The sequence below is a fragment of the Carassius gibelio genome, chromosome B25, assembly GCF_023724105.1.
Source record: "Carassius gibelio isolate Cgi1373 ecotype wild population from Czech Republic chromosome B25, carGib1.2-hapl.c, whole genome shotgun sequence".
Lineage (NCBI taxonomy): Eukaryota > Metazoa > Chordata > Actinopteri > Cypriniformes > Cyprinidae > Carassius > Carassius gibelio.
In genome coordinates, this window is record NC_068420.1 from 21,828,325 (window position 1) to 21,884,102 (window position 55,778).

General features: G+C 39.4%; 2 protein-coding genes across 2 annotated transcripts; one reads left to right on the forward strand and one right to left on the reverse strand.

Moving 5' to 3' along the window:
* The first annotated feature begins 8,958 nt into the window (after nt 1-8,958).
* Nucleotides 8,959-11,541, forward strand: LOC128014427 (small VCP/p97-interacting protein). Its single transcript, XM_052598014.1, has 4 exons — nt 8,959-9,400; nt 10,057-10,107; nt 10,395-10,508; nt 10,662-11,541. The coding sequence occupies exons 1-4, from the start codon at nt 9,338-9,340 to the stop codon at nt 10,674-10,676; spliced, it is 243 nt and encodes an 80-aa protein (XP_052453974.1). The 5' UTR covers nt 8,959-9,337; the 3' UTR covers nt 10,677-11,541.
* Nucleotides 11,542-12,652: 1,111 nt separating this feature from the next.
* On the reverse strand, nt 12,653-47,702 carry LOC128014374 (growth arrest-specific protein 2-like). The gene is made up of 8 exons (XM_052597954.1): nt 47,520-47,702; nt 44,165-44,313; nt 38,352-38,476; nt 24,587-24,728; nt 19,306-19,369; nt 18,841-19,069; nt 18,603-18,710; nt 12,653-12,883 (listed from the first exon to the last, which is right to left on the reverse strand). The coding sequence occupies exons 2-8, from the start codon at nt 44,310-44,312 to the stop codon at nt 12,674-12,676; spliced, it is 1,026 nt and encodes a 341-aa protein (XP_052453914.1). The 5' UTR covers nt 44,313; nt 47,520-47,702; the 3' UTR covers nt 12,653-12,673.
* Between the last annotated feature and the right edge of the window lie 8,076 nt (nt 47,703-55,778).

Genomic DNA, 55,778 nt, shown 5'->3' on the forward strand with positions numbered 1-55,778 from the left:
GTGTTTTGTTTCCGTTGTGTTGCATCTTGTTTTCATTGTGTTGCATCTTGTTTTCATTGTGTTGCATCTTGTTTACGTTGTGTTGCATCTTGTTTTCGTTGTGTTGCCTCTTGTTTCTGTTGTGTTGCATCTTGTTTTCGCTGTGTTGCCTCTTGTTTTCTTTGTGTTGCGTCTTGTTTTCCTTGTGTTGTATCTGGTTTTCGCTGTGTTGTGTTTTGTTTTCGTTGTGTTGTGTCTTGTTTCCGTTGTGTTGCCTCTTGTTTTCATTGTGTTGCGTCTTGTTTTCGATGTGTTGCATCTTATCTCCGTTGTGTTGCGTGATGTTTCCATTGTGTTGTGTCTTGTTTTCATTGTGTTGCATCATGTTTCCATTGTGTTGCATCTTGTTTTCATTGTGTTGCATCATGTTTTCGCTGTGTTGTGTCTTGTTTTCATTTTGTTGCCTCTTGTTTTCGTTGTGTTGCATCTTGTTTTCATTGTGTTGCATCTTGTTTTCATTGTGTTGCGTCTTGTTTACTTTGTGTTGCATCTTGTTTTCATTGTGTTGCGTCTTGTTTTCATTGTGTTGCGTCTTGTTTCCGTTGTGTTGCGTCTTGTTTCCATTGTGTTGTGTCTTGTTTCCGTTGTGTTGCATCATGTTTCCATTGTGTTGTGTCTTGTTTCCGTTGTGTTGTATCTTGTTTTCATTGTGTTGCCTCTTGTTTACATTATTTTGCATCATGTTTTCATTGTGTTGCGTCTTGTTTTCGTTGTGTTGCATCTTGTTTTCATTGTGTTGCCTCTTGTTTACATTATGTTGCATCATGTTTTCATTGTGTTGCGTCTTGTTTTCGATGTGTTGCATCTTATCTCCGTTGTGTTGTGTCTTGTTTTCATTGTGTTGCGTCATGTTTTCGTTGTGTTGCATCTTGTTTACATTGTGTTGCATCATGTTTTCGTTATGTTGCGTCTTGTTTTTATTGTGTTGCGGCTTCTTTCCGTTGTGTTGCATCTTGTTTTCATTGTGTTGCATCTTGTTTACATTGTGTTGCCTCTTGTTTTCGTTGTGTTGCATCTTGTTTTCGCTGTGTTGCCTCTTGTTTTCGTTGTGTTGCGTCTTGTTTTCCTTGTGTTGTATCTTGTTTTCGCTGTGTTGTGTTTTCGTTGTGTTGTGTCTTGTTTTCGTTGTGTTGCATCTTGTTTACGTTGTGTTGCCTCTTGTTTTCGTTGTGTTGTGTCTTGTTTCCGTTGTGTTGCCTCTTGTTTTCGTTGTGTTGCGTCTTGTTTTCCTTGTGTTGTATCTTGTTTTCGCTGTGTTGTGTTTTGTTTTCGTTGTGTTGCATCTTGTTTACGTTGTGTTGCGTTTTGTTTTCGTTGTGTTGCATCTTGTTTACGTTGTGTTGCGTTTTGTTTTCGTTGTGTTGCATCTTGTTTACGTTGTGTTGCCTCTTGTTTTCGTTGTGTTGCGTCTTGTTTTCCTTGTGTTGTATCTTGTTTTCGCTGTGTTGCGTTTTGTTTTCGTTGTGTTGCATCTTGTTTACGTTGTGTTGCGTTTTGTTTTCGTTGTGTTGCATCTTGTTTACGTTGTGTTGCATCTTGTTTACGTTGTGTTGCATCTTGTTTACGTTGTGTTGCCTCTTGTTTTCCTTGTGTTGCATCTTGTTTACGTTGTGTTGCGTTTTGTTTTCGTTGTGTTGCATCTTGTTTACGTTGTGTTGCGTTTTGTTTTCGTTGTGTTGCATCTGTTTACGTTGTGTTGCATCTTGTTTACGTTGTGTTGCATCTTGTTTTCCTTGTGTTGTATCTTGTTTTCGCTGTGTTGTGTTTTGTTTGCATTGTGTTGTGTCTTGTTTTCGTTGTGTTGCATCTTGTTTACATTGTGTTGTGTTTTGTTTCCGTTGTGTTGCATCTTGTTTTCATTGTGTTGCATCTTGTTTTCATTGTGTTGCATCTTGTTTACGTTGTGTTGCATCTTGTTTTCGTTGTGTTGCCTCTTGTTTCTGTTGTGTTGCATCTTGTTTTCGCTGTGTTGCCTCTTGTTTTCTTTGTGTTGCGTCTTGTTTTCCTTGTGTTGTATCTGGTTTTCGCTGTGTTGTGTTTTTTTTTCGTTGTGTTGTGTCTTGTTTCCGTTGTGTTGCCTCTTGTTTTCATTGTGTTGCGTCTTGTTTTCGTTGTGTTGTGTTTTGTTTTCGTTGTGTTGTGTTTTGTTTTCTTTGTGTTGCGTCTTGTTTTCCTTGTGTTGTATCTGGTTTTCGCTGTGTTGTGTTTTGTTTTCGTTGTGTTGTGTCTTGTTTCCGTTGTGTTGTATCTGGTTTTCGCTGTGTTGCCTCTTGTTTTCTTTGTGTTGCGTTTTGTTTTCCTTGTGTTGTATCTGGTTTTCGCTGTGTTGTGTTTTGTTTTCGTTGTGTTGTGTCTTGTTTCTGTTGTGTTGTATATTGTTTTCGCTGTGTTGTGTTTTGTTTTCGTTATGCTGCAGCTTATTTTCATTGTGTTGCAGCTTGTTTTTGTTGTGTTGCGTCATGTTTTCGTTGTGTTGTGTCTTGTTTCCGTTGTGTTGCATCTTGTTCTCGCTGTGTTGCATCTTGTGTTCGTTATGCTGCAGCTTATTTTCATTGTGTTGCAGCTTGTTTTTGTTGTGTTGCGTCATGTTTTCGTTGTGTTGTCTTGTTTTTTTGTGTTGCAGCTTGTTTCCATTGTGTTGCATCTTGTTTTCATTGTGGTGCGTCTTGTTTTTTTGTGTTGCAGCTTGTTTCCATTGTGTTGCATCTTGTTTTCATTGTGGTGCGTCTTGTTTTTATTGTGTTGTGGCTTGTTTCCATTGTGTTGCATCTTGTTTTCGTTGTGTTGCTGCTTATTTTCATTGTGTTGCAGCTTGTTTCCTTTGTATTGTGTTAATTTTGTTGTGTTGCAGCTTGTTTTCATTGTGTTGCATCTTCTTTTCATTGTGTTGTATCTTGTTTTCTTTGTGTTGCAGTTTGTTTTCATTGTGTTGCATCTTGTTTTCGTTGTGTTGCGGCTTCATTACATTGTGTTGTGTTATTTTTGTTATGTCGCAGCCTGTTTCTGTTGCGGCTTGTTTCCATTGTGTTGCTGCTCTTTTCTGTTGTGTTACGGATTGTTTCCTTTGTGTTGTGCTAATTTTAGCTATATAAAGTTTGCACAAAACTAAATGATCTGATTTGTCATTTCTTGGCTGCATAATTTCAAAACCATCAACATCAATTCCATGTGACAGTATTGAATCTAGAGTATGATTTAGACAATGAGTAGGTCCTGAAACGTGTTGTCTAACACCAATAGAGTTCAGAATGTCTATAAATGCTGATCCCAAGAATCTTTTTCATTATCAACATGGATATTAAAATCATTAACCATTAAAACTTTATCTGCAGCCAGCACTAGCTTAGCTGACATGTTATTTTAGATCTAAGTTTGGGTTTAGGAGTGACTGCATATGATCCACAGACAGTGATAGCCAAACCTTTGAGACGCTGTCTTTATATGTCATGGCTGGACAGATGAAATTCAATGCACCCTATCCCATTCTGACTGAAATGACACATATCCTATGCAGGTTTCCAAACTGATAAAGAGTCTGACGGCGCTGGTAAAAAAGTGTAAGTAATCAATATCTATTCAGGTTAGTGCTGACACCTCAACCTTGAGTGACAAATGACAGAGACATCTGCTGAGACCAGCAAAAAAACAATCAATCATACACTATATCGCACCCACATACATGAAAACATTCAGACTGCGGCAGCATGAATATGAATGATATCTACACTGCACTGATGTATACTGACAAATGTTAATTAGCTAAGTCAAGCACCTTGACAGGTGATTGCATGATTAAGTTGACAAGTGAAATTGGCTACAGGGAAAGGTTTGGAACTGGTTTGGAAAGAGCACAGCCATGTAGCTAGCAAATGCATAGTAATACACTAAAAGTGCAGTCACATTAGTGAAAAATTGTCACAAAAGTCTGGGTCCATTGTCTGCATGAAGCACAACTCAAACAGAAGTCATTTAGAACTGAGTAACGTTCTGTTGGACAGCATGATGAATTCGAGTTACCAACTTGAATCTGTTGCAAAATCTGCATGAAAAAAATTATTCTTCCTCACATGGTATACCCAAATCTGTGGCTTCCAGAAAAAATGTGACGCAACTTAACAAACATCTTAGCATAGCATCGCATTGCAAACACCAACAACTTAGCAGTTACTTTGAATGGGGAAGCATTAGTAACAATCTCTTCAGAAAATATAAAAACCTAGTTTATGTGCTTAACAGACTCTTTCTTGTCAAGTGACTGTTAATTACCAGAGCAGGATGCCATGAATTAGTGATAGGAATACCCGGATCCTTTTAGAGAGCTCAGCTCAGTAATAAGAACAGGCTCTTCTGCACCCCAAACAGTTCTCTATTTAGCACCACTTCCAGCTTTCATTTAAATTATTCAAAGTAATTACACTAAACCTTTCCAAAATACCACATTTGTGCATTACTTGTGCTATAAAATCCTTGAATTGTGTAAAAAAAATTACAGATCTATTACAGAATATTACAGTGAACTATCAAAAAATAAACCAGTCCAAATGAATCATACTCAGAATGGAACATGGTGTGCCAGATTAACACAATTTGTAGTAAACTTGTGAAAGAAGTAACCAAAGGGCATGGACCTTGTGAAGGGTCAGTTACACTTCAACAACTATATCATACAATTATACAGAGCTACTGCAAGATGGCTGTAAACGTGTTTCCCTGACGCATACGGTCTATAAACTTAAATGAATCTGTAGTCCTTAGGTTTCACCTTAAGTTTCAACCAAATCTAAACGTTCTATTGTTTTCCATGATATCTAAAACGCATTGCACAATGTTCATTAAGAGCAGGAACTTATAAAGCATAAAACAGAGCTGAACACTCAATAAAGAGAATAACACAAGCAACAACACAATTTTTGGCACAAATGGCACCCCATATTTTATGTGTTGAAGGCACCTAAGCCTCTTTAAACGATTAATCATGACACTCTAAATCTGAAAGCGCTTTTGTGAAATACAGAATGAGCCCTTTTGCACTTGGCAGATTCAAAAGATGAGTTTTTCTTTGTATTGCTTCCTAGAAAACTGCAATCAATTACAATAAATTATACAAAGAGCGTCTCTTCTCATCCAGGATTACTCATCTCTCTCTTCCGTCCTCTTTGATGTGTATTTTCTTCAGTACCCGATGTTTAGGTGGTCAGATGAGAGGCGGTTATAATCGAGATGGGCATGTGCATAGGGTTGCGTCACACTCATCCAAACACTTTAATGTCAGAGGCGTGATAAACAACACATAAACACAGATGCATCCCAGAACATGACTGCTGGAAAGCCAGAATATGTGAGACGGTTTCCATGTATTATTGAGCTTCTCTGTCCTCATTTTCATCCCCCAACCTGTCTGTGTTTTTCACTTCTGCAATCGCATGTACCATCTGCCTCCACTATGATCTCTGTAGTGTCCTGCTGGAGCACATGTTTGTCCTCTCAACAACACCCCTGCTGCACATTCATAGTGTGATTCGTCACCATAATGGATGTGTTTTCTTGCTGATTAGCCCTGGTCTTGTTCTGAAATCCTGGTCAAATGACTTTGCTGCAGTGCGCCGCATGTCATTTCCTGAGGGCTGATGCTGCCCCCTACTGGAGACATTAAAATGTGTTCATGTGCCCCAGGGAACTGAACACTTCTGTCACTCCATACTAGCAGTCTTGGCTTGCCAGTCAAAGGGTCTTATTATATTAGTCTGCTATATCACAGCATGGCATGGGATGTCACGCACAGCTGGACAGCAATCAATTATTTAAATGAAGATTTCAAGAAATGATTTCCAAAGCAACAAGATCCTACCAAACTTTGTTTATCTTAAAGCTTCTGGGTGATTTGTGCCTCTGTGAAGAATTAAAGCAGAGCATCACAGTCTCTTTGACTGATTAAATATTCATCAGAGGTTAAATCAATAAAGCAAGAGGAAACAACAGACCGAGAGCATGTTCTTCTTAGAGTTCAGTGTGAGCTTATCACTTCATCACTTCAGACTGAATGAATCTATGTGTGCAGGGTATTTCAGACAGTTCGTGCTATTGATTTCATTTGTTTCTCTCATTTGGCAGTGAATCATTTCAACAACACAAACCTGTGGAAATAACAGTCAAGTCAAGTCAACCATGTAATGAAGGCAGGTTGCAGCTCAAAGTCGAACTGTGTTTTTAAGACAAGGGTATTTTCTTCCTTTGTTTTTGAATTGTCATTGGTTTCCTAATCGCTTCACTGTGTAAACCTAGCTGAAAAGCTATCGAATACAGTTTAACATGCTTCCCAAAACTCCCTGGGGTGTATTTATAATATTTTTTCTTCCAGAAGACTGAATGACAATCAATCCCACCACAGCAAACAAACAGCTGTTCACCATCACACAACATCTGGATCCAGGATCTGGACAAATTTACTACGTACACCTATATTTTCCACTGCATGTCAAACATAGTTCTGTGTTTTGACTTCTATTTCGTCCACATATGTATTCATTCATTCATTCATTCATTTATTTATCCATTTATTTATTCATTTATTTATTATTTGAACACTTTTTGCATGTTACAATGTTATTTTCATGTTATTAGCACATTAATATTGCCACAGAATGTAAACTACATTATCGCACAACCTCAGCTGCTTGATTGCTTATATCATCACATATTATCATCCAAATTTAATTTGCTAAATGCAACTATAATGTACAGCCATGTGCATTAAATATATTATAAGCAATAACATCATGATTGTTTGTAAAGCTGCAATGTATATTGCACTACAAATAAAAGTCTTGACATTTCCCGCCATTTCAATTATTAAAAATTGGAAAGGGACTTTACAATTCTACATTTCTACATGAACAATTGCAAACTGAGTGTGTTGAATGAGACAAATAATATAAAGTGGATAACCACGTTTAAATGATAATGAGTGGTGTCAACTGGTTTTGATTTAAAGGACTAGTTTCATACTGCTTTAACAGCAGTGAACTCAAAGTAGTGAGACTCATTTGCCTGATCGATAGACTCAGACTTCCTCTCATATTGATTATTTAGTAACAAATAACTCTCCTAAATGCTCTGGAGTCAGAACCTCTTTAGATGAACACACTTCCACTTCATCCTTTAAAAAGCCAGTGTGACACTTCTGTCTGGTATGATGGAGCAGAAATGTATGAATTATGCAACGATAAAAAGTCTTGTGTCACATTTCACCTTAAACTAATCAGAAAAAAAGACAAAAAGAAAAAAAAAAATCATATTTTGTGTTAATTATGAACTGACTGCAAAAAGAAAGGTATTTTTTTAGCTCTAATGTGTAAACTTTTCAAGACAGAACTAGGAGTTTGATAATAAGAGAATATCAAAAGCTAATTAATGAAATGCTGAGAACTGATAGAAACTGATTAACTGATACAAAAACCAAATCAACCCTAAAACAGCAATACAACATTAAGCAAATAATACAAAAAGTTATGAAAAGGTGTGTTCAAATATAACACAATCACAATAGTTCAGCTTCAGTGTGCAGATGAACACAGCTGATTACCAGATGTCTGTGATGATGAAGGTCCTGGCCATGTCTCCAGCTCCAAGCTTTCGGTCTCCCTGCGCTCCGACTGCACTGGCTCAAACTGCATCTCTGTCCCAAACTGTGTTCAAGCCCCTTACCGCTGATGCTCATCCATTGTGGCGTTTTGAACTAGTTGGAAATAAAGTTATATTCAGCAGAAACGCTGGCAGCAGTTATGAGCCAACACTGATGTTTATTTGTGCTCAGCCACAGATGGGGTGGAGTTTTACACACTCCACATTTGCAAAAAAAATTACAGGCACAGATAATGTAACGGTAGGCCACTAACAACAATCTCCCATCAATAATGGATTAGCCCTGTGTTATAGTTTACTGTGCCGTAAGTGCTGTATTTTGAGTGCACACTTGACTTACTTTTATTGTGCAGTGATTATGACCCTAACACAAACTCCTACTGTATCTCCACGTGTGATCATGGAGCTCAGACAGAGTGAACATCAGGTTCTTGGCCACCACACTAACCCAAGCCCTTCTCCATCAGCTGCTCAGCTCTATAGGAAGAGTCCTGGTTGTTTCAAACTTCTTCCATAATGGAGTTAATTATCAAATAAATAAAATAATAATAATAATAATAATATCCGTTATATGGACTATGGTAAATGCTGTGATATTATGATACTCCAATACTGTGACTTTTTACTTATCGGATAAAAAAAATCATCCTACTAAATTTTTTTATGCGGAGGCTATTTGTAGAATTTATGCACATTTTGGTGTCTCCATGCAGAGTTTTTTTAAATACGTTATTCCAAAATGAACATTAAAAATAGGTGGATGAAAACATATATTGACAGATCAGTCCGAGTCAGTCAACTGTCCTGAGCGTCTTTCACACTGACCTCCAGACATCTGACCTGGTCATAATCAAATATGTTAGCTTTGCTTGGCAGCATAAAGGAAATGAATGCAATTGTTTGTAAATTTGACTGAAAATGAAAGTAAATGAGGGGAGTTGAATGATTCCTTGTCCTGTGGCTCCCTCTAGTGGACTGCAGTTGTCCTAGAGAGGGCAGTTTTGCTCAGCCGATGCAATGGGAAACCTTTGATTTCTGATAATTATTTATGTGAAAACTGTTAGAAAATATATAGAAACAAACTACAGATCAGGTCCAAGGTCTCTGACGGGTTTGGTTGCCTGTAGCCATTATTACAAGTCTTTTTCACAAACTATGTCCACAATTATCCATGACATTAGACATGGTATTACTATGGTATTGAGGCAAAGTGCTTTTAATCATAATAAACAGTAGTACAGTGATGTGTCTTCCGTGCGGCAGCAGGGCGCTGCTGAGCTGCACTTCCCTCGACTGACAGAGCAGCTGTAATCGTGTCCTTCTGACAGCTACACTGTCAGCTGAAGTAATACATCTTATTTATACAGCAAACCAAAAACAAATGTCGGGAGGCCTGAGAAAGAGGTTCACATTCGTCTGTTAGTGTGGTAAAGGTTATTTAGCGGCAGCGCTAGCTGGCTAAAGTAGCTCAGAACTGCTTTGTTTACATTCCTAGTTCAGTTCAAGCAGCTTTCATAGAGGGTTTATAGCAGCATATAAAAGCTGTTAGACTGTTAGAGACACAATCTCAGCGGCCTGGCGCATCATAGGTGCTCAATTTGACCCTGATTTGGCTAAAACAAGTAATATTTGTGCCTGTGCTTCATTAAACGCCAGTATGGGGATGTGTTTGCCCTGTCTGAGTGGAGCTGAGGATGATGCAGCAGTCACACCAGACCCCGTGAGTCCTGGACATTCATCTGCTTCAGATGTTTAACGGAGTAAAGTCTGCGTCAAATAATGACGTCGGAGTGGCTGTCCGTGACATTATGAATGAAACTTAAGACGTTAATAGATTTATTTGATTATTGTGGGGAAAATTCTGAAATGTAATGGTGTAATTAATACTCTCTTTGATTTAAAGCCACTATAGTTGTCGCCAAATCTTTATTTAAAACATAGCCTATTATTTGCTATAATAACAAGACAGAAATAAAGACATATTTTTAGGTAACATGAGTTCACTTTCCCTTGCTGATCAATATTTTAAATTTTATTTTATTCAGTTAATTATTACTTTTTTAGTTTATATATATATATATATATATATAGTTTATTCATTCATTTGTTTATTTTCCTCGTGTATTGGTGTTTTTCCTTGTGTTTGTGTGGCCTTGTTTGTGATTTTTTTTTTTTTTTAACTTTGAGGTTCTCCTGAAGGTGCTTGTACAGTGTGAATACACGCGCACACACACACACACACAGATATATATATATATATATATATATATATATATATATATTTATATATATATATATATATATATTTGTCAAGACTTAGGTCTATACTTCTGTCTGTTTTTGAGCAAAACATTTATTATATTTTCTTTTCCATAGGAGACGAGGAGAAGACAGCTAGCGGAGGCTGCAGAGAAGAGACAGAAAGAGGTCTGACAGCGTTACACACAGACATGAGTAATATCCATGCTGTTTAGTTAAGTGTAGCTCTATCTAGTGAAATAGACGTTTACAAGTACAAATAAGTTTTGCTTGCATCTTAGAAAAGAGCTGTTGTTAGATAAACACTTTATTTAAGCTGAAAAGTACCACAACGTGAACCCGTTTATAACATATTTCTGGAGATTTGAGCCTTTATTATTACTGCTGGACTGGTTAATGTTGGATCTGTCTCTGAAATGTATGGTGTAGTAGCAGTATTTTGTCTGTGTGTGTAGACCACCTGCAGAGGTATCAAAAACCCAGAAGCCTTGGAGAGGAAAAAGAAGAAACTAGAAGAGACAGAGAAACAGAGCATGACCTCTGCAGCTTCTGGAGGCGGTGGGCTGAAGGTACACACATTATTTACATTCTTATTATTTACACAACAGAGGACACTTTTCTGTCCCAGTATTATTACTATTATTTAATATGGACAGCATCTCCTAAAGTCTAGCTAGCCTCTCTCTCTCTCTCTCTCTCTCTCTCTCTCTCTCTCTCTCCAGTGGCAGGTTGGCTAACACAGGCTGAAGGGAAGATCGCTGATGTGTCCACTGCGGGGGTCACCCTTCATCCACACTGACTTGAGAGATTCTTCGGTTCTGATTTTGAAGTGTACACTAGCTAGGAGAGTTTGCATAGACTCTAGATTTTTTGCCAAGCTCTTGCACTGAACTCCTCATCCTCCAGGCCTTCTGATTGGCCAGAGTGCATTCAGGCCACACCCCTTTAAATGCCAAGATGGGCTAGCTAGTGGGTTTATGGGTCTTTAGCAATTCATGTTTTGTTTTGTTTTGTTTTATCCCCTTCAACCTGTTCAGTTTGTGTTCATGCATCATTTCAGACACGCAGCTTTTGTTCCGATGTGCTTTCTATTTTTAACATTAGTAGAATCCTCAGATCTGAATGTCATTTTAATACCAATTTATACAACTGAACAGCATCTTTTATATTGAATTTTGGATAATACATATATAGCCACTTGTAGTTATGCATCAGTTACCAGTGCATTTTGCGATTGGGCATGACTTGAAGTATAATAATAATAATAATGCATATTATGTCAGTAAGCACTTTCACTGCCTGTTGATTGTACGACTTGCTGTTCTTATGAACCAAATTGAATGTGCATCACTTTATCTCATGAGATGCATTGATTTCTCACCGTTTTCCGAAGGCTACTGACTGTCTTCCGTTAAGAAAATCTTAACTTAAAGCATTTAAACTCAACATCCATACAGTATGTCCATATATTTTATCTTTAGAAACTCATCTTATTGCCTTTAATGCATTTATTTGATGTATTGCTCATGAGTTGTAATGTCTGCCTACAGCAACTCATTCACTGCTTGAGGCAGGGAAACAAATAAACAAGTGAAACATCTTCCCAGGTTTCATTCAGAGTGGGTTATCAACATCAGACACTGTATAACAGTAATCTAAAAGTATTGCAGTGTTCATGTTTACCAGTAGAGGGCAGCGGCACACTTTCTGTTCAGGAACTGTATTGAAGCGCATCAGCAAAGAAATCTTGTGTTTGAATGAACAACCAACGGAAATATCTCCTTTGCCTTGTAACCGATGACCTCTGGCCTCTTCAGTTCTGTTCTGATGAGTGGCATGAACAGTGTTGGGGAAAGTTACTTTTAAAACTAATGCAATACAATATTGCATTACTTAAGTTACTTTTAATGCAACGGAATGCACTACTTTTTATCATCTGGGCTGGGTTTGCTTTAAAACCCAAACGCTTTGCCAACTCTAAAGGCCCTTTCACACCAGAAGTCAAAATAACGGAAGTGCCTCTGCATCTCACTCACAGTTTCTCTCAACACGAGACAGGAGAGATGTCAGTGAATAAATAGGAAATCAAAGTAACTTGCGTTACTTATTTGAAAAAGTAACTTTTAAAGTAATGCATTACTTTACTAGTTACATGAAAAAGTAATTGATGTGTATCTCGCTTTACTTGTTGTAATGCGTTACGATCAACACTTGGCTTGAACAGATTACGTTCTCCAACAGAGCATGTTCAGCACAGTATTATACAATACATGTCAGAAAATATATATATCATGACATCAAAAGAGCAAAAGAATACACCCCCCAAAAAGTCATTAGTATTAGTATAGGAAGCACTAAATAATATAGCCACCAGGGTAGAAGTAAATACTTGAATTCATCCAGCGATTTCATTACATAAAGACACTATTAAATGTAAAAGGTTATTATGCCATTTATATTTAATCAATTAAACAATAAGAGGCTAAAAAGAAATGTAAGAAATTGGTATACAAAAAACAGCCTTGTTTCTGGATTCCAGTTCAGTAATTTGTTATGCACAGACTAATTGATTTAAACTGTTATTTGTGTATTATGATTAGCTTTTTTCTTTAACATTTTTAGTTCTAGAGGCCAGTAGAAGTCTATGTGTCCTCCTGGCATCTACAACGCCTAGCCAGTGAGCTGTGCTTCAAAGTTACGATAAAAGTCATCATTTCTTTAGTACATTTCTTCTTTATTTCTTGCTTTTGTAGTGAGCCGCCACTACCAGATAGCTGTCAGGTGCGAGGTCTTTGATGTTAGGAGATTTGCCAGAGATGGGTGATATCTTTCCTTCCACACGAGAGATCTGGAGCATGCGACATGGGTCATGCTTCAGCAGGTAGCTCTCGAACGTCTCCCAGCCTCCACCAACTCGCACCATCACATGTTTATTATGCAGCATCTAGAGAGACCGAGACAAATACTTTACTGATAGATAAACATATGCAAGTATGTGAAAGTAGACTCTTTTAGCTTCCCTAGCTTGATTTTAAGCATCTCTGGCCAGATTGCAATCCTCGGGAGGTGAGATGCGTGGCATTTGAACACTCTGACCCACTTGAAAACTGATGTTTGTTAGCACCGAAGGAATGCAATGTTACTGAGTGCGACTACCTGTTTTGCATCTGGGTTAATGCATACATAACTGGATGTTACAAACAGGTTGGCAAAGTCTGACAGAATGGAGGCCTGTGGCCTGTAGAAGTGTGTAAGCAACACTTCCAAGTACGTCCAACTTCGAACCCAGTAACTGGGCTTAAACCAGAATGTGTAGAACTGATTAAATAAAGTGGTGCCGTGACCCGGATGGATATGAGTGTATAAAGACCAGCTGGTTTGAGATAGCTGTGCAGGTAAACGTCAATCCCTTAGTAAACCTCATGCTATTAGCATCTCATAAGTGTGCACAACTCCCATCCTGGTTATTGCCAATTTGAGCTCTGCTCGAAGTGGAACATGTGAAACCAGTTACAGTGGTGTTGTACGGAGTGACCCAGATGGGGGAGCCCAGCAAGAAGCAGTTGTGCAGGTAAATCTCACTCTCCTGGCTACAAGAGGCATGCTATTGGCCAGACTCCGTGACTGCAGCCAGTTCAAACCCCCACAGAGTGAGCCAAGAAGAAACGATCACATATGCAAGTAGTTCTTTTTTTTTTTTTTTTTTTTTTTAAACTAAGGCTCAATTTTCAGCATGTCAGAACATGTTAAGTGAGACTGTTTGCTTGCAATGCATTGGCAAAGCATTTGTGTCTACAAAGAGTGTTTCAGACCTAATCCTGATATTCATGAAAGCTCATTTGGGGGAAAAAGTCTCGGCTATCAAACTCTTTTAACAGCTCTAGTGCTATAATCACACCCTTTATTGACTTTCTGTCACCTGCGGTTCCTACTGTGAAGCTCCCTCCAGGCAGAGAGCAGTTCGAGTCGCTGAGATGAGGGGCTGTATTTCCTGTGAATTATTTTTTCAGGTGTCTACATTCCCCAGAGGTCTAAATTCAGGAGCAATGTGATATAAGTTTTATACAACAGTTCAAAAAAAGTAAATATTGAGTGTGTTACATTTATACATCTGAAAATTTGTGCAGTTCAAAACAGCACTATGGTGTTTCGTTCTAATGATATCAATGTCAAGTCAATGATTCAATAATCTATTCATAAAAAGCATGCATAAATTATTATTATTATTATTATTATTATTTGTGCTTCTATCACTCATTTCTGATGCGATACTTGAAAATGCGCATAAAAACGTTGATGGAAACAAAGCTAATGTTATTATTTTTTGTTTTATTCTCATGTAATTCTATTGAAAATGAGTGAAATTTAAGTCTATTCTTAATCACCCTAAAATAGGGTTCATTTTATTTATACAAAATGTTCTGAGGTGAAATATAAGGCTGAAATTTCTTTGTGAGTTTAAGGTTGAATCTTTGGTTTGGATTTACATTTACAACTCAATTTTAATGCACAAATACATCATTAATGAATTTTAATTTCTTCTGTAACCAATAATAATCAATCTTAGCTTAATTCTCTCAAAGCGCACACACGTAGAGCTCTGAAGTATACACCATCACATAATAATAGTCAATCACAGTCCCAATAAAAAGTGGCAGTGGAGTAATTCAGCTGTGATTCATCCCTCTATTACAGCCTCTGTCCCAGCGGCCTTGAGCAGGCTGCTGAAGAATCTTTCATAAAGGGTGAGAAATGACGAAATATCACTCTGATAACACACTGTAACCCTCTCCTGGGTGAACAAGCCGTAGCCTACAGACACATGCGCTCAAAAACAGATCCGTGAGGACAGGGAAAATGAAAGAACATTAAACGATAAACAACAACAGAGAAATCTCTTACTGTGAGCTGCAGCTCATATTAACCCTGCGGGGGAATGATATTAAAGATTCATAAGGCTCTTAGCAGGCTGACGGAGGGACATTCACAGGTCAGCCTCTCCAGATGGGCGTCTGTGTGCCCCTCAGGCCCCGGAGTCACAAATATATCAGCAATCAGACTCTACAAGTCACCGCAGGACCCCTTTATGAACACACCAGACACACGTATGTTATATCAAGCAGCTCAGGTCTGTGATGTTGAAGGTTACCTCTCTAAATAGGGAACACACACACAATTCATTTCTTTCAGGAGCACCAAAGTTCAACGGACCAAACGACACACACTGAAGCACAGTCTATTTGAGTGAGAACCAAATGAAAACACGGCTTTCTGATGACTGTCTACTGAAACCATCTGGGGAATCTGAAGGTCCTTCACAGACAAACACAAAAGCAATGTGTCCTTGAGACAAATTCATTCGCTCGTTTCACTGGAAAACGAACAAGAGGAAGCAGATTTGCTCGACTTGGCCTCGGTTGCTGAGCAACACGTTTTAAGGATTCATTCTTTCAAAAAATACACTAAGAAAAGGATTTCAGTCATTTAAGTCATACATGTATAGAGCAGAAAAACTGAATCTCTGTTTATTCAAATAAACGTTTGGTAACCAATTACATTTCTCTACAGTAGACGCATTGTCACATGGTTTAAAATAAATAAATGGTATTGTTGATACACGACGGCTGTGATTCTGAACTGGTCCAGATTTGACACAAGACATAAAGATCAACCAAACAATGCAGAATAACAAAAACAGCAGAAGAGTGTTTGGTCTGTTCAATATCAATGTCTCTTGAATTTTTCATGCGCTCAGCAGCCAATTATTCAAAAACACACTGCGGTTGGCACACCCTTTTTTACTTTGGTTTTGTTCATTGTTTTTGAGAAAAGGGGTGTCATGTAACTTGCACATGTAGATGTCTGCCTAATTTGATTAAAAAAAGTTAGTTTAATTGTCTTTCTCCAAGGAGCTTTTTTGAATTTGTGAAGTCTTTGGTATGTGTGCAGAAATCATCTGTGTTAGCTTCCCTCTATAGAGGGCAGCAGTGATGCAGCATGCTTCATTTCTCAGCCAGAGAGCAATTAAAACCAGCACTGACTAATGTGATTCTCCTCAGGCGAATGAATTAACATCAGCTGCAGTGGTTTAACATGATGAATCGCTGCAGTCAGAGTTTTAAATGAAAGCCGAGCTCTGACATCTAAACTTGAAAAAGACGGGGAATATTAATTGTGTAATTATGAGGTCTAGACAGCTAAAGTTGATCGAATCAAATGACTGAGTTCATGGAGAGAGAGAGTGAAAGCGAGAGCATATTTAATTTGGCTACTATGAATGTCAAACAGTGGACAGGACAATTCTGTGCCATGTCATCAATGTCATCTCAAATAAAGACTGAAACATCCTAAACATTTACTCAGGCCATCCAAGATGCAGATGCGTTTGTTTCTACATTAGACTTGGGGAAATGTAGCATTTTTTGGGGGGGGTTCTTATTGCGTGAGAACACTCATTAAACACTGTTTCTAATGAGCTACGAATGCTGTGATCACTCAAGAGAGCTGTTATCAGTTATTACTCCACAGCTCAGGGTAATAAAACACAACTGATGCAGATACACGGTGAGGACTACTCCGATCTAAAGCATCTTTTAGTCATGGGTTGCCTGGTAACAGGTTTCCATGGTGAGCAGGCCCATCTCACTAATCAGTCTCTGTCAGTTAGTGTCAGTCCGTGCTGTTATGGGATGCCCCACAGCAGTGTTTGTGAGCATGTTTAACACAGTAATGAACGTGATCACACAGCATAGATAATAAAGTTTCTCCTGCATATCTAGAAATCATGTACAGGGATCATAGGTGCTGCCTTGACACACAGTTAGCAGCACTGTGTGCAAAATTAAGGCATGCATTTAGCAACATGTTAACTTATCTCAAATCAATTGTGAGGGGCACTATTTTTGTGGTGTGCATATTTGTTGCCTATGAAGAGTGTTTCAGATGAGTCCCGTAAGGTGCTGTTTAATTTATAAATCACTGTAGGCTGGTGTTAGCATTATACAATCATTCTTGCATATACTGTATCCTGTGAAACAAATTTTTTTATTTATTTAATTTCATTATATTACTACCAAATATACTACTACTACTAACAATAGAATATTGAACATTAAAATTGTTTTTAAAAGTGTTGGCTAAGTCTTTTAACTTAGCAACATGCTAACATGCTACATAAATATCCAACCCAGGCTCACTGGAAATTAAGAATGCATCAATACCGATACCGATACCGATACTGGTATAAGTATCTGCTGGATGAAATGAAACGAGAAAACAGAACAAAGAGAGTAGAATTTCATTATTCGAGATTATGGATGTCTAAAAATTACATGTATGTAATTAATATAATGTTGAACATTCAATATTCACAAATGTATACCTGATTGATGCAAAGTACGCAGAGTGAATTGAGTGCGCGGCGACATGGATGAGCAAACTTGTCGAGATGAATATCTCTTTCTCACAGACATGACTGGAAAGATTGGCATTTGTTTGGATATGTCAAATGCAGGTAAGTTAGACAAGTAACATAAATTACTTGACAGTAAGTAGAGAGAAAGAGAGAGAGAGCACTTCGGTTGCATAACCATGATTGCTGTTTGCTGACTTAGCACACAAATCATTTGGATTAAAAGTAAATTGTAAATATAAAACAATTTATAGGGGCATTCACTACAAACAACTTTTATGTTACACATCAAGCTTACACAACTTTATTTAAAGCTAAAGTGAAACAGCAGCCTGTACATGTATCTCTCATTCTGCACCAATAATAATATATGCGCACACTTCGCATGTTTTGCTTGTTGATGTTAACTGCATTATACTGTATGGGTCGCTTTATGAGTTGAATTTAAGTTGCAGCACATTTCAGATGATAAAAAAACGCAATGTTTCAGAAAATATGTTCATAGTTGTTACAAGATTTATGTATAATATTCCCTTCACTGTTACAGGAAACAGTACCGAGCCACTTCTTTAATGCACTATTAAATTTAAGACGGAATACAGCAATAATACTAACACTGAAAGTAAACTTGTAAACTTGTACAATACATTTGAATACAATTAAAAATAAAAAAACTGAAGTAAATATCTATTTGCTATGAACTAAGCCAACTAACATTATTCACACTCTTTTGGTTTCTGTGCCCACTGCCCAGTATTTTTTTTTTATTACAAAAGCAATGTAAATACAGGTATCGGTACACTGTATCGGCAAGTAACAAAAGAAAAGTATCGGTATCGGCCACATTCTGCAAAAGAGGTATCTGTGGGTATAAATGGTTACACAATGATATTTCATTGCTTGTAGTTTCATGGCAGTTTAAAAGTGAAAAAACAAAATGTCCAGTGACTGCGGTTAAAAACAGTGAATTGCACAGTTAAATACAGTATTACTACATTGTTTGTTGTACATGTTGTACAATCACTGCATTTTAGCTTCCTTTTATGAGCTCTGTGGTGGAAAACTCGTAATTCACCAGATTCACACCTGAGCTGCTCCAAATGGCAAGGGCAGTTCTCGATCAGGTGCGCTACTGAGCAAGTTTACTATGTCAGAAAAGATATTAAATGCATGTAGAGGAACCTTTTTTGAGATATGTAGGCAGAGTTGTTAATATGGCATCTACCTTGAATATGGTTTGTTTTATACTCACTCTAATGAAAAGCATTTTTTCTCCAACACGGTAACGGCCTTGTGATTGTCGCTCTATGCAGAACTTATTTGGGCACTTACAGGGTGGATCTTCAGAAATGTGCTTTACCTGGAACACACGTTACATGCTCAGTTAAAACATTACATTCTCATTGTAAAGGAAATAAACATCTGTCAATCTAAAATTTACAGAGTTACCGATAACAAGAGTGATGTGTGAGAAAGGAAATGTTACGTACAGCTGCATCCAGCAGCTTGCCGGTGCTTTTTTTGCTGGAGTTGGTCTTGTTGAATGGAGAGATGGATGGAGAGATGGTTGGAGAGATGGATGGAGAGATGGTTGGAGAAACAGATGGAGATTGAGAACTGGAAGTGGGAGGTACAGGTGAGAGCGGAGGTTCAGGTGTCTTCTCTTCCTGTTCGATCTCTTTCTCCAGCTTTATAAGTCCAGGTGGCTCGACCTTATACCTGGCACAACAGTGACCGTTCACAACAAGATGCTGATTTAAAATGAACACTTATAATTTATAAGTTATAACTTATAATTTATAAGAACACTTATAATATAATTAGATTATAATTAGATCATAGAAAACACTGTGATCACAACATTGAAACAAGGCATTCTCTGTGAAGTTGCTTTACAATATGCATTGCAAAAAGCGCTATACAAATAAACTTGAATTGAATTGAATAGAATGTACCTGGATGCTATTCTTCCCAGCTCCAGCAGACATAGACAAACCTCTCTTGGCTGTTTGTGTAAAACTAGAAGAACATAAATATAAACCCATCAGACACAGCACAGCTACTGCATCCTGTGCTGACATACTGTACCAATAATACAACTACTGAGAAACATCCATGTGGTTGAAGGATGAAACCAAGAGCCCACGGAATGAGAGAGATGATGAAATACTAATTCTCTGACAGCTAATGTTCCTTCAGCGTGTTTTTAGCTAACAACACATGCTTCTCATGTGGGATTGTGGAGCACACAAACTACATTGCCCATTATCCAGTGGGTTTAGTGATGACAACACAACACAACACACCATGCATGAAATCTGTAATCTCCACATCAAACCACAGAACATCCCACCTGAACATAACGCATCCTCGTTTTCATTTACCTATTTCTAAAGAGGGAAAAGGAAGAAAAGATGAATAAAGGATTTAGTGTTTTTTTTTTTCAATTGTAGTTTGGTTGAACAGCACATATTTGACCACATCTCACACCGTTCACACATGTGCTAGTTTTTTTTTGGTGGACAGAACAGATAAACAAGCACAACACAACACACTCTTGATACATCTCCTATTTCACTGATTTGCATTTCAAATCTCATGGGTATCCAAGCAGATTTTTCTGAACATTTAAATGAAAGTCATGTTAGGACAGCTCTTCTGGCTTGAGTTACTGACAAACACATCTACATACAACACATTTTACCACAAACACACACACATGCAGCTTCTATTGTGTGTAACTCCAGTGGGAGAGAAACAGTTCTTTCTGCACTGCCCTGATGTCCTCCCTAGACAACCCAATCCTGTCTTTCTCTCGTTCTTTCTGTAGTTTCAGCAAACTTGTTATTCTCTCCAGCTGTCTTGGATATGTGTTGAAAGCAAAGCATAAAGAAGCAGAAGCTGCATAACAATCTACCTGGAGTCTTTGAGTTGAGTGGGTACGCCTGGATCTGACACATGACAGAGAGAAGTCCCGTCCTCTTACACACCATAAAGCTGGAGAAGAAGAGGCCTTTCTTTCACCAGAATAGTTTGTGTCTAGAATACTACAATTCTTCGAAATGCAGGGAAAGAACAAAAGCCAAAGACACAGTTCTCCATTTAACTGACCCTTTCCAATTTCAGTCCATAATCCTCTAAAGTTTCATTATATTTCTGCATAATGGAGTTTTATGTACAGTGAAACAAATTAATCATCATCCAAACATATTAGAAGCATTGCCATGTGACCTTCCAGAAATGTCCTTCAACTGTATTGTCTATGAACCCTTTGTTCGTCATTATTTTCTGAAATATACAGTACAGACCAAAAGTTTGGACACACCTTCTCATTCAAAGAGTTTTCTTTATTTTCATGACTATGAAAATTGTAGATTCACACTGAAAAAAAAACTTAAACAAAAAGATATGTGGCCATTATTATTATTATTATTATTATTATTTTTTTGGCTCAAACACAATTTATATATATATATATATATATATATATATATATATATATATATATATATATATATATATATATATATATATATATATATATATATATATATATATATATATATAAAAAATTAATAACTAACCGGACATACTGAAAGGCTTTTTTCTCTGTTCTGACTGGGAGGTGCTATATGATCCAGATATTGACAGGCATAATGAAATCAGTTCTGCTTAAGTCAAATTCAGTTTAAGGCTGGGTCAGAAAAAGCTTAATCAGAAAAAGGAGATAATCTCTTTTTTTTTTGGACACAATTAAAAAATTTAACTAATATAACACCTAAAATGATAAGTATGCAAATTGTAAATAAAGAAGAGACATTGGCAAATGAGCTTTAGTGGTTAGGGTTATAAACTTTTATTGTGCGTTTGATGTTAATTTTCATGACTGTAGCAATGTTTTGGGGGCTATTAGGATTGACGATTCTGTTTCTAAACCTTAAGTGAGTTTAATTATTTTAAGGTTGTTAAAGAACTTGATATTAAAAAGTCAACTGGGTCAACTCAAAGTCAATTTTCTATAATCGTTTTGCTTTCATCTTGAAAACCTTTGCTGAGGAAATAGCCCCTGCATGGGCGGACATTTTTCAGTGGTCTATTGATTTACATATTATTCCTGATATTTGAAAAAAAAAAAAAAGTAATTATACCTGTCCCAAAAAGACCTGGGGCCATATTCAAAGAGAATCTTAATGCAAAAAGGAGTGACAAAATTCTAAGAAAATTCTAAGAAATGTGGGCGTTTACTCTTAAATTTAAAGAAAAAATCCTAGTAAAGAAAAAAGTAATTCAGAAAGCATCTTAACCCTTAAAGGGGGGGTGAAATGCTCGTTTTCACTCAATATCCTGTTAATCTTGAGTACCTATAGAGTAGTACTGCATCCTTCATAACTCCAAAAAGTCTTTATTTTTATTATATTCATAAGAGAAAGATAGTCTGTACTGATTTTTCCCGGAAAAACACGACCAGCTGGAGGCGTGACGTGTGGGCGGAGCTAAAGAATAATGAGCGCGAGTATGCTTTTGCGTTGAGAGCGTTTGGAAGGTGACATTACCGTGAGGAAAAACCCATCATCCAAAACAAACCATTGCTAACAGTCAGATTCAGCCGTTTATTTATGATATTTAAGATCCCGAGGCTGAAACTGAACGAGAGCAGCAGCAGCAACGACTCGCTCTGAGCGGGGCTCGAACCCGGGTCTCCGATGGGAGGCGGACGCACTAACAAGGAGGCAGAGATATTTGAAGCAGTTTTACTCAGCGCCTGCGGTTCCAACACACGATCGTGACCCTTTTTTGTTGCGACTGCATTATCCTTAAGCAATAAACGATGTGCAAATCCGTCGTCAAACTGGGCCTTGTTTGTAAAACAAGCATCTTCGAAATGCAGGGAACAAACACAAACACTTGCACACCTCCGTTGATGCTCTGTAAAAATAAACTCCATCCACTGGTCCCTTAATGCTGTTTTTTTTGGTAATCTGTGCAGGGTTGTCTTGCCATGGCAACCAAAAACACACTTCTTTTGTGACTTTTCGCTCTCGCTCTGATCAGTGAAGTCTGTTGTGCTCTCAGTGCTCTGCTATACGGGAGCGCGCGTTCTTCCGGCAGAAGTGCCTCAGGACCCATATAAGGAAATTCCGCTCCATCTAACGTCACACAGAGCCATACTCGAAAAAAACTTTCCGAAACTTGTGACAAACCGGAGGGAGTATTTTTGGAACAAAAATACTCCTTCAAACATACAACTTAATTTTTGAAACTTTGTCCATGTTTAGCATGGGAATCCAACTCTTTAACAGTGTAAATAACTCAGTATGCATGAAATAGCATTTCACCCCCCTTTTAAAAGACCTCTTAAGGTCAAACTTGTTTGGCGCACAGACGAGGACTTTTAAGAGGCTTAAGAGTTTCTTTAGGGGAGGAGAAAATGTCAGAAAGATGAAGAGGCAGAAGAAATGTGTTGCAGACAATGGATGACAGTGAGTTAATAAGACGCTATAGATTAGATCGTGCAGCGATCATGTTTGTGACTGATCTTATTAGAGATGTGCTAACATCTCCGACACAGCGCAGAAATGCCATAGTGCCAGAAATTAAAGTAATCACTACATTACGATATTTGGCAACTGGGAAAATGCAACAGTGATGATTTGGGTCTGTCACAACCTTCTGTAAGCAGAGTGATCACACAATTACAGCACTTTCAGAACATCTTATTGTGTCGCAGTTCATTTCGTTTCCACTGGACATTCCCACCTTGCAAGCTCAAAAAACTGCATTTATGAATATAGCAGGCTTATAGGTGCGCACAAACAGGGGGAATGAACCATTAATAGTTTGTGCTATACGCTCACATGTCTGCTTGTCCCATGGCCGAATTTTCCTTTAAGGATGGACTTGTGTTCATCCACTAACTGGGCTAACAGTAAACACTGTTCCTCTGTCCAGTTTGGCTTTCTCGCTCTTCTTGGTTTTGATTCCATGTTTGATACATTAAAACCAACATTCAAACCGCCACTTAAATAGGACAGCAATCACTGTAATTGGAAAGAGTGGAACAATTTTTATCATTCTAAGCCAATCAAATACCTTATAGGAAATTAAAAGCATGGTAAATTAAAAAAGGATTTATATACACACATGTAATGTGTTTGTGTATGTGTGTGTATGTGTGTGTGTGTGTGTGTGTGTGTGTGTGTGTGTGTGTGTGTGTGTGTGTGTGTGTGTGAGAGAGAGAGAGAGAGAGAGAGAGGACAGTCAAATAGGAAAAATTATGCATGTAAATTTAAAGTGAAGGATTAGAATAGACCCTACACTTAAAATCACTCTTTTGTTCCTCCTTGGACAACCAACCAATCACAGTCTTATAAAGATTGTGTCATACATAGCAACGGGGTCAACCGCGCCTCCTCACTAAGATGAAAGTTTTTGTCTTTTCCTTACTCAGAATTGCTCTCAGATCCATCCCGAATTGCTCTTAAGCTAAGACTCCCACGTAAAAGTTTTTAAGCTAAATTAAGAGTTTTCTGAGACAATTCTTAGAATCTTTATGAATACGGGCCCAGGTCCTTAAGAGAAGCCTAGCCTATTATCGCCCAGTCGCCTTAACCTGCATAGTGATGATTTGTTTGGAGGATTATGGTGAGGAAGCTTAAAGAAAAGTTTAAGGACATCTCGATCCATATCAAATTAATAGGGTCACTTTCACTGATGATACTACCCTTACTGTGGTGTATCATGTTTCAATGTATCCAAGGTTTATACCAGGCTGTTCTTTCTTGATTTGAGCTCTTCTTTTAATACCATGCAGCCAAACCTTGATCTCCAAGCTAAATAGTATAGCTGTTAACCCATAAATGTAGCATCAGTGTGTTTCATGCATTTCTTACTTATAGGACTTGAGTCAAAATCAAGCAGACTCTCTCTGAGTATAGGTCTATTAGTAGTGGTGTCCCCCAGGGGTTTGTATGCTCACCACTCTTATTTACACTGTAAAAAAATGAATACAAGAGTCCCCATCCTGGGAATATTGTTGTAAAACTCTCAAACAATACTGCCATTCTTGGTCTACTCTATAAGGATGAGGACATTCAATATAAATCAGGCAACTCCTCTCACTGAGCAACAAATGATAAAATGTGAATAAAAGACAATGGCAAAATATACTCTATATACTGTACTATTCTTCTAACTCTTTGTTGCTGTGTAAGAGTTGGATTTGTTTAAAAGTCTTACCAAGCCCATCTGATTCAAACAGGCAGGTGTCGTCCACGCCCACCTCTCGACACCATGACAGGAAGTTGGCTGTGTTGTCCCTGGCAAAAAAGGAACCAGATGCAGCACTGGCTCGGCAGGGAATCCTGCGGCTGGGGATCGACTGAAAGAGAGAATTTGCCTGTGTTACTCAGTGCAAGATATTTGCATTTAAAATGTCTCACATGCAAGAGGAATGTTCCTGAACAGAAGGGTGGCCAATTCTAAACACTCCAAACATTCAAAGGCCAAGAACATCAAGGAATAGTTCACCAAAAATGTTTAATTCAGACATCTTTTAGTTACCCTCATGTCGGTCCTATACTGTAAGACTTCTGTTCATCTTTGGAAAACAAATGAAGCAAGCATGTTTCAGCAAAAACATGCTGAAACATGCTTCCATGTTTACCATGTTTATATGTGGATAAAAGCATAAAAATCCATTCATCATAAAATGAATGTGTATCTATAAGTTTTGAATTAAACATCTTTATTGATATGGATTAATGTACTGAACTAACCATTTAATGCAAGTATGGAATCTTGCATTGCTAGAAGCCAACAAAATGCAAATGTCAATTGTTCGTGTAACAGGCCAACTAGTAAGAGCTGTAAGGGTTAACCTCACTTCAACAATCTCATGAGATGCACTAATTACTGATGCTAGAGGCTGTGGTCTTTAGCATCCTTGTTGGTGCGGCCACCTCCCATGCTGGAAATACTGCTCTGAGCAAACATGGCGAGCAGAACTGTAGGGGTTACTTTGGCGCTGTGACCTGGGTGGGAATGAGGTTTGTGAAACGAAGGCTGTGTGAGTAAACCTCACTCCCCTGATTTCAAGAGACACATTAGCGACTGATGTTAGAGGCAGAGATCATTTGTACACCCGCCTCCTGGAAATGCTGGTTATATTCCCACTCAGACCGAGTGAGGCAGGGTTAGGCTCGCATCTGTGTTTGCGTATTAATTCATCTAACCTTTCAAAATTAAGTTAGCTGTCTTGCTAGACAGTCAACATAGCTAACTTCTAAGATATTTTAATTAAATGGAACCTGTTAATTGAAGCACAAGATTCAATTCACAGGTGGTTCCAGTAGAGTTTACCATAAGCACTTTGCTAAGCTAATGACTCAGTTAAATTAATAAGCATAATAAAAATATAACTTTTGTTAACAATGGGCAGTTTGCTATTACTGACAATTAGTTCTGGTAAAACTGGCTATACTTGGCAATCATGTTGTTCAAATCTTGTGTGTACATATCATTTTGGAAATTACATCCATCCATTCTCTGATCTGATTCCATTTTTAACACACTAATTATTTGAAATGCTGTCTATCTCTTGAAGCAGAGCTCCAGATCGTGTTCAGTATTAAATGCATAGAAAATATGTTCAAATTTTAAGACAAAACCACATGTTGTATGTATGTCGGTAAAGTTGAATGAATTAATTATTTTTATTTTTTTTACTTGACCAAATAAATTAGTACAGAATGTAACTGGCCATGGATTTAGGGGTTTTAGAGACGTTTTTGAAATTCCCTTTTTCATCTTTCCCCCTCCATTTCCTTTCTCACTCAGTTTTCCCTACAGTTTAGTGCTGTTCTCCTTCAAGAGCTGTGTTGAATGCTTTGGGAATGCCCCAGGCGAGATCCGGTACTGAAGCATGTGTGAAATCAGTCTAATAAAGAAGCGAGACGTCACGAGCCAAGTGAAGTGAGCAACCAGGAAGCATAAAGGTGCATCTGGCACAAGCACATTTTAGCTTCTGCTCTTCAGCGAGCGCGTAAGTGTTTGTGTTGCATAAGCACTTCAGTCAGTCAGTATTTCTCTGTAAGAAAGCGAGACAATGCCCAAGTGTAAAACCAAATCTGATGTGGAGAGCAGGCAGCGTTTCAAGTCCTGGGTCCTCCCTGCCCACACTATCTCTCGGGTGAGGATACACATGATCTGTCGTCTGTTTGGTAGCAGAGCACTCAAGGGCAGCCCTCGAGGGGGGCTGTCGCTGAGGCACAGCAGCTGTTATTGTGAGAATTGTAAGTGGATTTAGTGGAGGGATCCGCCCCGCGGTTTCTTCCCCACCGGAGAGAAACCACGAGCACACAACCAGACTACAAGCCCACACCGTGGAACTGTGACAGCAACATCTCTCTGGTTGCAAGGTGAACACCTTCTTCACTTCAGACTGGTCCAGCTGGGGCTCAACACTTCACTGTGCAACTGGCTGTTGGACTTTATGACTGGAAGACCTCAGGTGGTACCGAGAACAACACATCCAGCACCATCACACTGAACACTGGGGCCCCCCAAGGATGTGTGCTGAGCCCCCTCCTCTACACTGCGCTGATCCACAACTGCACACCATCACTCAACTCCAGCCTCTTCATTAAGTTTGCAGGTCTCATTAGCTTTAGAGATGAGACCAACTACAGGAGCGAGGTGAGCTGCCTGGCCGTGTGGTGCAGTGACAACAATCTCTCTCTGAATGTGGAGAAGACGAAGGAGATTGTTGTTGACTCCAGGATAGCACACACTCCTCTGTATGCTCCTCTGACCATCAACGGTGTGACTGTGGAGACAGTAAGCATCACCAAGTTCCTGGGTGTGCACATCACATAGGACCTCTCCTGGACTGAAAAAACAGCAGCACTGGCCAAGAAATCACAGAATCATCTCTTCTTCCTCCGCAAATTGAGGAGAGCCGGAGCCCCACTCCTCATCATGTACACCTTCTACAGAGGCATCATCTAGAGCTTTCTAATGAGCTGCATCATTGTGTGGTATGCACTTGCAACGCCTCCTGTCGGAAGACTCTACAACTCATAGTGAGAGCAGCGGAGAAGATCATTGGTGTCCCCTCCCTCTAGTACCTTTACGAAACCTGTCTCACCCGCAAAGCTCTCTTCATTGCAGGTGATCCCACACCCGCGTCACACAGCTTCTTCAGTCTGCTGACATCAGGGAGGAGACTGTGGAGTCTCTAGGTCAGGACCAGCACTTGGGGTCACTTAATCTACAGTGATATTGTTGACTTGATTGCAAATAAATGCACAGACACTATTTAAACTGAACAGAGATGACATCACTGGATTCAATGATGAACTGCCATTAACTGTCACCCCCCAGATCCCACATCCTTCCACTCCCTCCCCACTAACATTAACATATGATGACATGCACCAGTCACTTTGTGCAGCATTGCTCTGCTCACTACCTCATTCAGCACAGAACTGACATCATTGTACTACCTCTTTAGACAGTTTAAATAAAAGAACTGCTCTTTGAGCCTTTTGTCACTTAAAACAGACTGTTTGTTCACTTCACTGGTTTGCACTCTATCTGCCATGTGCCTTGCACTGCTTTATTTAACTTTATTTGTATTTTTATTATTTTTTACATTATTGTAAAGTTGTATGTTATATTTGATATTTTATCTAGATTTTTAGGCTCTACTGTTTGTGTTATCTGTATGCACCACGGGTCTGAGAGTAACGCAATTTCAATTGTATGTACCGTATATCTGGAAGAATTGACAATAAAGCATACTTGACTTGACTTGAGAGAGAGACAGGCGTTTAATCTATCTTCCTCCAATGAGGTTGATGTGATGAGCATCGACATCGAGGAGACTCGCCACCACAGTCCCTCACATATGAGGAGCTAGTGGAGGTTGTGACTCGTGCTGTAGCCAAGCTAAACATCAATTGGCCAGCCATGAAATAGGACACTTGTCCCAAAAGCAGACTGGATGAGCGCTTCCTTAAAGCCAGACTGCTACCTTCACGCCATGGTCTTTAATTTTCCCCCGATCTCCATGACCAGGTGTCGATATTGTGGGAGAAACCCTACTCAGACGCACCATTGATGGTCAGAGGAACGTGCTGAGTGTATGCACTCCTGAAGCCAACAACAATCTCCTTCATCTTCTCCACGTTCAGAGAGAAATTGTTGTCACTGCACCATCCGGCCAGGCGGCTCACCTCACTCCTGTAGGTTGTCTTGTCTTTGTTGCTAATGAGACCCACCACAGTCATGTCGTCTGCAAACTTAATGAAGAGGTTGGAGTTGTGTAACGGTGTGCAGTCGTGGGTCAGCAGAGTGAAGAGAAGGGGGCTCAGCACACATCCTTGGGGGGCCCCAGTGTTCAGTGTGATGGTGCTGGATGTGTTGCTGCCGACCCGTACTGCCTGAGATCTACCATTCAGAAAGTCCAACAGCCAGCTGGACCAGTTTGTAAATGAGCTGTTGAGGGATGATTGTGTTGAATGCTGAACTGAAGTCTGTGAACAGCATTCTGACATATGAGTCCTTTTTGTCTGCTGAGTGCTGAGTGGACGTTAGTGGCGATGGCATCATGGGTTGACCGGTTGGACCGATATGCAAACTGGAAGGGGTCCAGGGAGGGGGGGATGGGGGGAGGGCAGACTTGATGTAGTGCATGACTAGCCATCAACGCTCTTCATGAGGATGCGAGTAAGTGCAACATACTATATACACAAGGCAACCCCCTCAGTGGAGTACATCAGCCAACATATGTAGCCATTTTACACAAAGTACAGCAGTCATGCTCGCAGAGTTTGAAATAATATATTGTTACAGGGTGGCCTGAAACATTTGTGCAATATTAAGACATTTTAAATGAAACTATAATAAAAAAAAAAAATAATAATTAAATTAAGCATGCAGTCTATTGAAGTCGTATTACTGTTTGAGAGTTTGGTAAGCATTGCCACTTTTATATACAGCACAGTATATATATTTGTTGACAAAATAATTATTAAATTAAATAATTTAAAATTAAATAAAACATATGTTTTGATGTTCTAAAATTTATAAATAGTAGAAATTTAATAAAAATGAATAAAAACTACATAGATCTGATCATGTTTAAGTGGAAGTACCATAATCGACAAATGGATAAGTTGAGCCATGTGCCATCTGAAGCTGGAGAAAATTATACAAACAATAAGAGGGTCTTTTAGGACATTTTATAATATCTAGCAGCCTTTCCTAAATGTTATTGTTGAAATGGAAGCAGACAACATGGAATGTAAAGGAAAGAATGGGAACTTGTATGTATGTTTACTTCGTTCTATTTATTTTTTTATTTATGGAAATTCGATTATGTACAATGTCTTTATGTCTGGTGTTTGGGGGATGGGGTGTTCAGAGTATTCAGGGTAAAGAATGGGAGTATTTTATTAAGAAATTCAAACAATAAACACTGTTACCCCATGGTTAAGTGACCAAAACCAATGACAATGGTATGCGACCCATGACTTTTTGTGCTATACAAAGATTTGTGATCACAGACACATATTTCGATAATCAGCAATCCAAGAATGGCTAGACCTGGATAAGACCCAACCTGAACTACTCCAATCTGGTGTCCAGTGCATTGTTGACGCCGTGATGGACCTGCTCAATGCTTGCTGAACAGCCAAAGCAGTCACTGAGGAATGGAAATTAGATGTGATCATCACGCTCCCCCAAAAAAGCAATCCCTCCAGTTGCAATAATTGGCAGAGCATTACCCTTCTATTGGTACCTGGAAAGGTATTTTTCATTGTCCTTCTAAACCACCTCTGAAGAGCTGTTGATGCCTGCCTTAGATCAACAAGTGGGATTTCAAAGTGAATGATTCTGCATAAAGTGACTGAACAATCGCAGGAATACATTTATACCTGAACTTTATAAACTTTGTCAAGGTATTTGACTCAGTCCACCGAGAAACGCTATTGAAGATATCCCAGGCTTACAGAATTTCATCATGATTTGTTGACAACTTTCACAACCTTTACCAATGCTCTCACTGCTGTGTACACATGAAAGAAGGGGTAACTGATTTCTTTACAAACAAAACTGGCTATGTTATTCCTTCTTGTCATCGACTTTAATGCCCGCCACTCCATCGACTGCCAACACTGGCATACCTTGAACAGTTAGCAACCTCTTCCTTTCCAGACTGCTGGAATCTTCTTAGGCCAACCATGGTTAATCAAACATCATACAGTGCTGTCCTTGCAAAGTGGCAAGATCCTGAATTGGGGCTACTTCCCATCTTGTACTTTCCAGATCCATTAAAAGCCCGGTTAAACAAAAATCTGTGAACATTTCTGAATGCTGCTCCCACTTCAGTAGTGTGTTGTGCTCTAAGCAGGCATCTTAACTGCCTGGGATGGTGCAATCATTCTCATACTGAGTGTACCAGTGCCCAGAGGAAAGATTTACCTACTGACCATCCCAGAGCAGAAGGCCATGGAGAAGAAAATACAGAAAGTCCTTCTGCAAGGATATATCCAACCAACCACCTCCCCTGCTGCTTTCAGATTTTCCTGTGGCCAAAAATATGGAGGCTTGTGGCCCTGCATCAATTACCATGCTCTCACCAAAATCACCATCAAATTCTGATATCCCTTCCTCTTGTCCCTGCAGCTCTAGAACAACTTCGCAGCACAAAAGACCAGTCAGACCTCTGCAGTGCCTACAGTTCAAAAGGAGATGAATATAAGACCGCTTCTGTACATCAAGTTGGAGAAAAGTCAGTTCAAGTGGTATTCAAATCTAATTTCTTGGCTACAACATCAGTCAACAAGTCTCTGTCCTGGTCTCCAACAGCCACAGAGGCTTTTGAGAAGCTGAAGCTGCCCTTTTGCACAGCACTGCTATTAGTCCATCCTCCCCCTGACAAACCCTTCACCGTCGAAGTGGATGCATCCACCACATAGCAGTGCTCTCCCAGCAGCAGGAAATGTAGCAAAAACTCTGTCCATGCACTCTCTTCTCCCAAATCCAGCCAATCCAGTGGAAATAATGAATGAATGAATTAATGAATGAAGCATTTATATAGTGCTGTATTGTGTATTGCTGTACACCAAAAGTGCTTTAAAATTATATGGGTGGATCTCACCTAGCCAGTGTGCAGCATCCAACTGGATGATGCGACTGCAGCCAAAGCACAATGTTGCCAGTGCACTCACCACACACCAGCTATATGTGAAAAGGAGTGAGAGATCGAGCCAATTCAGTGGATGGGTATTACTGTTTAGGAGGGAATTTGGCCAGGACACTGGGGTTACACCCCTAGGCCAGTATCCCTAAAGAATTTTTGTGCAAAAAGTGGCTCCTAGCGGCCAAATTCTAAGAAAATTCTCAGAGTCATGACGTTTTCTTAGAATTGCCCCTAAAAGTGACACGAAAATCCCAGTTAATATAAAAGCTATTCCTCAAGATTCCTAGCGCTTAAAAGGGCTCCTAAGGCGAGATCTGCTAAGAGCAGGGAAGAGGACTTTTACTGGCTTAGGAGTTCCCCTAAGCAGCTGCCCAAAATGGCCAACAGAGGAGGCAGGAGAGATGTCCTGCAAACACTGGATGACAGGGAATTATTGAGACGCTACAGATAGGATCGTGCAGGAATCATGTTTGTGGTGGATCTCCTTAGAGATGCAATTACTTCACCAACTGGGCCAGCAACAAACCTTGCTCCTCAGTCCAGTTCGGCTTGCGATTCCTTTTTTTCTCCATTTTCTGTGTTTGTAGGATATTTGTTAACAAGCCTTCATAAATAGACCAGCCAGCAATCACAGACATTGATAAAAGCTGAGCCGTGTTACCCTCGTTAAGACCACACTGAGTTGTAACGTTGTAATTTCTACTTCATTAAGGACAGCCCTTTGAGATAGGCCATCTTGTTTTCAATGGGGTCCATATGGGAGTGAAAGTACAAAATATGCCAGCTAGGATATTAATATGATCAAATAAGACACTAATCATTATTTGAACAGGGTGTAACGAGCTTAAGTTTTCACATATTTTAGATTCTAATGTTAGGCTATAACCCCTACAGCTTACTATTCATTTTCCAGATATTTTCTTGAATGTGAAACATTATTTACAATTACAGTCTGCATAAGATTAGAGTGTATAATTATGTTTATTGATTTGAGGGTAAATCCTTTGCTCATTATCACCAAAAGTTCATTTTCATCAAACTTGTAGGATCAACCAATCACGGCTTTTGAAATGATGACTCATACCTAGCAACGGGGTCAACCACATCTCCTCACTAAGATAGGATTTTCCATCCATTCCTTGCTCAGAGTCACTGAAAATGTTCTGGAATCACTTCTAAGCTAAAACTCCTAGCAAGGAATTTTTAGGTTAAGTTAGGAGCTCTCTGAGAGGATTCTCAAAATCTTTAGGGATACGGGCCTACTCTTTACGAGAAGTGCCATGGGATTTTTAATGAATACAGAAAGTCAGGACCACAGTTTAATTTCTCATTTGAAGGTTGCTGTTTTTTACAGTGTAGTGTTCCTATCACTATAATGGGGCATTAGGACTCATACATACCATAGGGTGAGCACCCACTGCTGGTCTCACTAACACCTCTTCCAACAGCTACCTAGTTTTCTCAGGAGGTCTCCCATCCAGGCACTGACCAGGCTCAAGCCTGCTTAGCTTCAATGGCCAACTAGTCTGCTTGATGATATGGTTGTTGAAAGTCCAGTGTTTCCAAGAATGTTCCACTCATTCACCACTCTCTCCTCATGGTCTTCAAAATGTTCCCAGATCACAAAGTCTCAGTCTAATACAAGCTTCACATTATTCAGTAGACATTGGTCACCCTAGGGCCAGTCAAACCTTCCCTCTATTATGAATTTTTTCTGGTGGGTGAACATAGCAAGAGACATCAGACGGATTGTGAGAGGTCAACTACCATCAGGCAAGCTCCATCCTCTGTTCATTCCAAAGTGCCCTCAACCATGTCTTCCATTACTTCAGCCTTCCGGAAGACATTGTCTCTAACTACAGTCCACAATTTACTTCCAGAGTTTGGAAAGCTTTCTTCAAGCTCCTTGATTTCACTGTGACTTTATCCTCAGGTTATTGCAGTTGAATTGGCAGGTGGAGTGGAAGGTCCAAGAGATCGGTCACTACCTCTGAACCTTCTGCCATCGCCACCAGAACAACTGTAGTCAGTACATTTCCTGCAACAAGTATGTGCAGTACTCCCTACATCAACAGAGCACTAGTCTGACCCCATTTCAGTGTGTACTTACCAACCCAAGCTGCTCCCGTAGTCTGGGAAACCATCTGTGGACTACTGGTTCTGGGAAAGCTTGAGGGTCTGGTACTCAGCTCATCACCATCTACAGGGAGCCATTCAGTGTCAGAGGGGTCATGCTAATATCTGGAAGACCTCAAAGCCATCCTATCAACCCAGTCAGAAGGTATGGCTCTCAATGCATCAGCCATGCGAGAAGCTGAGTCCCTGATTCATCTACCAATTTGAGATTGAGAGTCAGATTAACCCCATCACCTTTAAATGGAAGTTGATCAGCACTACAGAAATCATCCTGTTTTTCAAATCACCACAGTGGTCTTCTGAAGTATTTGGAAAACAGAAAAATATGGCCAAGAAGAGAGATCCCGGATTCCAGAAATGACATCCTCAACCCTGAACTACTTATCTTCTTCCATGAGATAAATTTTGATGGTCAAGGGCAGCCAACTCAACGTATATTATAGTAACTTAAATACTAAAATAAAACTGAACATAAGGCCACACAAATATTATTTTATATTTAGACTATTTGCTCTGAAAATAATAATAATGGTTACACTTTATTTTGCTAGTGCTGATAGTAAATTCTACTAACCATAGGTAACTTTGCAACTACAAGTCAACTAATTCTCATTAATTTGCAACTACTTGTTGGTTGTTTGTAGGTTTAAGGTTAGTAGAGGAAGTTTCTTATTGTCAGTATGTTGTCTATTGTGGACCCACCAAAATAAAGTGTTAGAAGATAATAAGTAGACAAATTACTTATACTGTTTATAGACATTGAATATTATTATATATGGACATTGAAAATAAAGTGTTACAAACATTGATATCAGTGATATTTAATAACACTGATTGTAATTGGGTTCAAATCTTCACTATGACTAAGGAACCCGCTGTCACACACCGTAGAGGAATGAGAGCAGCAGACAAAGACATCTTATTCAAAATAGAGTTAACTGAGACTACATACAGCACATATCACAACTAATAACCAACAAATGATAGAACAGAAAAAGGATTAAAAGTACAAACATGGTAAATTAGAGAACTAAGGAGGAATAGTTGGCCAATGATTGACTAATCAGAAACCATGGAAACTAATGAGAGCTCATAACAGACAAGACCTTTAACAAAACTGAACATAATTGTGACATTAGCTCCCCCCTCAGAAGGTGTGACTTCACATCAAACAGTAGATGACATAAAGAAAGAAACGAGGGTGGAGGATTAGGTGGAGGGTGTTGTGCTGGTGAAGGACTGGAGCCTGGAGAATTTAGGAGGCCACCACCATGGTGGAGTAGATAGTGGGAGGAACCAGGGAGGAGCTTCGGCTGAAGGACTGGGTGACACCCAGAGGCCGATCCATGGAGGCGGAACCAGGGTACATGGAGGAACCAGTGGAGCAGAGAGATCAACAGACCAGGCCAACATCAAAGGCCTGGAAGCCCAAGGTGGAGCGGCTGGCTCGCATGCCTGAGGCAAAGCCGGGGATTTGGCTGACCAGGGCGACCATGGATCAAGCAAGGACGACGAGGAAACCAGAGGGAGGAGCCTGGTGAAGCAGGAGGTGTGGAGGATAAAGATGAAGCCGGAGACCCGTAAGTCTGTGGCAGAAGCTGAGCAATGACTGACCAAGTTTTGTCTGGATGAACAAGGGAGCCTGGAGGAGTCCTTGGGCAGACGGGCCTCGGTGGAGCCAAAGGAATGTAGAGCCGGTGCGAAGCCGGCAGGCTGACAGGCCGAGGTGGAGACATGGGCCTGGAGAGCTGAAGTGCAGTCGCGGACTCAGCGCAATCCCGAGCTGGTGGAAGGGAAGCCCGAGGCGAAGCTGATAAGCCGCAAGGAACTAGCGGCAGAGGCAGAGCCGAAAATCTGGACGATACCAGTAGGGTCGACGATCCAGGGGACTGGTCAAAACCAGTGGAGGAGATGAGACCAGGAAATCTGATAGGGACATTGGAGGAGGAAGATCTCCAGATGGGACTGGAGCCTCTAACAATCTGGACGGGACCGGCGAAAAAGGCATAGGTTTGAGGGTGGGAATTGGCTCCTAGCGGCCAAATTCTAAGAAAATTCTCAGAGTCATGACGTTTTCTTAGAATTGCCCCTAAAAGTGACACGAAAATCCCAGTTAATATAAAAGCTATTATTAAAGAGGCTGGGAATTGGATCTGCGGACCACATGCGGTTCATGTCCACTTCTGGCTTTAAGGTGGACTGATCAGCATGCTGCGTCTCCTTGTCTTCAGTGGGCTCTGGCTCTGGTTCCTGTATGAGCCCTGTTGGTGTCTCGGGCTCGCTGACTGTGAGAGGCCACCGTTGTGGAGCATCCAGCCCAGATACTCCAGCCACGTTCGGCTTTCAGGTCTGAGGGGAAGGCGTAATGCCGGTGAGTCCATACCTTCCATTTGTTTCGATGGGGTTGGTTAATCTGTCACACACCGTTGAGGAATGAGAACAGCAGACGAAGACTTCTTATTTAAAATAGACTTTACTGAGACTACATACAGCACATATCAAAACTAATATCCGACAAAAGATAGAACAGAAACAGGACTATTAGTACACACATGGTAAATGAGTGAACTAAGGAGGAATAGCTGGACAAGGATTAACTAATCAGAAACCATGGAAACTAATGAGAGCTCATAACAGACAAGACAAGAACTTTAACTAAACTGAACATAATTGTGACACCTGCTATTGAATCAGATACATTTGATAATCTGCATAGTTGTTCATCTTCAATGCAAGTGGAATGTACAGTTCAGACAAAACATCAGTCTGCTGAAATTATGACCTCAGTCGTGCACTAGATATTTTTATTTTATCATTTAAATGCAAAGCCCATTGTTTATAGTTTACAGTTAGATTTCTGACATTAGTTGTCTTCATGTATTTATTGTCGAAGGCAATGCATTTGTACAAAACGTTCTGCTTTGAAGAGTGTAACAGTGCTGCTGTGCATGGTACTAATTTAAACCTTTTAGAGATGATTAAACCATGATACTTGTTAGCAGTAGGTTAATATAAATTGTTAGCTAAAATAGAAGAAAGAAAATCTAGATAAATATTCAATCTCAATATAAGGCTAGTCATTTTATGACTAGTTGACCATCCTGACCCAATGATATTTTGGGAACTGCTCAAATTATCTTTATATTGGACAAGTTTTCTCAAACTGTAAAGTTTTTGCTGTAGCTCCCATTTCAGAAGTAACTCAAGTGATCTGATTTTATTAATGGAACAATAGGTGTGCTGAGCTTCATGAGATATGCTATGTATGGTAGCATTGTGACTTGCCATCTCGTGAATTCAATTATGCTCGAGGGTGATTACATGTGAACTGAACTTTTGCACATTAGCATAATATTAGCACTCCTGCATTTCCACAGCAGTAACATGAATTAATTCAGCACAGCTGCCAAAACTTGTGCATGTTTTCAAACTAAGGTTACAGAATACTGCAATATATTGGTTTCAGGTGCTGGTATTGAATGCATTTTTAGTCTCTCTCTCACACAAAGACTTTTGTCTGGAGTCAGGGCCGATTGCCATCCCCTGCCAAACCTCGGCATTGTGGGACGATGAACTTTGGAAAATCACTGAGCTTTCTCATTTTAACAGAGCAGCCTAATGAAAGCTGTGACTTGTTAAGTGTTCAAAAACTCCTCCGGCTGGGAAAACCATTAAGATCAGGAGATTTTTTTGATGGTAAATTAAGAAAATATTTCTGCTTGTCTTGGCCAAGAACCACCTCTTACAGATACTCAAAATGGGGCTTTCTGCTCGTTCCCACTCTAACAGAGTCCCTGAAGGAATTACACAGTAGAATTCATGGCCCATAGTTTTCGCAATTGGCATATCAAAGCAATCATGAAATGTAGACCTGCATGGTACTATATGCACTGAATATTGCCAAGTTAGTTAGAGGAGAGTAGGGTAAGATCAGTTAGTGCATTTAATATGCATTTAATCTGACCAAGTACTTGAACAATGTAGTATAAACATGCCTGTAACTGAGATGTGTGCATTAATAATAATAAAAATCATTTTAACTGTAAACATATTTTGCTTGTCAAAATGGAAGGTCATTTTTTTTGGTAACACTTTATTTCGATTCTACAAACAGCATAAGTAACTTGTCAACCAGCAATCATTAGATTGTTGGTAGACTGTCTGCTTAATATCCTCTAACACTTTATTTTGATGGGTCCACAACATACAACATACTATGAGAAACTTTGCAAGTATATTTCAACTTGTTCTACTAACCCTAACCCTAAGAGTTAGTAGACATGTATTGGCAAATTAATGAGAATTATTTGACATTTAGTTTCAAAGTTACTTATAGTTAGTAGAATGTCTAAAGTGGACTAACAAAATAAAGAATAACCTCAATGTTATTTGATATGCTATAATATATAAATTTTTATATTTATATAGAGATGTATTATTTTATGCCAGTTTTGTTGTTTTAATACATCAAGTTAAACCAAATACAAATGTGAATATTTATTACGTAGCTTTAGCAACTAGATTAAATAAAATAAGTTTAAGTGCTAGTAAATATAAGTCTTTTGACAACTTTATAGCAAAATAAAACGCAAATTAAGATGATTGCAAACATGTTACTTAAAAAAAAAATCCAATAAATAAATAACAGTAAATAGGTACCTTTCCTGGTGAATTCACATCAGGATCATTTTGCCTGAACTTCTCCTGCAGAGTCTCAGCCAGCTGACACAACAGGAAACCGTTATCTAACCTGTCCATGAAGCTCTCGGCTGTGATTTCCACACCTGATGGAAAAGATGAGAGGAAGAGATGAATATCCCACAAAAGATCTGAGTTGAGTTGTGCATCATTGAACTTACCTTATTTTTTAACTCTGATCGGTGCATTACTGAATTACAGCACACAAGTCAGAAATGAGCTTTTCAATATTTATAAATAACATTTTCTTTAGGTAAACTTTTAAATATTACTATCATCTCTTGATTTATGATTATGATAACATGATAACATTGTGATGTTAAAGATTAATTTTAATCTTTAATTCTAAAAATCAATTCTTCAAATTCATATCAAATTTTAAAGACATTCTCAATAATGACGTACAACCCTGTGTCAGATCCAGATATTATGATTCACAGATAAACAAATTTCAGTCCCAAAAGCAGACAAGTGCTTTGGAAGGAAGCAGCTGATTTATTTAGCACCAGTATTCCAGATGAGACACACACACACACACACACACACACACACACAGAGAGAGAGAGAGAGAGAGAGAGACTCATTTCTACACAGATCAACATGTGGCGGCTACATTTTACTGACTTCCAGACGATCATTCTTTCTGCATGATGTCACTGTGAAACAGGAGGTGGTGGCAGGGGGTGGGGGTATCTGTGGAAAGAGCATATTTTCTCATCCACTATACTTATTTTTCTTTATAAAGAGGGGGCGTCAGTGGTCCAGGGGGTTCAGATGTTTTAATGAGTTCCAAATGTGGTAATTGAGCCCGGTGAAGAGGAGACAGGGAGCTTGTGAAATACTTTCTAGCTCCCCCTTTAAAGAACCAAAATCTACACTACCTATCCCCATATTCAGAATCAAAGAAATATAAGTAATACATATTGAGAGTGAACAATTACTACAAAAACTCTCCATTACATTGTGCCTCATTTACAAAACAATCTGCAGTTGTTCCACTTGTTCTATAAAAACATGCTGTTTAAGCCATACGTGTAAAAGCAAATGTTGCTTAACTCTTCCATTGGTTCTGTTGTTGGGAGTAGCTCAAGTATTTTGATAAATTGAGCAGGTAAGTTGTATACTGTATCTAGTGTAAATAGTTTCAGTGATTACAATGGGTTTTATTTTCATTTGAAGTGAAATGACACTACTCTCGTATCTATACATGTATCAGCTATTAAGTTAGTAAACGTCAGTGGGAGGGGCTTATGATGTGATATGATCTTGCTCATTTGGCAGTCATATCCAAATATATATGCCTGAGACATCAGAATCTATCTGTGATACCCCCCACCCCCCCAAAAAAAAAAGCTAATTTTTGGAGCTTTGTTACATTTTTTATTTATTTTTGAATATTTGCAGTCAGAAAGATTTGTTAAGCTTGTATGATTTAATGTTACAAAGACCTCTTATATGTCAAAAGATCAAGAATAAAATTTTGACTTATCGTGGTGAATGGTACTAACTGATTATTATCTTGACAAAAAGCCCAATCTAAATTTCCTACACTGATTGTCAAGATTACATTTAATATAAAGCCACAAAAAGCCAGTGTATGTTTCATGTATACAAGTGGCTTCTGGTAAGACCAGCAAATGGTCAAATCATGTTCCCATAACACAGATCAGTTTCACAGATCTTAGCAGCTATTTGTCTAAAAAAACAACACAGAGACAGGCGTAAGCCACTAAAGAGTGTGGACAATCTGTATAGGGAACTAGTGGTTGGTGTGTGGTTGAGTTTGAAGCCCCTATGTGGCCCACTGCGGCTCCTGGCTTCCTTTTGCTCCAGGCAGACCAAAGACAAAGCCCTGGTTTCAGCCCGCTGTTCACGGCCTGAGAGCTGCCAGAAATTCCACAGACATCCCCCTCCATCCTCTCTCTCTCACACACACACACACACACACACACACAGAACAGAAGCCAGCGCCACGACACACAACCATTCTGCTCTCTTCATAATTTGTCTCCTGGTTCAAATGGTGAGTGGCATTCAGAATCTGATTAATGCTGGGAAATGTTGGAAAAGAAAACATGGACACATGCAGTCGTATGCCTGCGCATGCACACAAGTGGATTACATTCATCAAAGAAAAAAAATAACAAATTATCAAATTATTTAAAATCAAAACATTAATGAAATATATCGCACATTAAGGGCTGTACATTTTTAAGATCTTAAATTTATCGACATCAGCTTAAATTAAAAATGATTTGATATGAAGAAATGATAATATACAAAAGATAAACAGACCACAGCTGGATGTGCCCTAAGCAGCCTATGCAAATAATGAAATGTGAATTTAAACATTTCCTCTCCACCACGAACAGAATACACCAGCAGAATGAAGAAGGCCTCAGCATATAGCCTTGTTGCACACCTCATGCATTAGTCAAACTTATGAAAATATACACATGAAAATCCACAGATTGCATTATTAGTTGAATTTGTATCAAGTCTACAACCTTTGCAGCTCCAAATCACCACTGGACACATTGCAAATGGGAAAGGAAAAAAAAATATTCAGATCTTACTGTACTTTAACGACCTATTTCTCCCCATTAAAATGATTTTTGTTGAGTTAACTTTACCTGTCAAGTTGTTTCAGTCATGAAAAATAATATATTTGATGCAAACTGAATCAGTTCATTTAGATATTACCACATAAAGTAAATGACTTTAGGTTACCTGACGAGCATTGTTTTGGATTTAGAGTTCAATGTTTAAATATCATTTTTATTTTCTTTACTTGCTTTATTTGCATTTCACTATTTAATTTTAATAAATAAAATGGTTATTTTATAGTACTAGAACTTATGAACTTTCACAATAAAGTACTCGATAGTTTTAGGTAAATATAAGGGTTAAGGTAAGGTTTAAGCATAGTTATTACCCTGTTATTGTAATTGCTAAAAGTATGAACATGAGGAATATAACTGTAAAAGAAAATGCTACCAATAAAACACTATTAGTTCATTCCAGTGGAAGTACAGTATTATTACTAGGGATGCACCGAAATTTCGGCCACCGAAAATTTTCGGCCGAAAATGGCCTTTTTGGTTTTCGGCCGATATACTTTTATCACCGAAACAACACGGCCGAAATGTTGTGATGACGCAAACAGAAACCGCGACCTGCACGTGCACCTGCATAGCAAAGACCACGAGCTCCCCGCGACATTCACTTAACACCAGTGAGAACATTCTCTCTCTTCTTATTCCTTTATTCGCAGCACTAAAGCGTCTCCTAACAAAGAGATTAAGACGGACCACGAAGTAAAAACAAAGAAAAGTACAGTCTTATAGAGTCTGTTAGCACACGTCTCACTGAGATCTTTTCGGATCCTCTGCACTTCATCGCGAATGTGCTTGATCCGCGTTATAATGACCATTACTTGGATGCGGAAATAAGGCAGCGCGCACGAGAAATGATCCAGGCCGCGCTGGATGCGGAGAACCCGCGTGGAGACGGAGAAGCGCCAAGCGCAGGAGACTGAGATCAGAGCGCAGAAAAAAAAGACTGGTCTCTGCACCAGATGAGTGGCATGCACCATCGTTGTCTGATATGTTCAGTGGAATTCTGCAAGAAAGTGCCTCAAATAATAATAATACGTTGGCTATTTTGTTCTTATACACACACACAAACATATATACATACATAATATCAGATTGTAGCCATATTTATGCTAGATTTTCTGCTAGATTTCTGCTTTAATTTGATAAAAATGTTTATTTATGCCCTGGCCCTATTTAAATACACTCTCTCAAATATTTCTCAAATGTCAGGCAGCTGACAAGCTCAACTGCTCAACAGCTAGATGGTTATCTGTCTGAAGTCCCCATCCGCAGAAGTGATAACAGTCTTGCCAACTGGAGAAGTAATGCACTTTCTAGTCCTACATAGAAAAATTTCAAATGCACTTCACCTAAATGCACTTTGTTTTTATGAGAGAACTGTTCATTTTAAAACCTTTCTGCAGGCCAGTAGGCCTGTACATTATTATTATTAAATATACACATGAGTGGGATAAATTTTTAGTTTGAATTTTATTTTATACTGTGCATTGTTGCAATGTGCTTAATAAATATTTACATCATTTGTAATTATGTTTTTTTATGTTTTTTTTTAAATAAGTTATGTAATCGTAATTATCTTTGAAACTTTAATATCAATTTATGCAATTGCAATGTCTTAATTTTAGTAAAGTTAGTACACGGTCAAAGCAATAAATGCAATGGTACTAATAATTGGCATAATTTATTTCGGTGTTTCGCTTTCGGTTTTCGGCCTTGGTTTTCTCTTTTTCGGTTTTCGGTTTCGGCCAAGAATTTTCATTTCGGTGCATCCCTAATTATTACCAACCTATAGCTTTTGCCATATTACTAAGTGAGAGATTCATTTGGCAAAAACATGGTTTAATTTGACCGTTGATGTCAGAAACAAAAGACTTTTAACGCACTTTCCTATTTCTTTTAAATGCTGATATGCATATCTGCATTGCTGTTATATTCACTGTAAAAACTAATCTATAGAATTTACCCAATAAATGTGAGGTAACAATTTGCATCGACTTTGGTGGGGTAGATTTAATCCCATATATTGAGTATAAACTATCTGAAGTAAAAAGCTATTAAATGCTTGCATAAATTGGGTAACAATACCTCACATTTATGTATATATTCAACAGCTACTTTACTCATTAAAATTAGGTAAAAATTATCTTAGCAAAAACAAAATGTAGACAGTTCAGCTCATAATTTATTCATGCCGCAATGCATGATGGGAGCAATGGATGAGTTTTTATTGGCTACAACATGCTTTTTTGATGGTCACCGTTGTTGTGATGCTCACGCTGATTCTTGATCTCTGTGTTTCTATATGTAATAATTTTTTCTTTATGTAGAACTAACTTTTAAAAACATGTCATATTATGCCAAAAAAATTCTGGATTCCTATCCCCCCCCCCCCCCACCACCACTTAATTTATGTATACATTAAAGAAACCTGAACTGACGCATTCAGGTCATTCCATGACAATTAGTTCAAACATCAATCAACAGCACACATGATTGTCTTTGCGCTGGTCTGTCTGTTATCATTCTGTTAACACAGCCCCACAAAGTCTAAAGTAAACATCGGAAGGTTCAAGAACCCAACTAAAGGAAACATTGACCACTATAATGGTAACACACAAATTGTGAATTTCTAGTTTGGTGAGTCTGCTTGTTAACATCAGATGTCTTCAATAATGGTCAATCATGACCCAATTAATTTCTTAATTATCTCATTAACTTCAACTCTGCTTCAGTGTTACTTTTAACATTGCTTCAGTGTTTATATGAGTCCACACTCAATCAAAAACGCGGGCTGACGCATGCGCAATTTAAAGCAAAAAAAAAAAAAAAAAAAAACTCACGGTTTGGGGGTATATTTTTGCATTTTTCTATGTGATGGTTCTTACTGTTGATGAATGGGTAGCATATGTAGAATTTACCCATTACTTTAGAATTCGTTGGCTGGCTGCAATAATCATGTACATTTTATATGGTTTCCACAGATTATATTTACAACTCTCCAAAATCACTTTTTTTAGTGTTGTTTTTTTATGAATTTTTATAGTTTTTCAGTCTTAACTCAGAACGTATCATTTATTGTAGCAATTTAACAAAGAATCACTGCTATGAAAGACACAGGAACTGCTAAGGCACTGAGACAGGAACAGCGTGACTTACCCAGCATGCTAGAGAGCCAGAGCGCCAGGTCTTCCTTCATGGGCAGCAGACTGGCCTCATGTCTACTGGCCAGCCACTGACTGTACAGCTGCAGATCTGTGAGGCCCGGACCAGCCGGCTGCTGCCTGCCGCTCAGAGGACTGAACATGCTTCAGAAAACAGAGAGGAACATCTACATCAGAACAACTCTATAACATTAACTCAAATGAATTATTCCACTTTCCCACAGAGCACAAACGTCATCTGATCATGATTCAAGCCCTTTCTTTTGTTTCACAGCAGACTCTTATCCTCTACACCGATCTTCTCATCACAGTCCAGCTCCGGGCTCTGTCTTATCTGACCTGTGATATCATATTCACTCGTTTATTTTATTTTTTTAAGGCAAAACAGACACACACTCAGTGTGGCTTCTCTCCAGTCCTGCCCTAGTGCGATTCTTTTCTGACCCAAAGGCTCTTCACACAAATGAACGTGCCATTCCCAAAGACACATCTGAATTAGTAGCAATGCATTAGATATCACTTTGTCACATAAAAAATCCAAGCATTTAGGAAGGCGTTTTACTAAAAATGATCACCGGACTTGGCAGGACATCATCTGCAAAGAAAGAATAGTGGGTGAAAATTGGACCGGCGAACACTAAGGAAGATCGTGTCCAAATGGCACACAAGTACTGCAGCAATAATGACTGAAAACCTCAAATTTGACACAAAAAACTATCACAAAGTCAACTGTTGGTTTTACTCCATCCTTAGTCAACAAAGGAGATTCATACACAGCATTGTTTAATACGGTTACCATCAGGATGTCCAGTTCAACATTTGTCTCTTTATTAAAACAGCTCGGCTTGTTAAAGGAGCTTTTCCTTGTCTGTCTAAGGCAGTTTTATTTCTCTGTAATGCTATTCCAGTTGAATTCCAGTGATCTAGGCGCACACTGGTGAAGGCTGTGCACTATATTGTAATTCTGGGGAATCCTGCTGTTCAGGCGAGTTAATCTGCTTCTTCTGAATGTATAACGTCTCCTGGAAAAGCTGGTTAGGTCATATCATTGCTGCTTGAAGTTTTGTTCCAGAGTTATAACACATTAAATGCAGGGGTAATAATATGAGATGACCCATAATTCATGCAAGGAGCTGTTGAGAAGTGTAAACATCTTCTCCAGTGATGCAGAACGGGACCTCTTCCTAAATCCTGCTCTCCTGTGTCCCTCTGAGCGACCTGGGAATGAGGACTCGGGTCCAACAATCCTCACTTTGTTTGCGGTGGGCTCTGAATGGCTGGCAGAGGAAGGCGAACTGAAAGTCAATCTGTATATGTTCAGAACGCCAGAGTTCACTTCACCTGCCAAACGTCTATCAGATAAAGCCAAACCTCCTCGTGCTTTCTCTTTCTGAAAGAGCTCCTGTGCTGGAAACGTTTAAGAGAGAAATGAAATAGGTGTTACTGGCTTTCTAAACAATTAAAAAGAGGACACGCTGTCCCATATGGACAAAGGCAAGGTGAGCAGCGGTCCACTAATAACATCAGTCCTGTCTGATATTTCCCAGACAGATTCAGTGTTCGCTGGGTGTTGAGTGAGAAAGTTGATACGAAAGAATGTGAGAATGACCTTATTAGTGTTGCCTGCATCTTTATTATATTTCTAAGCAATCAGATCTGGCAGACAATAAAACGGATGAGCTCATTTCAGTACAGTTACATCGAAGGAGGGAGCCAAGAAACACCTAGAGACCTGATTATGCCAGGGACTTAAGAGTTGTCAATCACAACCCCCAAACAAAACCTAAACACTCTAGCCCTACAACTTACATGTACCTCTAATGTATTAATATGCTACATTATTTAATATAGATCTGTTAAATTAGTCCCAAACTGCACTGCATTGACCTGATTACATATTTTCTGTGAGGACTTAAAAACTGACTTAAAATTCAAATTATTTATTTAATTATTTAAACATAAAAATGTTGGTGATAGAACCATTTTATCATAAAAAATAAATACAAATAAAAATCATAATTAAAAGAATGGAATTCTTGTTTGCAGTTTGGCTTAATCTTAGAAAAGAAAATCTAATACTTTTTCTGACATTTTATAAAAAAAAATATTTATTTTAAATCAAATATTTGAATAATGGTTTTTATATTTTTTATATTAATGCATGGTTAGTAAAATGTCTTTTAAAAATAATAATAATAATTGAAAAAGATTGAAATCCGAACACACATTCACTCAAATCTGTGAGTGCTGCTCATTTCCTGACACAGACAGCATGATCACCACCTGGACTGATGATGGTGCTCGGTTCACAGATGGAGAGGACATTTACACTGCATTCAACACCACACATATTATCAACACACATATTGGGCACATATGGTCGAAATCAAAGGTCAGTGTACAGTGTGACACACTCGAACCTTTAGCTGGGACGATATTTTCCTAGCAAACAGTAGCAACAGAGGAGAGATAGGCAGTAGGTGTTCTCCATATGTTGTGTGCATTATCCATTCATAAACCATAAACGTTGACCTTTACTAATGCAGAAATTATGACTGATTATACTTTAGCTCCCACATCTGATTCTGTTGCAGTTATTTGAGCCTCAATGCTGTGTCATGTTCAACAAGCACAGGATTGTATTCTGTCCTCAAAGGACTGTGAAGGGTAAATCAAGTACACACAGGATCTACACATCTCACAGTATCCAAAGACAACCAGAATTTCAGCCGTTTGCATCTAAGTTTAGATCAAGGTATATTTTCTTTCCCAGTTAAGCAAAGACTTGGTCTAGTTGCCTGCACAATCTCTTCATTTTTCATGCATCACCCTGGCTTTAATTATGTTCACAGGCTATTACACACTTTAAGTGTTAGTTTAAAACGCACAATAACCCATTTTACTGAGGCAGCTCATATGAGAGAAAAACCTTCGGCAGTCTGAGGAGAAAAAACGTATTTTCTGTTTTCAAGTGGGCCGTGCTTGACATTTTATTGCTGTAGTAATATTTCAAAGCTGCTGGTGCTTTCATGCGCTATTCCTGACACAGAGAAACCACAAAAACAGACTGCATTGTACAGATGGATCTAAAATATCACATGCATTTACCCAGAACTATAAATATTTCTGCAAATAAATAAATAAATAAATAGATAGATAAATAAAAAAAAAAAAAAATAATAATAATAATAAGTATTTTGCCAACCTAAGAAAACATTTGTAAACTTTTTTTTTTTTTTTTTTTTTTTACTTTTTATTGTATTAAGAATATTTATCTTATAGCATGTCTATGGTATTTCATTAAGATCTATCTATCTCTGAAACACATTTGTATCTAGGACTACACGTACCCTCCGGAGCGCTCTGCCTGGAGTCGGTTCTTCAACAGCAGACGGTCGTTTCCAGTGAATTCATGCTTTTGTCAGCAGCACAGGGTGCTCAGACTGTTGTTCACCGTGACGCTGAAGCTCAAACACCCGACTGTCATTGCGGGTCTCAGCTCAAAGTGCGCTCCTGCGATAGATTGATCGCGCAGTCGCACCGCCTCCCTGAGCGACGCGACTTTATCCGCGCGACTGGGAGCTATGGAGCTGCACAACAAGATCAAACCTGACCCGTGGTACAGAAGAAAGAAAACAAAACAGAAGGAGAAGGGGGAAAAACTTAACTGACTGGGGAAAAATGACAACAACAACAATAATAATAAAACACTTATCCCAATAAATAAATAAATAAAAAATAAGCTAAAAAACTTGCGAGGCACTTTAATTTGTAAAATGACAATCTATTGATGCGTTTCAACAATTGTTCAGTAAGCTATTTTGAGTATTGTTTTGTTATAACTCGTTTTGCGTAAAAGACAATGTAACTGAAAGAGAGTGGTTTAAATCGTTGAGTTTAAACGCAAATTAATAAATCTTTTATTTTGAAATACTGCCACGGAAGTCCAGGTCCCGCGAAAGAAAACGTGACGTCGCGCGCGCTCTCGGCCAATAGCGAATGAGGAACGAAGCGCACGCTCGCGGACTGAATCAGAAGATATTTCCGCGCGCACGTTGATTTGTTTATGTTCAGTCAAAGGAGAGAGTCTCGGGAGGCTGTGCTGGGACGAGCGCGTCAGTGAGGGACAGGAACACCAGTGAGCAGCTGCACTCCCGCGTCCAGTCCAACCCCGTCCTGCTTGGAGTATGACTGAGTCTATGGGTGCCGACATCAGATGAGCCTGTCACCTTTAATGCGCTGACTGATCGAGTCAAAGGTTTATTAAACTCAAGCATTAAAAGAGGAGGCAGAAACTGAACTCAGAACACTCAAACGGGAAGCTGGAGACTTTCATGTAATAGTCTGTGTATGGACTGATATAATCATTCAGCTAAAGCTGTAAACATCAGATTGGAAATTAATTCAGCGCTATCATTATTATTTACATTTGATGTGAATTTAACTACATTTGAGGATACAAGAATGTGGATTTTTTTACCAGACGTTTTATAATTATTTAAATATTTCTCACGTTTTTATTGTTATTTCTTTATTTGAAAGGGGACAGTGTACTTTAATAAACATTAAAACAATGTAAAAGTTAGCTCAAAAGTGCTAATTTTCATCGGCAGTCCCCCAGCCAGATTTAAGTAAGGCAACCTTTAAAAATAATCACAAGTACAAAATCACACACAAAAATAAAAATAAAATTGCATACAACACATTGTGGTTAATAAATACAATTCATATAAAAATTATATCATATTTAAATACACACATAAAACCATTATTGCCCACAAGTTTGGCTCTCTACAAGCCATTTTTTTGCATTATTTTTGAATGAAAAGAATGACGAGGACTCTCTAACGGTTGCCGGCTCTGTGTTCCATTGCTGAAGTGCTCTTACGGAGAAGACATCCTGACCAAACTGTTTTTCTCCGGGGTATGATGCAGTCTTCCCTCACTGCCCCTCTAGTTACCCTAACCTCACGTTTTTATATTTTAACACTGTTTTTATTTTTCCATCTATTTGTCGTTTTTTATAATTGATTATATGTATTTATTTATTTATTATTATTATTATAATTATTATTATAATTATTATTTTTTTTTTTTCCTCAACAGAACAGGAGCCTCTGCCTCAGTCTCCCGGCAGACAGAGGGCGACAGTGCTCTTCACACCATCAGGTGTCTGCTTTATCTAATGACTGGGTCCTCCTGCTATTTCCTTTACAGCTGAATAATTAATAAAGCTCTTAAACAGCATCTGATACTGTTCAGATCATGTCCGAAGTTTCTGTATTTCCTGAGGAATTATTTCATGAGTAGATCAGTTCTACCTCATTAAATACCTCTGGAGATGCAAAATACAGAAACACATCCTCCTTTAATATATATATATATATATATATATATATATATATATATATATATATATATATATATATATATATATATATATATATATATATATATATATATACAGAGAGAGAGAGAGAGAGCTACACTGCACAGTAGGCTTATTCTGTGTTTCATCTGTATTGTGTGTTTAAAATGCACTCCTTCATTAAGGAGAAATGCTGCTGGGCTGCATGACAGATGGTGGCATCACTGTCACCTTGGCAACTGTTGGCATTAAGCTCTGGATTTCATTTAAAATAGAGGAGGAGGCCAGCAGCAAACGCGTGCGCCTCTTAAATTGGTCCCCGGGGACAACCAGGCGCGTGCTTCATGGGCTGGCTTTCATATGTCTGTCACATTAAGGAGGAGGAGAAGGAGATGGGGAATCTGCATGGGCTGGGGTCACTGCACCTTCAGTGATTTATGAGGTCACTTGAGGTTGTCGAAACCCACAATGAAGACTTCATCTGAAATCTCAGTTTGGAGACCTCATTTCCTTCTCAAACCGGTCGTCTCACTAAACACAGAATCAGTCGGTCTCATCTGATCTCGAAGTAGATTTTACATCCTGTGACAAGCCGAGTCTTTATGACAAATTCATCCTGCTACATTTTTAGCACATTTTTGGTTGTTTAAGAGACTTAAATGGTGCTAATAATGATATAAATATGTATTGAGTGTGTTGTGTTTTGTTTTACATTAGTATGTGCACCTGAAATACATAGCAGCTATGCTATTCATATACTAAACTTTCCTTTCCTTTCTTCTACCGCTTGCACAGAAAGTCTTCCAGTTTTGTGGAGATTCACACAGAGATCAGTCACAAACCAAAAAATAAAATTAAAAAAATAATAATTTCAGGATTAAGAAGCAACATTGTTTGTCTTTTAAACACATTCAAATTCACAGATTCATCAACTTCACTGTTGTCATCTGATCCTCTTTCACTACAACATATTTTTACCTGAAGTACCTCTGAGATTTGAAAACAAATAATTTAATACTAATGAAGACCTTTGCATGTTCGTGGTTCTCTGACACTGGTTCATGCAGGTAACCAAATAAAAGACCGAAACTGCAGAAACTTCAAAGTAGTTTCTCTCTGTTTCCGATGCTCTAGAGATGCTGTGCTTTCTCTGACAGCAGACAGATAGTTCTTCATCTCTCTCTCTCTCTCGTCCCTGTCTCCTTGGAAACAATGAAAATGTGTTTTCTCAGCTCAAATATTCACTGAGAAAGCAGCAGTGCGATGCTGAGAAAACACAACCGTTTCCACAGTGAATAATCAGAGGCGAGACTTCCTCCCTAACGCAGCAGTTCATTATGGACTTCTCTTTCAAATGAGGGAAAAAGTCATTGTTCAGCCATAATACAGACATTATCCCGTCTCTCGTTTGTGAAGAGTCGTTATGCAGGAATGTCTTTGATGCACATTAATTACTCGTACACACAGGGTTATTTTATTCACCTTTCCATGATTGTGCTCATCCACCAACCACATGTTAATAATTTCAATTTAACATACATATACTTCATTAATATTACATTTATATCATGTGACCCCATATACTATGATATTAAATTTCCTATTGAAACTGACGTTTTGGAAGGAGCGTATTGTTTTCTGGTTTTATGCCACAGCTACAAACCTTGATGCAAAATAATGTCATAGCGATTTGTGAGAAAGACTGAAAAAGCTACACTGGAATATAGATTTCTTCAGCAGACATACACGACCCACAAAACCTTATTTTTTATATTATAACACAGACTCTGTCAGTTGATTGGCTTATCCAAGGTCATGTGATGTGTATTTTTGGTGGATTTCCAGTGGCTTTTACTGCTAAACTGGTGCAGTGTTGTTTCTAGCACAAACACCACATTATACACAATCTGCACACTCAACAACATGTCTGAAATGGCTTTTAAATAACCAAGGAAACACATGTACAGGCACACCTTTATTATCAGTGTTCCCTATAGACGTGGTGAGCTGGTGTGAGTGTGTGTTGGCGGCGGGTGTTGACAGCACCAATGAGGACATGGCTTGTTAAACATGTGATGAATAGCGCAGCTTGGAGAGACTGCAGACAGATGAAGGATCCTGCTCTTTAGGAAGAAGCGGAGCAGATGAATACTGAAAGACGAACCCTGATATTCCAGATTCCTGACAGATACAGAATTTAATAAAAGACTACTTATATTTTTATGAAAGACACTGAATGAGTCGCATCCTTTGGACAGACATTTTTGGATCAGCAAATCTGTTAGATGGGACACTGAAACATCTCCATATCCTCTTACACATGGAACAACACACAAACTGTAGATCAGAAATGCTTCTTCATCTGACTTGCAGACGTCATTGAAGTTATAGCTTGAGTAGCAGTTGTTTTGTGAGTAATAGCAGAATTACTCAGAGGTTCCAGACAAACTGCCGTTGGTTTAATTAGCACTTGCTCTGTTTGTAATATCTGCTGATCCGTTGTTCGCACCTCCATCACTCATGTGTTCTCAGTTCTGCACAAGAGCACAGAGAGGAAGTGAAAAAAATGAAAGTGAGATCACTATTTAGCATGTTCTGAGACTCATTCCAGTCTTAATTCACAGTGCGTAACTGATAAGAAAGAAAGACCAGAACGGAATGAAAAGATTGGAATGGAAAGAATCGTAATTGGGAAGATGAACAAAATTGTGCAATATAAGGGTAACCAGAAATAGAGGGAAAGGGTTAGAGAATGGAGGAGCATGAATGTGAAACAAAGGGGAAACACATGGGAAAGGGAATGGGAACAAGTAAGAAAAGGGAAGATGAGTAGAACAGGAAAGAGAAGGGTGGAAGCTGATAAATGGAGATTGATGTTTGACTTATACTCAGTATTTGAGAACACAGAGCCCAATATGTCACCGTGATGTGTCTCTTGGATGGACACTATTTGCTATGCTCTAGTGCTATAACAGTAGCTCAGAACAGCTCCCAATCTTTTGTTATATTGCCTGGTTTCATCAGCAGACCTGATACCCGTATCAACACTCTTGACAGATCTGCAGATAGATAACTATATAAATAGATCTCCACATGGACCAGAGTGTGCTCACAGCAGCTGCTGTTAGGGAGAATGTGTGAGGTTTGGTAGGAGTATTTGCCACACAGTCTGGAGTAATAAATCTAGGAAGTGGGTCAGGTTCTTCAAAACAGTGTAGAGGTGGTGTAATGTTTTAATGTCAGGGCTGAATGAACTCTGTAGTTTAAAGTCCCTCAAATCCATCCCTGATGACCAGTGTCCTGCAGAGTTTAATTCAATTCACCTATGTCAAGTCAAGTCAGCTTTATTTACATAGCACTTTTAACAATATAGAGTGTCAAAGCAACTTTACTGTATTAAATAAAAACAATTGTGTGTCAATAATGGAAAATGACAATAGTAAACGTCTCAGGTTACGAATGTAACCATGGTTCCCTGAGAGGGAACGAGACACTGCGACCTCTGAAGGGACACTATTGGGAACACCTCGTCGTGACCCGTGTCTGAAGCATACTTTGAAAAACGCCAACGTGTTGGACGGCGACAGCCTCTGACGTCGCTACCTGCCCGACTATAAATATGCGCCCCTAGGACTCGTCACTTATCTTCTTCGTGAAGCTTGCGTCCGAAGCATGGCAGGGAGCTAAGGGACGCAGTGTCTCATTCCATCTCAGGGAACCATGGTTACATTCGTAACCTGAGACGTTCCCTGTCAAGGGAACTTCGAACTGCGTCCTCTGAAGGGACACTATGGGGAACAGTATACCCACGCCGCCATGCTGAGGGGAGTGCAGGCCAGAATCATGGCAAACACTAAGTACCAACTCTACCATATCACAGGGAGTCGCCCCTGGGACGGTTCGACGGCTGTCCATGACATTATCCCTTATGGCCAAAGGCCTAAGCTACATACCCAACTTACCTGAAGGGCCTCGGTCTGGGGTAGAGCTGAAGGCTTGGAATCACGAAAGATTCCTTTAAAGGGATACGGCTAAGAACCTAGCACTGTTTATTACCAAGTCTTGCCTGTCACAAAGGAGGGGCTCTCGTGGCACTCTGATAGAGCAGCTCGTAGATGGAATGGCCCGGGAGCAGAGCAATTGGAGGACGGAACGTACAGATGAAGCCTCGGCCATGCCTGTACCATGGCGTCCAGCCCAAATGGAGCTGGATGAGTCAGAGGAAGCCAGAGGGGATAGTGCGACACTCTCTTGAGCCGCAAAACCGATCCACCCAGGTCTGGCCAACCTCTCTAACTCTGCTTCAACACCTTGGTGCGAAGGCGCCATTCCCTGAGCCTCAGCCCCTGCCTCAGCAGGATGTCTGCTCTCACAGTGCGTCTCAAAACAGTATGTAGTACTGGAGCGCTCTGATGAAAAAAACAAGAATTCAGTCTCCCATGAGAGGAGGATTCCGAGCTCCGAGCAGCATGCTCATAGGCGACCCTTTTTGAAAAGGGGAGCGCTGCTAAACTACTGTGAGAATTGCCCACACAGCCCCCCATGTTGAGGGGCAGTGCTTGAGGTGTATAACAAATACACACTGGTTGGATGAAGCCCAAGGAACCCCGGGGTAATCATCTTAAGAAAGGGAACGAAGCGCAGCGCGTAACCCTTACCGTACAGGATTCCAGAAAGTGCGCAGAGCCTTGCATGCACATTTACCACTTATGTGGATTTCAAACAGTGCGCAAAGCGTTAACGTGCACACTGACCACCATGTGGTTTTGAGAAAGTACACAGGCCTAGCGTGTGTACAGAAAAGTTACCTGACAACCACTGTATGTGGGAGCTCACCTTCAGAGAGACCTGTGAAGCGTACGATCTGATAACCACAATATGTGGGAGTTCACCTACAGAGAGGCCTAGAGAGGCCTACTACCTGTTACCAGATAACCACCTCAGTGGAAGGTAATATGGAACTCGACTCCAGGGAGGCCTGGTGAGGCCTACTACCTGACAACCACAAACCGTGGGAGCTCGTTTTTTACTGGAAACGAACAGCATGTGGGAGCTAAATCTCCAGGGAGGCCTGGTGAGGCCTACTACCTGACAACCACAGTATGTGGGAGCTCGCTTTCAGAGAGACCTGGTGAAGCCTACTATCTGAAAAACCACAATATGCGGGAGTCCACACAACCCCTCATGTTGAGGGAAGCGATGCTTGGGGTGTATAACAAATACACACTGGTTGAATGAAGCCCAAGGAACCTCGGGGCTAATCATCTTAAGAAAGGGAACGAAGCAGAGCGCGTAACCCTTACCGTACAGAATTTTAGAAAGTGCGCAGAGCCTTGCGTGCACACTTACCACTTACGTGGATTTGAGACAGTGCGCAAAGTGTTCACGTGCACACTGACCACCATGTGGTTTTGAGACAGTACACAGGCTTAGCGTGTGTACAGAAAGGTTCCTAAGCATCGCAGAGGTGCTGAATCGCACAGGAGAGGCGAGCTCCTACCCTCAAGCGAGGGGAGCATCACCTGAGGCAGTACATACAGAAGGACTCCGTACTACCACCTCCCCGGATGCGCCAAGCGGGGAGGTGGCCCTTTGTTGTTCGGGCTCTGCTGCTGCGTATGATTTACCATTTAAGCGGGATGTATCCTGGAAGGGCTTAGATGGCAATGAGGGCGATTTTAGAGAGGATGTTCCCTCACTGAGAGATAGCTAGCCAGCATCTCTTCTACAAGGGGCATCCTCTCATAGCCGTTCTCGTGCATGCCATCGATATCAGCATAACTCGTATGCTGAAACTGACGGATGCGAAAGAAAAAACAGCCTCTTCCATTCCTTTTCAAATTCTGCATGTAAGTCAGGCAAGAATGGGAGGCTCACCTGGGCTGGCGGGCTATGGTCAGATAAATAACGCTCATCGAGGCTACCTCGCGACGTTACCTTTCTGGCATGCTTCCATGGCAAGTTTATTTATGTATTTTTTTTTTTTTTTTTTTTTTTTTTTTTGCCGCGGCGCGATCCATAACCTCTAACAGCTCCCCATACGCAGAGCTGGAGAAATGAGCGGCTCAGCCTCAGCTTCTTCGCCACTCTCAAATATCTCCTGCTCTTTTCTGGGTAGAACCCAGCAGAGCAAAAACTTCAGTGTCAGAAAGGGTTAATGACAACGCATCTTCCTCCCGAAGTTCGCTCTCGTTTGCCACCGGAGAGTGTGAGAGGAAAAGTCCCTCTCTACACTCCTCAG

Excerpts from the sequence above, each read along its gene's own strand:
- LOC128014427 (XM_052598014.1), top strand. The coding sequence starts at position 9,338 with ATGGGGATGTGTTTGCCCTGTCTGAGTGGAGCTGAGGATGATGCAGCA. Across the intron at positions 9,401-10,056 it reads CAGCAGTCACACCAGACCCC|GAGACGAGGAGAAGACAGCT; the intron begins GTGAGTCCTGGA and ends TCTTTTCCATAG. Across the intron at positions 10,108-10,394 it reads CAGAGAAGAGACAGAAAGAG|ACCACCTGCAGAGGTATCAA; the intron begins GTCTGACAGCGT and ends CTGTGTGTGTAG.
- LOC128014374 (XM_052597954.1), bottom strand. The coding sequence starts at position 44,312 with ATGTTCAGTCCTCTGAGCGGCAGGCAGCAGCCGGCTGGTCCGGGCCTC. Across the intron at positions 19,370-24,586 it reads GTTTGAATCAGATGGGCTTG|TTTTACACAAACAGCCAAGA; the intron begins GTAAGACTTTTA and ends ATGTTCTTCTAG. Across the intron at positions 19,070-19,305 it reads CTGGGAAGAATAGCATCCAG|GTATAAGGTCGAGCCACCTG; the intron begins GTACATTCTATT and ends CTGTTGTGCCAG.